This window comes from Monomorium pharaonis, chromosome 1 (assembly GCF_013373865.1).
Source record: "Monomorium pharaonis isolate MP-MQ-018 chromosome 1, ASM1337386v2, whole genome shotgun sequence".
NCBI classification, from domain to species: domain Eukaryota; kingdom Metazoa; phylum Arthropoda; class Insecta; order Hymenoptera; family Formicidae; genus Monomorium; species Monomorium pharaonis.
This window is the reverse complement of record NC_050467.1, coordinates 34,389,084-34,461,172: the sequence shown is the minus strand read 5'-3', so window position 1 is coordinate 34,461,172 and position 72,089 is coordinate 34,389,084. Positions and strand designations below refer to the sequence as shown.

Below are 72,089 nucleotides of genomic sequence, written 5' to 3'. Positions count from 1 at the left end.
AAATCCTGCTGTTGTATTGGTATCCTTATTTCATCGCTGTATCCAAAAGTGGTGTTGGCGTACGGATTGTACGTATGAGTCTCAATTTTGACGATGCTATCGTCAAAGATCGGTTCACTTCCAATGTTCAACATGTTAGACATCTTAGATATTCCGTACGACGAATCCCAGTGATTTTAAAAATTCAACGTTTAACGCGGTGAGTTTCTTTTTATCAGACGATTAAATATTTTTAACTGTCGTACAATTTATGGTGTAACAAGCCGTTCCCCCGCTACCGCTAGAACGGTGGTAAGGCCGTTACCCCTACCTCGCTCGCTCCCTCCGCTTTTCTCTGTTTCCCTCACCACCGAGTGGAGGGAATATAAACCCTCCACTCGCGACGAGAGCCAGAGCTTCCCCGGTTCGCGCACTGAGTAGACCGAGCCTCCTGGTGAAGTGAACTAGGTTTTCTAGCGCGCACATTGAGCGCCATAACCTAACACTTAATCCTTCCCGGCACGCAGTGAGTGCCTTTCTGACCGCGTACCGAGCGGCAACTCACTAGCACGTCCCGCACCTAAGCTCTCGACCCCGCATTGAGTGGTCGCACGCGTCGTCTCACCTGGATGCCCTCCACTGAGGGGGAAACCGGCACCGCGATCTGTCACCCACGCGGGGTGACTGAGCGATAGCGTCGACCGATCAACTGATGCGTCGAGCAGCTGATACCGTGCCGACGTCCGCGCCGATTCACAGCGCCGCTAGCGTCAGGCCTTAGGGCCACAGTGTACCACCGCACCACTGCCGCCGATACCGCACCCGCCGCCAATCGCCGCGCCGACCGACCGGCGCGCACGCCGTTGTAGCCAACCGAGGCATTACGCCGACACCGATCGCACGCACCGCCGCTATAGCCAATCAGGGCACCGCACCGATCACGCGCAGACACACGAGCGCATGCCACGACATAGGCTTAGTTTACATCGTGCATTTGATACGCGTATCAGGTACCATATTCGTATCACATTCGTACTAAATATATAGTACGCACGATGTAAACGCTGCCGGATCAATTTGGTACGAGCGTATCAAGTAGGAGTATCGTACTAAACTGCTACGCGTACCAAGTGATACAAATGTCGATGTAAATGCATAAAACGCATTTTAGAGGGAATTTAGCAATTGAGCATAACCTCAGTGCTAAAAGCTAAAAACCGGTGTGAAAATGTCTTAGTAGGAGACATCAACATTAATTAAATTTGTATTATATTTTTCACAGTACATGCTTAGTACATTCGATGTAAACGCGCCCGTACTAAGGCTTTGGTGCGCACCAAACTTAATACGCGTACTAAGGTTTTGACGATGTAAACTAAGCCATTGGCATAGGCTTATTATTAATTAATAAATCATAGGCTTAGTTTACATCGTCAAAACCTTAGTACGCGTATTAAGTTTGGTGCGCACCAAAGCCTTAGTACGGGCGCGTTTACATCGAATGTACTAAGCATGTACTGTGAAAAATATAATACAAATTTAATTCATGTTGATGTCTCCTACTGAGACATTTTCACACCGGTTTTTAGATTTTAGCACTGAGGTTATGCTCAATTGCTAAATTCTCTCTAAAATGCGTTTTATGCGTTTACATCGACATTTGTATCACTTGATACGCATATCAGTTTAGTACGATACTCCTACTTGATACGCTCGTACCAAATTGATCCGGCAGCGTTTACATCGTGCGTACTAAATATTTAGTACGAATTTGATACGAATATGGTACCTGATACGCGTATCAAATGCACGATGTAAACTAAGCCATAGTATTAGACCGAACACACCGTCTACTCACTTATTCAAGTCCGCCGCCCGGATCCTGAATCCCGCGGCTATCCGCAGCCAATAAGGACACAGGATTCACGGTTACAATGTCACATGGTCGAATATTCTTGATTGGCGTAAAAATTGTGTCCTTCACCTGCTCATTCAACACGAGCATCTCACGTTATCGTCTTCGTACCTGTAATCTAATTGATCAGATAATCTCTTCTCCGCAAAAAACGATTGAGAAAATAAAATAATTTTACAATAAGGCATTAAAATAAAATTGGTTGCCAGGAAGATTCAGAAGCTGGTATCGAACTCCAGAATCACATAAATTTAGAAGCAAATTATCGCAGGATGATTCATTAGCAACTGTGATAGAGTGTTTTTTTTTGTGACAAAAAACTGATTGAAGTTAAACTTGCGCAAGATTGTAAAGTATGTGTAGAGGTATTTTTGAATAATGAGGAGGATACTGATGATGCGGTAGCCCTGGATGTATTTAGCATAGAGAAATTTGCTCATTAACGTTTATATTATGTTGCGTCTCTGGCTTCGCGACGCGGTACGGGATCGCTGCCGATGACTACTCGGGATCAGGTTGCGAAGAGATAACACCGAGAGTTGATAACGAGAGAGATATATTTGTTCCACGTTACAATTCTCAGTTAATAAACCAGAATAGTTTATGGTCGTAAATGAATAAGTATAATTTGACGGTTTGACGAGCGACATAGATTCGTCGCTGTTGTGATTAATACTGAGCCCACTCATTCTTTTTTCGCGGCGTTTATATACTCCGCTTTTCGGTTTGTTACTAAGGGATGTCACTCGCGGTCACGGGTCTGTGGCCCGTGCATTGGCTTAGCCCAGCAATTGCTAGTTACGCTCATTCCGCCACGGAAATCAGGAGATTTCGGGTGGCGAAATGGATGGTAACCGTATACTGCCCGGTGCGATGTCCGGTGTGAAGGCCGGTGCGACGTCCGGTATGAAGGTCGGACGGTGTCGTCTCACGAAATGTCACTTGACACCCTGGTCATTACTGCGGTTATTACTTGTGTGAGTGCCGCACACTCAACAATTATATGTATCGGTTTATGTAGTACTAATACATTGTATCGGTTTTATATTTTTTGTTGTTTATATTGTATCGGTTTATGTAATACATTAATGCTTTTTTTACAATTTTATAATCGTTTCTTATCATTTATTATCATTTATTATTGCTTTCACAATTTTATAATCTTTTACTTTATATACCCCAATTCTCCCTCTTCCGCTCAGAGGGAACATCGCGGACCCGAAACGTGACTGTGAAACGCGATACAATTCGATTTCATCTCAGCGCGCCGCGAGACTCCTGATCCGCGTAACGTCATACCCCTGCATTTCACGATCGGCCAAATTCGACAAGATTAATTTTATTTTACAATTAAATATTTCAAAAATAAATATAATCTGAAAAATGAGAATTATTTGTCACAAGATATTTAATTAATATTAAACTAAATTATTTAACTAAATTATTTAGATAAATATTTAAGTAATAATAAACAGGAATATAACAAAGAAGGGTTGGGAAAACTATTAACTTTTTCTATTCGATATCGTGAGTTGCTTGGTAGTTCGTTGAGATGCGAGCAGATATAAGTGGTGATTAAGATGTGCTATCGTTACATAATTGAGATATGTGATGCAGTTTTCTCTGAGACATATCAATTTAATATGTAAGCTTTTTTAAGCTCTCTCACGACAGTTGTGCTGTCTCTTTTCAGCTCTCTATGTTAGTTGTCCACTGTTTTTTTCACGGTGCGTGTCGTGCAAATAAAATTATGCGTGATCACATTCCACTGTCCACACTCCTCGCATCGCCTATTCCGGGCATTTTAGTAATAGTGGACGCGAATGAAGATGCGGGGGAAGTGGTAGGCGAATTTGTGGACCTCCGCGAAGTCTTTGATAGAGAGAATAACAGCGATGAGGATAACAACGATGATTCCGGCGTGGAGGATGAACGAGAATTTAATCCCCGCGAGGTCCTCCAACCTTCAGCGGTCCCCGATCTGTTGGGGTGCATGGGAGTATCCTTAGATTCCGAGAAGGATAATCAGAGAGATGACTCCCCCGAAGAGGCAAAGGAGTGACTTCCTCCTCTAAGATTATTTTTATAATTATGATAGTAGTTTTAGGTAGTTTTTTAGTAGTTTCAGTGTAGTAATAGTTAGCAGTTTTAGTGTAGTGATAGTTTAGTGTAGTTTTTGTTCTGTTATGAACTAGTTCCTGGGCTGAGGCATGGAGCTGCTTTCCCGGTGAATGATTACTTCATTCCTCGATAAATAGTTTAGACTATTTTCTACTATGTATGCGTATTGTTCTTCATCCCGTTATTGCGTTCTTTAAATGATTATTATGAAATCATCGTTCTCTATCATACTTTGCGCGCTCTTGCTCTAACTCTCACACATCATACTATCCTCTCCCTCTTTCTCTTGTATTCCCGTGCGCTCCCGCTCTCTCGCTCTTTCATACACTTGTTTTCTCTCTTTTATATTTTCTCTTATACTCACGTTCTCTTGCTCGCCTTTTCCACAATGTTATCATCGTTCTCTCTCATAATTTGTATGCTATCGCTCTCACTCGCACTTATCGTACACTCTTGCTCCCACCCGTTACATACATATTCCAGCACGCTCTCTCACTTACACTCATTACATGCTCTCGCTCGCACCCGTTACATACATATATCCGCAAGATCTCACTCGCACTCATCGCGCGCTCTCGCTCGCACCCGTTACATACATATTCCCGCACGCTCTCTCACTCACACTCATCGCACGCTCTCGTTCCTACACATACTATCCATCACATACTACCCATCGCATTCTCCCGCTCCCACCCATCGCGTACGTATTCTCGTGCGCTCGGCGGCGGTGGCGGCGGCCGCGGATCCCAATTTCCCCTCTATCGATCGCGGACCCGAAAATCCCCCGTCAGCAATTTCTGCACCGCGAGACCCCCCTGATCCGCATAACGTCATACACCCCCGCACCTACAAGTTTACCCCGCACACCCACTCCCCTTTCGGAGCTCCCGAGTTAGAACCGCTATAGTACAAACTACTGCTGTTCATCTTTAGTGCACGTGCCGTAATTTGCAAGAGTCCCGCATTCCACTGTAACACGATCGTGTGGCGTGATTTATTAATTCGAGACGCATGCACTTGCTGGCTAATGCCACGCGCCCCTCCCCTGCAGGGAGAGAATAATTACATATTTTATTTTACCGTTACTATTATTATCGAATATATATTATGTATATTTTTGTATTAGAAGCGTGTATTACTGCTTCGTTTCAAAATAGATCTAGGCATCGTATATTCTGCATTTAGATCTAGCGTGATTCGCTTCTTAGGATTATTACGCTTTTTCTTCCGTATTACAATAATCCCTATTACTGTCGCTAATATTACTATTACAATAGTAGTTCCGCTTGTTGTCATTGGATAAATAAAGTGTGGCGATTGAGCTTGGATTTTTGTCTAGTACCTTATCCATTTCGTCTAGTTTGATTTTGGAGTTTTCTAGTTCTGTTGGATTTTGCATAATCTCTTTAGTTTTATTTCTTTCGTTTCGTTTGTGACGTTTGCTGATTCAGACTTGTGTAGTAACGAAATATTATATTGCGGTAGATATGCCTCTACTCTAGTTTCATATGACGTCTTGGATGATTTTATTATAGCGTTTTCTGTTGCTAATTTGCAACTATTTCTTAATGTGATTCTATCTGTTCTTTCAATCGTTTCCTTTATTTTATTTGACTTTTTTCCTTATTTGACCATAGTCTTTACAATGTAAAGTAATTGTTTGGCTTCTCGGTGTCGAGTATAGTCACGAGTGCAAGTTACTTAATGCTATCCAGATACTGGTGTTCGACGCAGTATTTTTTACTTTAAACTCTTTGTAGTTTTTTTTAATTTCCGCGTACATTTTGATTTTGCAGATGGAATCTGAATTTATCCTGTTGTGATTGCATCACACTCACATACGGCATGTTGCAAGCGATAGAAGATGTCAAATGACGCCTCGCGCGCGGACATCGCCTACATACCGGATGTCGCACCGGGAAATGCACCCGGTTGTTTAAGCAATAACACCCAAAATCATCTGATTTTGGGGTGGAATCCGCGTAGCCAGCACTCGCTGGCTAAGCACGTACACTGTCCAAAGGCCAGTGACCGCGGAAGTACCTTCCCCGGTCATACGCCCAAAAAACGGTGTATATAAACACCGAGGTACAGACAACGAGCGGGCTTTGCTACACGTTATACAGCGACGAACGTATGTCGCTCCTTCTTTTATATTTGTCACGGGTATTATCGAATTAAGTCAGTGTAACTCAGTGTAACCAATAGAGAAAATATATACACATTGGTATACGACAATTGGCTACAATCTCTCCAGACACCTGATCCGAGGAGTAACGACAGCGATCCCGAAATACCGTGTCTCTTATTAATAAGGGGCACAACAATCCAATGTGCGGGATAATTTTGTGTATATAAATATTCAGAATTTATTTTTATTTATTTTTGTAGATCGCCTTTCGCTAATATTATGTATGTGCGCTGTACCGTATCTATTGCTATCAGAGGATGGTTAACTTCTAGGAATGAAAAGATGTTATTATGATCTGGGATAGGTAGAGGAATTACATTCAAGATTTTGTATTTTAGCATTGATATTAGTGGGAATTTCAGAATGGTATATATACATATATGTGTGCATGGTCGCAGTACGCGCCTATTTTCGCAAATTTTTCTATTGTCGACAATTCTTTTCCTATTCTAAATGGGAAATAGAGCCCTTCAGGTAATTGCGAGCTAGCGTCTCTAAGGAATTCTATAATTTTATTAATGAGTATTATACTGTGGATGCAACGTTCCATTTTTTACGTTCGCTAGGTATTTCAACACGTCTTCCGCGTCGCGCGTTAGGTCTGCTAGTACCACGTTAATTATTATAAAATTTTCATGCAAGTTATTTTGTTTTTCGTCCTCTATTAGTTTTGTTCTGAATTTGTCACATCTGCGAGAGTGTTTTCATTTTGTCTAATTGTTCTTTCACTATTGTCGATGTGAGCTATCGTTGCTTGCATTATTTTAATTTGGTTTTTTATTGCGTGTTTGTTTTGTTCTTGTGCGTCATGTAGTATCGTCAGTTGTTCGTTGATAAGTTTCTCGTCGTTTGCATCCATGGTGCCGAACAATGACTTTGCGACTGTGCTTATTCCATCGATCCTCTTTTTTGTAATGTTTTGGTTTTGTAAGTCGAATTTATTCGTTATTTCTATTAAATTATTGGTTCTTTCAAAACCTTTTTTGATAACGGCATACAAATTTCCGCACGTCTCTTTGTCAATCACGGTGTTGTAAGCCGATTACAACCGTACATATATCACAATTGCGAAACGCATCTTTCGAAAGACGTTGCAAAAAGCACCTCTTTCAAAAGACGCACAAGAATCCACCGCGCTCACGGAAGTCCCAAGTAACTTCCGTGAGATTACAACATCACGCTCGGAAGCAGTTCCGTATCGCCATAGAAATAGGCCCTACGCTGCACAATTAAGATTACCGTGTTCCGATGTCGAAACGCTTAGTCTCGCGGAAGCTACCGACGCCCGGTCACTGGCCCCCAAAATTGCGCCAGAAACCATCGCATATATAGCGCGACCACGCCGTGACCGAGCGGAGAGTAACATAACAACGTCCGAGCTACAAACCTACAGTAGTTAAGACTAGGCCGGTTCTAACTCGGGAGCTCCGAGAGGGGAGCGGGTGTGCGGGGGGAACTCGTAGGCGCGCGGGGGCATGACGTCACGCGGATCGGGGATCTCGCGGCGCGGAATTGCTGACGCGGTATTTTCGGGTCCGCGGCCGCGGTGCGGGAATTGCTAACGCGGGATTTTCGGGTCCGCGACCGGTAGAGGGGGAATCGGGGTCCGCGACCGCCGCCCGCCGCCGCCGCCGCCCGCCGCCGCCGCCGCCCGCCGCGGTACTCGCGCTCTCTCTCTCACCCGCGATCTCTTTCAGCAGCCACCGCCGCGGTGCTTGCGTTCTCCTTCTATTGAATTTCTCTCTCTCGCTCGTACGCGATATCTTCAACCATACAGTCTTATCTCTTTCTTTTTCGTTGCGTTCTTTCATACGCAGTCACATATATACGCTCCCGCCTATCTTATCTATGTACCTCCTACCAAGTTCCGCACGCCATTATACCGCAAAGAAATAGGGCAGAGAGAAAATAAGTTAGAATAATTATTTATGAAATTTTTCATTTATTTATTTCATAACGTATCATATACAATATTTGCCTGATGTATAAGTTCACAATCTACAAGATTTTTTCATTTATTCGTTTTGTAAAGCATCATATACAATATTGTCGGATGCATAAGCCAATAACTCGCAATCTACGAGACACGTCTTATCATATTTTTCATGTAATATCTTTACAGCATCACTTTTATTAGTGACATGATTTTGACGTAAAATAGTAACAAATTGTTTATATTTTTTGCTAACAATATAAATATTTTGATGCAATTGATAGCATACTTGTTCAACACAATCTTCCAGTTCTAATAAGAATTGTATGGTTGATGGTTTCATATACATACTAGTATTATATAATGTTAACTTTACAATATTTTCTTTACGTATATTTACGAGATCTATAACTAAATCGTGAATCGAAATTCTTGAAGAAGGTACAGCTGCCTGCATGAGTTGCACAATATCCGCACGTCTCTCGATGAACGTTTTCCATATCGCATAAGTCAGGTGTGATATGCAATTAAGATATGCAACTAGATATGCAATTCTGTATGACATGTATCGACGTTTTGGTAAATCTTATTATAGATATGAGTGTGAAACGCTGCTCAACGTAATCACATTCCTGGAAAAAGGACCTTTTGCGGTCATTGACTGTTCGCGACAAAACGAATCCGTCAAGAGTGCTACCGTAGATGTGCGCATAGAATTTGATTGCAAAGAAAATGTTCCCGCGAATACTACCGCTTATTGTCTCATTTTACATGATCGTGTAATTGAATATTGTCCGTTGTCCAACGTAGTGCGCAAAATCATGTAACATCAAACTGATAAAAACTGAGATATTTGGTATTAAAGTACAGTCTTGAAGAGTTACTCATAATGATCGTACCGACATTTGTGGATCTGCAAGGATTCATTGTCGATAAAAAATTTATCGTAAAGGAAGTGGCGGTACTGAGAAAAGGATTCGTTCTCACGCATTACATTTTTGCTAGCCCCATGCCATGGCGTGTTCTTACAAAATCCGACAAGTCTTGCGCTTCTTGGTTGATTGCATATCATCATGGATTGCAATGAAAAGACGGGATGATACCGTACAGCATGGCGAAACGTCTGATTACATCTGCAGTGTGTAATACGGAAGATGATGATGACAGAAAAACTATCGTATACGTTAAGGGACTTCAGAAACGAGAATGGTTGATAAACATACTCGATACCGATGATGGGATATATATCAAGACATTGGATGCGGATTACGACGACATTGAATCTTTAAATAATCTAGATGTTAGTAATACTATACGATGTGAAAAACATGTTAAGAATTGTGCTTTACAAAATGTATTTAAAATATATAACTGGTGGTCGCAACACCAAAATAATTGCGAAATTTTTTCAAAATAAAGAAAAATGAAACGCAATAAAATGTTTATTTCTACTTTTTCCTGTACATATAAGATATATAGATGTATGATGCAGTTTGATAACGGTTCGATAGCTGTACGATGCGGTTCAATAGCTGTATGATGCAGTTTGATAGCTGTACGATGCGGTTCAATAGCTGTATGATGCAGTTTGATAGCGGTACGATGCGGTTCAATAGCTGTACAATGCAGTTCAATAGCGGTTTAATAGTGGATCGATAGCTGTATAATACAGTTTGATAGCAGTTCTTTATCTGTATGCTGCAGTTTGATAACAGTTTGATGCAGTTTGATAACGGTTAAATAGCTGTACAATGCAGTTTGATAGCTGTACAATGCAGTTTGATAGCTGTATGATGCAGTTGATAGTGGTTACATAGCGGATCGATAGCTGTATGATATGGTTTGATAACGGTTCAATAGTGGTTCGATAGCTGTATGATGTGGTTCGATAGCGGTTCAACTATGATTCGGCAGCTGTATGAAGCAGTTTGATAACGGTTCTTTATCTGTACGATGTGGTTTGATAGCAGTTCTTTATTTCGATCGAGACGTTGACCGAGGCGTTGGCCGAGGCGTTGACCGAGGCGTTGACCGAGACATCATATAAAACGGTCTCGTTGATAAATCACGTACGTTTTGTTAGACAATGGCGAGCGCAGATAAAAAATTTTATGAAAGCTGACGTGGCTGAGAATATGCTTTTCAAATTTTATTTCTCAAGCGATGGTTTAATTGTGATTTGATAGATGTGTTTGGTTGCTGTACGATGTGATTTGATAACGGTTCAATTCTAGTGATGCAGTTTGATTGCTGTATAATGCTGTTCTATAGACGTATAATACGGTTTGATAGCGGTTCAATTCTGGTTCAACAGATGTACAATGTGGTTCGATGGTGCAGTTTGATGTATATGATTCAATATAATACATTTAATATGCTCTTTATGGAGTTGTTTTAAACACTGCTTTACTTCGACAGAGACGTTGACCGAGACGTTGACCGAGACAGCATCATATAAGATAATCTTGCTGATAAATCGCATACGTTTTAGTTCTTGTTAGACAATGGTAAGCGCAGATAAAAAATTCTACGAAGCTGACATGGTTGAGAATCTTTTACAAATTTGTTTCTCAAGTAAAAGTCACGTACATCTTCACTATATAATGATGGGGGTCTGCTCCTCAACGCTAGTTTGGATCGCTCGTGTCGTAGTTGTAAAAGCTTGTGTCGAAGTGAACATGTCAAACTTTGTTGGCCATAGATTGCGCATTGAGTATCCGGTTGTGGGGGTAAGTACACAAAATCACTCTCAAATTGAAATATATTCAAATTATAGCAATATATTCTTTTTAAATTAAAAATATTATAGTTTTATTTCAATACTGCTAGTGTATTATTTTCTATTATTTTTTCTATTCGACACTTTTTCCTTTTTTGTTTAAGAAAATTAAATAATAAAGTATAATTTTCTTGATTAAACTTTTTTATATAAAATTTTAAAATAAATTTAATAAATTTAATTTCAGTACGTGTACGTTGGTGACGTCCCACATGGACCGACCACGGCCGTTCACGGCCGTACCTACGTTCGGGTGCCGCAGAGCCACATGTCAATTATTTGGCTAAATAATGTAGTGTCCATACGTGGGCCCGTTGGTCAACAGGTATATAATATTTGTTTTTGGATGCAACTATACAAAATTTGTTTTTGGATACATGCAGCATAATTAAATAAAAATGTTTTTTTTTACAGTCCTATTTTGGATTCGATGAAATCCGTATATCTGGGTTCATTAATATCGCCGCAGCTCGGTGGAGGCGGTATTTCCGCCAAGGGGACCAATGGCGGAACGACCAAAATAGGGAACACGCATACGGGCATTATAATTTTAATGCCGATGTGTGGGACCTTAGGCGATTATTTGACATGGAGCCACCGTCCGAAGATGGGGAAATCTGGGAGTGACATTATAATTACTTTTATTACTTTTTTAAAAATAATTATTACACTTTTATTACACTTTTATTATACTTTTATACTTTTTATATACTTTTTATACTTTTTAAATACTTTTTTATACTTTTTTATCCTTTTTTTTACTTTTAATACTTTTATACTTTTAATAATTTTTATATAATAAATTAATATACATATATATAATGGTTTAAAATTGTTTATTTTCCCTCTTGTTCCCTTAAAATATTACAGTCTCTCTCCATCACTCTCTGTTCTACAATCTTATTGTACATTAAATTTCATTTAATTTTTATCACATCGTTTAATAACCTAATTTTTTTAAATAATTAAAGTTTTAAATATTAAAGTTTGCCAAACTAAAATTTTTTAAATTAATTTATACTATTTTATTAAATAAATCATTTTATTAAAATAAATATTATAATAATCATGTGTACGAACGGATAATTACAGTTAAATTTGCAAATGTTATCATATTGTTCATTTTCTTTAAGTAGTTGATAAACGAACCGAAAAGGTGCGATGGGTAGGAGCGTATGTAGTCGCGTATAAATGAACGGATGAAAGAGAAAGAGATAAGGTTGCATGGTTGGAGATATCATGTACGGGCGAGAGAGACAAATTTACAATAGAGAAGGAAGAGAGCGAGCATCGCGGCGATGGTGGAAGAAAATAATACGATGCGGTTTGATATCAGTTCAATACGATGACATGCAATGTAATTTCATAAACATATTCGTAAACATAGTCCTTCGTTAAGGTGTATGCAGGTATAAGAGGTGATTAGAGCGAGCTATCGTGTCATGATTGAGATATGTGGTCTCTGCTTTCTCTGAAGCAAACTCTATCATTTTAATATGTCAGCTCTTTTAAGCTCTCTCGCGACTGTCATGCTGTCTTCTCAGTTCTTTATATTAGTCGCCCACGGTTTTTTATGGTGTGCATCACGTTGTGCATCACGTTGTGCATCACATTATGCATTCGTATATTCCATCACCCCCCGCATCACCCATTCCGGGAATTTTGGCGATTGTTGATGCCGCTGAAGATGCGGGGGAAGTGGTCGACGAACTAGTAGACTTACGCGAAATCCCTGATCGGGAACAGAATAATGATAATGATAGTGATAATGATAGTGACGGTGACGGTGACGATAACAGTAATAGTGGCAGTGACAATGATGATTCCAGCGGGGATGAGCTAGACTTTAATCTCCGCGAGGTCTTCCAACCCCTTGTGGTCCCCAATATGGACCACATGGGGGTATCCGATTTTGAGGGGGATAGTGACTCCTCCGAGGAGAGGGAGGAGTAACAAGTAATTTTTAGTTGTGTAGTTATAGTTTTAGTTTTAGTATTCTTATAGTGTAGTTTTATAAACTGAGACATGGGGCTGCTTCCGCGGTGAGTGATTATTTTATTATTTTATTATACTCATTGTTCTCTTTCACACTTTGCATGCTCTTGCTCTAACTCCCACACATACTGTTCTCACTCTCTTTCTCTCATATTCGTATGTGCTCTTTCGCTCAACCGTTCCATGGTGACGGTCACAGCTGTGGAACGTGCCTGTGAAACATGATCCCGGTGGTAAGAGCACCGCGGTGATGGCTGCTGAAAGAGATCGCGGGTGAGAGAGAGAGCGCGAGTACCGCGGCGGGCGGCGGCGGCGGCGGGCGGCGGCGGCGGGCGGCGGGCGGCGGGCGGCGGGCGGCGGGCGGCGGGCGGCGGGCGGCGGGCGGCGGGCGGCGGGCGGCGGGCGGCGGCGGCGGTCGCGGACCCCGATTCCCCCTCTACCGGTCGCGGACCCGAAAATCCCGCGTTAGCAATTCCCGCACCGCGGCCGCGAACCCGAAAATACCGCGTCAGCAATTCCGCGCCGCAAGATCCCCGATCCGCGTGACGTCATGCCCCCGCGCGCCTACGAGTTCCCCCCGCACACCCGCTCCCCTCTCGGAGCTCCCGAGTTAGAACCGGCCTAGTCTTAACTACTACCTACTACATCGCGTACTACAAACCTTATCGCGAGTGATACTTGACACCGTCACAGCTGACTGTAAGCACCAAGCAAAGAAATAAAGACAACGAAAAAGCAAGTAAGAAGTGTCTTTTTTCTCTCAAATATCGAGCCGAATCTTCACCTTTCGAGTCCTAACCCCTAGGGCAGGACGAATCCCAACTACTTACAGGAAAGAATTCCCGAAACGAGCAAACGCTTACAACAACGGCTATTATTTGACATAAGTTGTCCGTTTTATTCATGTACTTTTCTAGTTCCGTGAGTCGTTTTGATAGTGGCGTGACGTCAATTTTAATTACCACTTTCCAAAAAGTTTCTACTTGATGTAGTCTTCCTATGTTTTCAAAGTATATCCCCGAATGATGAGTGAATTTTTCTATCTCGTGCTTTCGTGTCCGTTTCCTCTGCGGCACTTAGCGTTGTCCAGATTATAAATTTGTAATAATTTTAATTAAATATGTACTTTTGAGTTTTTTATTGTTGTAAAAAAATTTTTTTTGTTTGCGCGTAAGGGGAATTTTTTATAAGATCGTTTTTTGTTATGCGTTATCTTATTTAATTGTATCAGCATTTTGCTGCACGTGCGTTTAATGCTGCTAATTTATTGCTGCTTTGTGTTGCATTTTCTATTCGTTTTCGTTTTTCTTCTGCCTTTCTTTTTTCTGTTGGATGGAGTTTTTAGTTTCTTGTCGCCCTTCCGTCGATTCGTTTGTGTTTTGTGAACTTACTTTTTGACGCCGATATGTTTTGTCGCGAATTTAATTCTTGTTGTAGTGAGGAAAGTGGAGTGATGGTGGTGTGAGTGATGGTTACGATGACGGTTTTTGTGATCTAGAGATCTAGACAGTTATTCTTTTTGATGATTTGGAGGAAATGAATTCTATTTCCTTGGGCGAATGGAAATACTCTGATCCTACCGAGGTTCTACCAATTAATGGCTATGAACATCTCTGAACGTGCGACGACGGTCCCGTTCCTTGGGATGAGACCCCGGCTCCCTGGGATGGTTCAGATTTTTTGGCGAGTGTCGAGTGGGTGGTCGGAAGATCTGAGAATGCTCCGAATATTTTTATTCCTACCGGAGCGGAATCAGAGATGACTGATTGTCTGGAACGACACCTTTTTGATTTTTCGGGCGATTTCAAAGGTCTCGCCGAGGACATGATGGCTGCCCTGGCGCATCGCTTCTTATTTTTAGAGTGAGATTCCGGTTCGGAGGAGGCGGAATAATGTACTGATGTGTCTTTTTCTCTTTTTTTTTGTAGTTTAAGTGTTTAGTGCGTAATGTTGAGATTATTTTTTTAATTTGGTGTGGGTTGGTGCACTTTATTTATAACTGTCGCAAGGATTATCTTGGTTACCTGGATTGTGTTTCGGCTGACAGTTTTTCATCATGGTGAGTCCCCATTTTTTTTGCTCTTCTTTTCTCTTCTTTACTTTCTCTCCTCTTTTTATTACGCGTGTTTTGTTACGCTTCAATGAACGTGTTGCGCGTTACACCTTGCGGTGCAACAAATGATTTTTGCCGTACCTTGCGGTGCGACAAAAGATCTTTATGTATGAATTCGTTGCTGCCCAAGGAGTAGGAACTCGCGGAAAAGGCGGCTTTTGTTGGCAGAGTCCTCAAATCACTCACTCACTGATTTTAAGTTAATTTAATAAAAAGGGTTTATTTCTCTGCTGTTGTACAATAGTTGCGGTCGGCGAAGGTGCCGCGTCGTGTTACACTGAGTAGATTAGATACGGCGCGTGACTCGAAGATAGCGCGTCGTGTCTTGCTCGCTCGAGGCCTTGCCGCGGCTATGTCCCGAATTCTTTTGTCTTATACTCGTGCGGGCCGTATCTTGATTTATCTTATCTGTCACTGATCCCGCGGGCTGCTGTTCGGCAGCAGCTTAAATAGTGTCGCGGATTTGATTAATAGTGGGGGCATCGGGCCCTCCGCATGACCATATATGGTCATTCCCGCGCGCATTCGGCGCGCGGGAAATATTTGCGAGCTTAGCAACAATTGCCAAAATGCAGGTATGCATTTCCGGTGGCATGATTGTTGCTAAGCTGGCTTCGCTAAATTCCTTAAGGTGGCTGGTGCGATGACCGGCCGGCAGCGCACGAGGCATATGTCACCTGACACCTTATGATAGTGAGCCTTCCTCGGCGAGCTGTATGATATCTTTTTTTACTTTAGTTTTAATATTCTATATTCTATATTTTATAATATACTTTTATTGGTTGCGAGTGTTTCGCTCACAACAAACGGTTTTAGGCGGTTTACATATATGCTCCGGTCCATTGCGCGTAAAGTTTCTTTGATCTTCTGCGTTGGAGCGTCTCGTCGTACAATAATACTTCCTCGCGTATTTTAAATTTTGCTTTTTTCATGCGTCTATCGTATTGTTTTTTGGCCTTGGCTTTTTCTTTTTTTATATTTTCGCGTGCGGCACGATTTGCGGCCTTTAACCTCTCCCTTAATTCTTGCGCATAATCGTCGTAATTATAGGTGGATTTAGGCTGTTTCGTTAGGGCTGTCGGCAGTTCTGCCTGTCGACCGTATATTAATTCAAACGGTGTGTATTCTGTCGTCGTGTGAGGCGTTGTATTGCGTGTGCATCGCGTACGGGTCTCATTCGTTCCAGTTGGTTTGATCTTTGTTTATATAATGTCGCAAATATTCAGCTAGAGTTCGATGCGATCTTTCGAGAATTCCATTGCTCTCGGGGTGGTAAGCGGCAGTCTGAATTTTATTTATTTTCAGTAATTTGCACGTATTTTTAAATATCTCCCTCATAAAGTTTGTGCCTTGATCAGTTAGTATGTATTTCGGCATGCCGATGCCGTCGTTGACGACGAAATTGCCGACATCCCCGACATCGTCAGTGGCGTTCCGTTATTTGCCGATGACCCCGAAAGGAAGCGAGTTACTATCAGGACCAAGGAGTTCTACCAGGAGGGTTACCGACGAACGCACCAGAGGCAGAGTTGTCACCCGGACGAGGAATGCAGCTAGATAGAGGACCTTTTACACCGAGACGTTATACGTCGAGCGCAAAGACTGATACCGCGACCGCGAGCGTGAGAGATAGAGGAAATAGGCCGATAAAATGCCTGATTGCGGAGTGTCAGTGTTGCGATGCGTAGTATTTACGATTGCGTTCTTAATAACGTATTTATCTTTATTTTTAATATTTTATTTTCTTACTGATTACTTGCGAGACGTGCTAAAATAAATAATATGGCACCGATAGTCGATAGCGAATCGTTACGCGACACGCATGAGAGTTTTTTTTTATTTAATTTATTATCGTTTACTTTTATGCGTTGCATATATTCGAGTACAGTTAGACGACAGGAATTGCGTTAAACTTAGACATAGGTTAGATTTAAGCGAGCGTTATTAAAATGATATATTCTCTTTATTATTCATGTTAATTTGATAGTGTGCGATATAGAAAAGCGTATGTTAGAAACAGAGATTAACGACAGGAGCATTTATTATATTCATTCATTTGTAGAGGATACCACTGGACACATGTATTAATAAATAGCCCATATTATATTATATCAATAACCTTTAAATCCACCGATAAAGTTAGAGTTCTTATTAAATTGCGTTTATTACATTTATTCATTTATTCAATTATTCGTATTAAGGGGGGAAACTCATGTAAATCGAAATTTTTTCTATTGCTTAAATTTGTAGAAAATTTTCTGTAGAATATGAAAAAAAAAGTAGAAACCGATTTGAGACTTCCTTCTATGTTATTTTCGTTGAAAAGTGAACGGTTGAATTGGGCGGAGCACTCAGGTAGACGAGTCGGGAACTCAGTCTTTCGATCCCTCTGTAATAAATGTTAACCTGGCTGTGTTAGAGTAATGTTCAAGGAACAGGAAGATCTGCTCTATGGCCCTGACATCGCAGATTAGCAAAATACTGCGGTAAATTAAAATAAATTACGATTTTGTTACTCAAACTTTAAACGCGTTTTTCTCGAAACGCAAAATTTCACACGCCGTGCAACGTAACTCAAAAACTAATTTTTTGATCTTTGTGAAATTTGGTATAAATATTTTATAGACAGTTGGGCCACAGCATGTCATGCTCCGATTTTTTATTTTTTTATTTAAAACGTGTTATTAACAATTGTTTAAAAAAAGAAAACTTTTCAAAACTTCGCGATTTCTGCAAACTTGCAAATTTTAATAAAATAAAAATGTTTTGCGTTTTTGCATAAATTAAAAAACCTATTTTGGTTTTTTTATTTCAGACCATTTTTGTGACCTGTATTTTCCAGACGCCATTTTCAAACCGCCCTTGCACTGTTATTATAAAAAATTAAAATTTGAAAAAAATATATTTTTATATTGTAATGTCTATAAATTGTACCTTAAATTTCAAATCGATCTACACGTTACATTTTTCAAAAAAAATTCTTGAAAAACAGGCTGTTTACATAAGTTTTTCCCCTCTTAAGTATCACTTGCATCAAGTGCATTTATTTATCCAATTCTATTATTATAGAGTTTGCTTACATTTTATTAAGATTATTAACTTCATTGCAGTTAAATATATTGTGTTAAAGACAGTAGAGATAGATCTGTCATTTCGTTAATTCGTTTAAAAAGTTAATACTACACCGGTTCTAACTCAGGAGCTCCGAGGGAGGAGCGGGTGTGCGGGGGGAACTTGTAAGCGCGCGGGGCATGACGTCACGCGGATCGAAGGGTCTCGCGGTGCGAGAATTGCCAACGTAAGATTTTCGGATCCGTGACCGTCCCCGGGAAGGGAAATCGGGGTCCGCCGCCGCCGCCACCATCGCCCGCCGCTGTCGGATCGCGCCCAGTGTGATCATCGCAGTCATCGTCGCGATGCTTGCGCTCTCTCTCTATTGCGAATCTCTCTCTCGTCTATACGCGATATCTTTAATCATGCAGTCTTATCATTCCGGCTATTTCTCTCGTTCATTGCGCTCTTTCATACACGGTCACATACATGCGTTCTCACCCATCGCACCTTATCTGCATAAATTTATATTATCTATATAATTGTTTTATTTGATTGTTTTACTTGATAATTTTATAATTGTTTTAATCTAACTTAGTAGTTAATAATAAGACAGTTCTAACCCAGGTGCTCCGAGGGGGGTGCGGGTGTGCGGGGGGGGGGTACCGGTAGGCGCGGGGGTATGACGTCACGCGGGGAGGGGGATCTCGCGGTTCGGAAATTGCTGACGCAGTATTTTCGGGTCCGCGACCCGGGAGCGGGAGAGGGGTGTGCGGGGGAGGTACCGGTAGGCGCAGGGGTATGACGTCACGCGGGGAGGGGGATCTCGCGGTTCGGAAATTGCTGACGCGGTATTTTCGGGTCCGCGACCCGGGAGCGGGAGAGGGGGAATCGGGATCCGCGACCGCCGCCGCCGCTGCCGCCGCTGTTATAGCAGCCATCGCTGCGGTGTTCACTCTCTCCCTCTATTCCGAATCTATCTCTCTCTCTCTCTCATCCGTACGCGATATTTCCAGCCATACAGTTTTATCATTCTCTCGCTCTTTCTCTTTCATTCGTTGCGTTCTTTCATATCGCCGCCGCCGCCCGCTGCCAAGCGAACGAGAATGTACTACGTGATGGGTGGGAGCGAGAGAACGTGATGGATAGTATATGATGGATAGTATGCGATGTGTATGAGTGAGAACATGTGATGAGTGTGAGTGAGAGAGCATGCGGAAATATGGATATAACGGGTGGGAAGGAGAGAACGTGATGAATAGTATGCGATGTGTAGCATGCGGTATGTGTGAGCGAGAGCGTGCGATGGGTGTAAGAGAGTGAGAATATTGTATTTAATGGGTGAGATGAGTGCAACTGAAAGCGAGGGAAGGGAGTGAGAAAGAGAACGCATATTATATATTATATAACTTTATATATTTATATATTTATATTTATTATTATCATTTATTTATATATTTATGTATTTATATTCATTCTTATCATTTATTTATATATATTTATATATTTATATATTTACACCCAAATTTCGATATTATTATCTATTAGAGGAGGCATGCCAAAAAGACGACGCAAGTCCCATACGTCGGCTTCACCAAATTGACCGTATGATCGTTCCAAAACGTCGTCGTTCTGCGCTCTTAGCATATTTCTCCCCCATCGTGTCCAGAATATTTCATTTATATTAATAAATCCCCTAATTTGGATATCTTCTTGGTACAACCATGGCTAGAAAAAAATTAACATTTTTTTAATTTTATAATTTAACAACTTTTTAAAATATAAATATCTAAAAACTTACTTGATTACTTGTTGACTAGCGCACCGACAATAGCCCTCCTAAAGGGATGTTTATTGGAGGGCCAGGAAGTGGTACCCTCACGCGCAGCTCATTGTTAATTATAACACGCTGGATCGGCGTCCCATCAACACACACGTACTAAAAAACAGAATATAATTATTATTTAATTTTTTACACTTCACATGTACATAAACTTGCACTATCACTTACACCGGTGACGGGATACATGATTTGAATGTTCTGCATGGTCATGTAGTATTTGCGATAAAAAGTTTCTTCACAAGCTCACTCTTAATATACCACGAACTGACTGCACCGTCGAGAAGCAGTAGACTAAAGATGTGCGTTACTCTCACTTGAGAGATGAATTTGAAAAAAGTCGTGTCAGCTTTGTGGAATTTTTTTATCTGCACGCATTCTCATTTCAAAGCTTTATAATGCTGTCTCGGTTAACGTCTCAGTTAACATCTCGTTCGAAATAAAAACCACATTAAACATTCCAAACTTACATTTATATCATACATCTATATAATACATTATCAAACTGCATTGTACAGCTATCGAACCGCTATCAAACAGCATCACACATCTATTGAACTGCTATTGAACCACCATTGAACTACTATCAAACTGTATCATACAGCTATCAAACCGATATTGAACTGCATCGTACAGCTATCAAACTGCATCATACAGCTATTGAACCACCACTGAACTACTATCAAACTGTATCATACAGCTATCGAACCGATATTGAACTGCATCGTACAGTTATCAAACTGTATTATACAGCTATCGAACCGATATTGAACTGCATCGTACAGCTATCAAACTGCATCATACAGCTATTGAACCACCATTGAACTACTATCAAACTATATCATATAGCCATCGAACCGATATTGAACTATCACTTGTGAAATAAATTGAAAAAAGTTGTGTTAAAGTATAATTTTTTCTATCGTACGTGACTTCATATAATTTTTTCTATTGTACGTGACTTCATATAATTTTTTCTATCGTACGTGGTTTATCAACGAGATCGTCTTATATTATCTCGGTCAACGTCTTAGTCAAAGAGCATATTAAACATATCATATTCCATTTCATACATCTATATATCTTATATCCATTTCATACATCTATATATCTTATATCTTATATGGGAAAAGGATAGAAAACATTTTATTGCATTTTATTTTTCTTTATTTTGAAAAAATTCCACAATTATTTTGATATTGTGACCACCAGTTATATATTTTAAATACATTTTGTAATGCACAATTCTTAATATGTTTTTCACATCGTATAGTATTACTAACATCTAGATTATTTAAAGATTTAATGTCTTCATAATCTGCATCCAAAGTCTTGATATATATCCCATCATCGGTATCGAGCATGTCCGTCAACCATTCTCGTTTCTGAAGTCCTTTAACGTATATGATAGTATTGCTGTCATCCGTATTACACACAGCAGATGTAATCAGACGTTTCGCCATGCTGTACGGTATCATCCCGTCTTTCCATTGCAATCCATGATGATATGCAATCAACCAAGAAGCACAAGACTTGTCGGATTTTGTAAGAACACGCCATGGCATGGGGCTAGCAAAAATATAATGTGCGAGAACAGTTCCTTTTTTCAGTACCGCTACTTCCTTTACGATAAATTTTTTATCGACAATGAATCCTTGCAGATCCACAAATGTCGGTACGATCATTATGAGTAACTCTTCAAGACTGTAATTTTTAATACCAAATATATCAGTTTTTATCAGTTTGATGTTACATGATTTTGCGCACTACGTTGGACAACGGACAATATTCAATTACACGATCATGTAAAATGAGACAATAAGCGGTAGTATTCGCAGGAACATTTTCCTTGCAATCAAATTCTATGCGCACATCTACGGTAGCACTCTTGACGGATTCGTTTTGTCGCGAACAGTCAATGACCGCAAAAGGTCCTTTTTCCAGGAATGTGATTACATTGAGCAGTGTTTCACACTCATATCCATAATAAGATTTACCAAAACGTCGATATATGTCATATAGAATGGCATATCTAGATTTACGAAAGTCTAAATTCATATCGTCATACGGATAAAATTCAGAGTTTAGATAAAGTTTTACATTGGTTAAATTACAGTCGTCAAAGATCGTAACATCTTGAGACATGATATTTTTTCGACCTGTCTGCAGTGCGAAGATAACGAAGCGCGGTTTTTCGAGTTGAATTGCAGTTTTAACAGCCCATGAATGTTTCGTCGTACTCTGCAGCAAAGGATACTCGTACAGATCCCAGGAGCGAAAACTCATATTTAGACATTGTCCACTCTCCAAAGCTCGCAGCAAAGATAATTTGTTGACTTCGTTTAACGTAACATGCGGCATTCGCCACTGCACTTTAAATAATTCAATTTCCGGTTGAGCCGTAGAATTTCCAACGATAGAATTGTTATCGTTGCGCGCTCGTATCAAAATCAATTCATGACGAGCGTTAACAATCACGCGTTTGTAATCTTCGCAAAAGCCTAATAATACACTAAGCGGTACGCAAAAGTTGATGTATCCTTCCGGTAGGTTATACGAAAATTCCCATCCTGCATTCTGCATAATTACTGCTTTGTCATATGACAACGATACATAGTTCTTGAGAGTGCTGGTTATTCCAACGTTTCTGTTGCGATCAATTTCCACACCGTTGAGTTCATATCGAATTTCATCAAACATGAACGCCACGCAATTATTTCCGAGATTTATCTCATCTTTATCCGTATCGTCTTTCTTCTTCACCACCAATCTTCCTTCGACATAGAGAAAACTTTCACATGGTAACGTGTATAAATCCTGCTGTTGTATGGGTATCCTTATTTCATCGCTGTATCCAAAAGTGATGTTGGCGTACGGATTGTACGTATGAGTCTCGATCTTGACGATGCTGTCGTCAAAGATCGGCTCGCCTCCAATGTTCAAGATCTTAGACATCTTAGATATTTCGTACGATAAATCCCAGTGATTTTAAAAATTCAACGTTTGACGCGGTGAGATTCTTTTTATCAGATGAGCGAATATTTTTAACTGTCTTACAATTTATTTCACACGGTCGAATATTCTTGATTGGTGTAAAAATTGTATCCTTCACTTGCTCATTCAACACGAGCATCTCACGTTATCGTCTTCGTACGTGTAATCTAACAGTAATCTCCTCTCCACGAAAATCGAGTAATTGACCGTCCTGATCCACAATGCGAATCGTCAAATCAGTAATGCTCCGTGCAACGATTGGAAGGTAAATGATCTGTGCAGGCGTTTCCGATATCTTATATCCTGGTGGTACCCTCGGCGAAAATTCGTGTATTGTGTGTACGCACTTGTCGTTGCTGTACGCACCCGCAGTCACGTTACATTCTATGCGAATAATGTTTACGTTTATGATATTTATAGGTGCATCCGATTCATGCCACATTCGCGATTCAAGAATACGCGATGAAAATCCCAACAGCGATCCAACGTTGTTAGGTTTAAAGAAATTTATCTGATAAGCACACATAATCTCACTCTTCATTGTATTGTTGTTAGCACGAATCACCACCGGATATTCGCTTTCTTCTTCATCTTCTTTGTGAAACGTTCTCTTTTCCGCAACATTGGGATGAGATTGTAAAATTGTGCGTTTCAAATATCTATCTATATCACGCAATTCATACGATCCTTCGGGAATTGTAATTTCCTTGTTGTCTTTGTCATAATAAAATTTGTTATTCGACGAATTTACATTAGGTATGGTATAGTATGTTTCAAAATCTGTGAGACCGAGCTCGTAATTGCCATCGCTCAAATCTACGGCTGGAAAATAGCTTACCGCGAGGATGCTACTCTTGCCGGTTAGCGTAAACGTCAGTGACATGTTGAAACGAATACTGAGTTAAATTGCATAATGTTAGCCTTTAAATTGATTACTAACTGTTTGAAGAAAACGCAGACATAGTTGGCCACAGTTGCTTTGATCATAACGTTGATAAGGCGTGTGATTGTACTCGATCCGCGTTACATCTAAATATTGCACCAGTTCTTTCGGTGGTCTAAGATTGCCGAAACTATCAAAGTATATAGCGCGATTTCCTCTCTTTGCATATGCCACCCAGTGTGTACCTGATCCTTCAGCGTTATCTAAATTTACAATACCGCTCTCGTTTCGATATGCTCCAGCCGTTGGTAATGCTGTACGCATAAAAATTCCTCTAAAGTGTGGAATGCTCATACGTTTCGCTAACTGTAATAATTGTATGTTGGTAGTTGCACCTTTTGGCATTTTTAACGTCTTTTTGACGTTTTTTTTTTTCGTCGACACTCCTTGTCCACGCTTATATGGAGCGAGATAAACTCCATGACCTTCCATGACACGATTATGACGTTTCAATTCGTTCAGCTGACGCTGTGCTGCCTTGTTATCATTCACAGCCTTCGCAACTCCCGCCGCTCCACCGACCAACGACCCGAGAACACCCAACAGCGGTATAATGGGTAAAACACCGCCGCGTTTCGCTACCGGAAGTATTCGTTTACTCGTTCTCGGAAGTATTCGTTTACTCGCTCTCTTCTTTTTATCACTTTCTTTCTTTTTCAAACCCATACCGATTTTTGTCTTAGTTTTCATAGCTGCCCAAACGGCTGCTGCAGCAGCTCTTTCTCCGAAAGTCGAATCGTTCGCTGTAATGCGTTTTCGCGCTTCCGCAGCGAGTATATTATCAGCTGCGTGTCTATCGGTGAGTTCGTTGCTCCGGGAGTATGCAATGTCGTGTTCGCGACATGCCGCGTCCAACGGATTAATACCCCGACCACCTCTGGCCAATCGCTTTTTCAGCCTAGTACCTGGACCGCAAAATTGATATCCTGGTATGTGCAGTTCGAAAGGAAACGCAATTTATCACACGATTTAACAAGCCGCGACCTACCGCTGGCATTCGCGACAATTCTTTATCAACGGTGCGGGGCCGTCGATGTGCGTCTGGTGCAACGATTGATTGTAATGTTCGTAGCAACGACGATGGCTTCGAATCTCCGTATCAGCCTTTATATGTTCCGGAAGCCTGTCCCACACGTGTTCGATATAATTGCTACACACGCGTAGCAGAATAGGTTTCGACACGAATTCTAACTGCTCGACACTCAAATCGAGTATATCGGAGGGATGTGACAATATGAGAAACATTTTACATACTAAACAATTTTGCTCGGTGCGTCTCTAATCGATCGGTCGAAAATAGATCGGTCTTATTAATTTTTGTCAGTTTTTATGAGAGCATAGAGGGAGAAAATATGCGGTTCGTACAACATTCACCAGTGATTAAAGTAACAAATTTCGATGACAGAATAATGTCCGAAAGAAAAATAAGGAGGCATGGAAACATGTTGCCGAGTTCTATACGTGGTATAATTTGCGGTCCGTCAAATTGTGGCAAGACAAACGTATTAATAAGCTTGTTGGAAAGTCTGCATGGAGTACGTTTTGAGAATGTGTATGTGTACTCGAAATCATTACAACAACCGAAATATCTATATTTGGAAAATTTATTGACACCGATTGAAGAAGTTAGTTATTTTGCATTCTCCAATAACTGTGATGTCATTCAGCCGAGTGAAGCGCTTCCGAATTCCATTTTTATCTTTGATGACGTGGCGTGTGATAAGCAAGATACGATAAGAGACTACTTTGCAATGGGGCGACACGTGGATGTCGACTGCTTCTATCTCTGTCAGACGTATGCAAAGATACCGAAACATCTTATACGCGACAATGCGAAATTGCTAATTTTATTCAAGCAGGATGGTACCAATCTAAAACATGCGTACAACGATCATGTAAATACCGACATATCTTATGAGGATTTTAGCAATTTATGTCATACTTGTTGGCAACAAAAGTATGGATTTTTAGTGATAGATAAGGATAGCGCACTCGCCGATGGACGATATCGAAAACGATTTAATGACTTCGCAATACCATAAAGCAGTTAGTTGTTTTTGATACGTTGACCAAGTAGCGTTTCTCAACATGGATAACACAGATAACAATATGGATCGTGAGAAGATTGTGAAAGAGATTGCGAAAACAAGTGATTCAATTCGTAAAAAATATCGCGCTTTGAAAGCGGGTAAAGTGCAAGAAGAAATGGCGTTGGAGAGACACTTTAAGCCCATTGTCGAACCATTAAAACAGATTGTTGAAAACACCGTTGGTGATGTATCAGATCCGATTAAGAATGAATCGTTCTTCTCGGGGGAAGACGAATACGCAGAACCAAAACCCAAACGAAAGCGATCAAACGCTTCGTTTAACAATTCTATAATGACCTCTACTCCTGTTAAAAAAATGAGACGATCAAAAATTGTACCAACTAATTTGAATGAAACATCGCAAATACTACATGATAGTGATTTATCGTACAGTCATGTACCTTCCGTCGAAGACGTTTTTGAAATAGCAGCCAATGAACCGCTTGTGACGTCTATTCGACAACAGTTGGAAACGCGAGAGGGACGTGAAAAGTTGCACATGCACTATGGTCCATTAGGTCAAAAATATATGGGGGCTGTTTTGAGTGGTAAAAAACCAGTCATCATAGATACTGTTTACGGAGTTTATTTCACCGACTTTGGAACGATGCTCGGCGATAAACGCATCGACATACATAAGAATGATAACATAGTTATAGATGGTAAAATATACACGGGAACGCCTGGTCTGTACGAATTAATTTTCATGAAAATGCCCAACATGTACACGAATAATGACCTGCAAAATTATAAAAACATTCTATTGGTGACAAATGCATATAGACGCGGACATATTGCACATAATCAAGTAATGGGCAACAAAGGGTCTAAATATAAAAATATAATTGCACCCTTAGTAACAGACGCAAAAGTTGGACAAGGTTTATCAAGCGCTATTACATTAAATGATAACAAGATCGATTATGTTCATTGGGATGATCCCAACGAGCTTGTGGATCGCCTTCGATTGCTCGAGGCCTCACACCAGGCAGGGCACAATGCTCACGGCAACGAGATTCTATCAATTATCGAGGAACTTCGCGAGGTTGGTTTTATTATAAATTAAAACTGTGTGAAACAAATCATTTAGTCAACATCGAAATGTCAATCAACAAGTTTGGAACATCACTCGGAAGAGGTGGTGCGGAACCATATTATCAATGGAGCGGATTAGTCAGAAATTACGTGCGCGATAACGCTTTTTGCATGGTTGTCACCGATTTTGATGCAAAGTCGCGCAAGATTCGACGTTTAGCGTTACCTGTAGATGATAGTGATGCAGCCAATAAACGATACGTGCAACAAACTGTGAAAATTTTAAAGGATCGACAGGATGAAATCGAGAGGAAGATTGAGACACTTCAAAGTAAGGTTGAAATTACAGCTCATATGCTAAACGAGATTCAAAGACAGCTCGACGCAGTAACTCATCGTGCAGAGTAAAAAAGTTAGTACGTTGAATATATGCACCATTTACATGTCATACTCTGAACATGTCTGAGAAACAATTGCTGGTTGAGGAGTTGCATGCTCCGGCGAGAAGAAATTTTCCTCGAAGACGCGTCATAGTTCATGGATACGATGACCTGTGGCAGGCGGATGTGGTTGAGATGCGTCCTTACACACGATTTAACCGAGGTTATCACTACATACTCACCGTTATCGGTGTGCTGAGCAAGCATGCATGGGCTGTGCCGCTGAAGGCCAAGAGTGGTAGCGAAGTTGCTATTGCGATTGCAAAGATAATTCAGAAAAATGGAAGATGTCCGAAAAATTTGCAAACAGACAAAGGAAAGGAATTTTATAACACCAACGTGCAGAAACTATTAAAAAAACATAATATCAATCATTATTCTACATACTCTATAATGAAAGCATCAGTTGTCGAACGCTTTAACCGAACATTAAAAAACGTCATGTGGAAACAATTTACACTCAATGGAAATTATAGATGGATTGATTTGCTGCCGCATCTCATGTCAGAGTACAATGCACGAAAGCATCGAACTACCGGCATGCGATCCATCGATGTTACGCCTGCAATCGCTAAAAAACTCTTAACCACGGTGTATAGTCACATAAAAATTGCGGCACCCGCGCGATTTAAAGTCGGTGACTCGGTGCGTGTCAGCAAATTCAAAACTGTTTTTGAGAAGGGTTATATACCAAATTGGACTACGGAGATATTTAAAATTATTAAAGTACAGCGTACCAATCCTGTGACATATGTACTGGAAGATTCCTCTGGAAAACCTATCGCTGGAGGATTTTACGAATATGAGCTGCAGCGTGTTGCAAATCCTGACGTGTATCTCGTTGAAAAAATATTGCGCAGAAAAGGCTTGCCTGGCGGTTTATCGCGTGTTGGGCAAAGAGGTAGGTCAGCGTGCTCGTCGTGAAGGTCTCGGGGATACTCGAGATCAACTTCGAGAATGTATCCCGTTGGTGAATCAGCAGCGATCGCATTTATGTCAAAATTCGAGACTTCGATCCATTGAAATTCCCCATATGGCAGCGGTTGACACATCGCCCAACCATACAAATTATTAACGTCAAAATACATAAGATATGAGGATGGTTTCAATGTGTCGTACGTCTGCATGTATTTGTTGTTAGCCTGTGCATATCTGCCTGAACATTGACTGAGACCGCCGCGTATACCGCGTTCGATGAACATTACCATGTCAATGTCAGTAAGCAGTTCGAAAGTAATTTTTGTATATTTTAACATAGCGTCCCACGTGTATCCGGGGAGAGTGTAATAATGTGCTGGATCGAGACCGTAACTTTCTAAGCATTTATCGCGAAAATTTTCAAAAATGTCAGCTAACAATAACACATCCGTTTTCAAATATAGATCGCTGTATTCACCCAACGTTTGAACGGAGAATCGCTTCCAGACGTTCTCAGCGTGCATGTAATCGCTCTCGGATACAGTATCAGAGGTCAGGGAACTGAAAAATGATTCGCGCGGCGGTAAACACGTGTCCTGCAGCTTGTTCACGCAGTCAACGTACTCATACGGAAATACACCTTTTCGTGTCAATAAATCAAAATCCTCATTAGATAAGTGTAAAAATTCGGAACGTACAATTTTTAATTTTTCTTTGCCTAGAAATGATGCCAATTTTTCGAGACTAGTATTTAAAAATTTATATGAATCTATGAACCGTAGTTTTATGTAATTGTGTGGATCTAATTTATCGGCTGTGTCTACGACATGTTTTGTAAAAGAAATATACTTTTCTTTCGTGATGGGAAGTACGTCGGTCTTCCCTTTGAAGGCTGTGGCTATTTCCTTAATAATGAAATGCGAATCGTATCCAGATAAGTTATGAAAAATAATTGGCATGTATGATGCATTTTGATAATTTAAATTACAGAGAGAATGTGCAGGACCGCGGTAACGACCAGTCAAATGACAATGATCGCGCACCCGCGTATCATCCGGCGCGAATGGCTTATCGCAGATATGACACTGCGTCGCGCTATGGTATGCCTCCAATTGTTCCACCGATAACGTTTCCATGGGGACATTAGTTGATAAACGAGTCTTAACATTATACGCTAATTCTTCTAGTTGTTTAGTGAACCACGCGACGCAATCTTTATCGCGACGAAACCGGTACGTGGATAACGTGTCGTCGTATGAGCATCGCACGTAATACCCGATGCTGAATACCTCATGTTGTTGATATGTGTACGACGCTTGCTCTGTATCATGTTGCGTCTTCCGCAGCACATACTCGAGGTCCGCGTAGACGATAAAGGGCACTCGTTCCTTGTGGTTTATATTCCGGAAATTCAACCACTTGTCGTCTTCGGCAGGCAATGTGATAGCGCAGTCGTTCATCCTCTGACAGTCTACAGTGTGTGATTGCAACCTCTCGCATGATGAAAAATAGTGCAAGCACCTGTAAAAATTTTAAAAAATTTTATTTACTTTTTTTTTGCTAGATTATAAAATTTATTTTAATATATTATACGTACCGATCGCAAATGTATCTTTTTCCATCATGTTTGCTCAGTTGGGAGCTGATGAGGCGGGACAGATTTTTCATCCAGACAAAGTGGCCCACGCTGTCTTCGTGCGGATTTTGTACGTATAATAAATTGACATGCTTCTCTTTCTTGTCATTGGAGAGCCGCAGCGGAAGAATCTTTAGCATTGCCATTTCCTTTTTCATCTCGTAGACGTTGATCGATATATTGTTAAGATTCTCAAATTTTCCAATGTCCTTTACTGTAACGGGAAACGCAATGTCATCAAACTTTAGGACTGTTGCATAATGCGGATACGATGACTCTCTATCACTATGTCTTTCGACAGGGTGTAGCGCGGCGACCACTGACCACGCGAAGCATGCATTGTCCTTTGAATTAACGTTCACTACTGCACGCTTCATCATTATTTCTCGCGGTAATGTCACGTAACACCCCGCGTGTAGAGGATTGTACTTATTTATATTTAGAATCAAATTGAGAATTCGCGATAGCGCCCACCCGCTATCTCGTTCTTGAAACTCTTCGAGTGATGCTAATGTGGGCTCGATAACGCGTCGCTCGTACCACTCGTCCAAGTCCGATGTTTGGAATAGTTCACAATTTTTAGTGTTTATACTTTTGTTGGCATGTTTATCACCCGTTACAAACACGCCGTTGAATGCTGTATTCACTTTTACACTGTTGTGTTCCTCTAGAGCGTCCCGCACTCGCTCGAGCACTATACCGCCTGCGTCTTCTAAAAACGTTCGCGGTTCAATATAGTTTGTATTTATCACTGCACCTGTCTGAATGCGATTCTCGAACGCTGTATCTATCTCTCGCCACATGAGTTTGTTCGCGTTATTACTAGTGCTCGCGTAATTACCCCCTACATGCACGAAACGTCTTTGTAATTGTGTCTTTTCACCTTCGAGTCGCGCGATCCTCGCCACCAACGATTGTCTTTGTCCGACGGCAAGCCGAGGACGCTTTATGCGGCTATGTTCCTCAAGCTGTTGTATAATCTCGTCGCATCGCTGCAACCACATAAAACACTCGCTCAAAGTAGTGACTCCATTTGCTTGCTCCAACAGCTCGCGTTCCACTCGCTCGAAATTATTCTCCATTTTTATCACTGTTGTCTTTTTATCACTGTTTTAAAACAACACCATACAATCTTCAACAGGACACTCGCATATAGTTTCGTAGCATCTAATGCAGAATCGAAATTTGTCTTGAATTTCAAACTGCATTAGCTTGCTTTGTCTTTCACATCGAATATAAAAACATATCTCCTTCTCTTGCTCAGACAGAACGTATTCATCCTCATCATTGTTCAAAAGATTTGAAAATTCGTGGTAAGTACGCAGCATTTTCTCTACATAGGGATTCTCAGTATTATAAGCAAAGTGGGACGTTATTGCTATCACTTCGATATATCTTCCAACACCTGCTGGTATCTCAATGAGATGGTAACAGCATTCCTGAGTCTTTTCTACGATTTGTTTTGCTATATCATATTCATTTTCATCGGTGTCAACCGAATTGAGTATCTCTTTATATAATTTGTGCTTCATATGATGAGGCCAGTTATCAACAAATTGGTCGTGTATGTAAACTTCCTGTATTACGGTGCGTTCATGCGTTCCGCGTATACCGAGTTCTCGATCACGTAGAAATTGCACTGGTGATATTCTCTGCACATGCTTTCGTTTTTCGGAATCATCATTATTGTTAAGAACATAAATGGCATCTTCTACGATATCGTCATTCATGTTGTAATAATGTAGTTTTTATACTAAGAAGTCTCTACTGTGCGCACACTGAACACATATTGCACTGAATTATTACTCCGGATTGATGACGGTTTCAACTTGCACTCGGATCTTAAACTTCGCATCAAATGCGATATTATGTGCTTCCCGACCGCTTATATATTTTTTATAACTCTTCATTTTCTTTGTCTTAACATCGGTGCTTGACCTCTGCAAGATTTGCATTATTTGAATGTGTGATTCTGAATGATCTCATCAAGAAAGTATCAAATGATTTATGTACGTGCCTAAAACATTTTTTTGTTACAGCAGCCGTACATCGGCGCTTGACCTCTGCAAGATTTGCATTATTTGAATGTGCGATTTTCGTATGATCTCATCAGTAAATATCAAATGTACATGCCTAAAACATATTTTATTACAGCAGCCGTACATCGGCGCTTGATCTCTCAAAGATTCACATTATTTGAATGTATGATTTTCGTATGATCTCATCAGTAAGTATCAAATGTACATGCCTAAAACATATTTTGTCACAGCAGCTGTATATCGGCGCTTGACCTCTCAAAGATTCACATTATTTGAATGTGTGATTTTCGTATGATCTCATCAGTAAGTATCAAATGTATGTGCCTAAAACATATTTTGCCGCAGCAGCCGTACATCGGCGCTTGACATCTGAAACGTTGGTCATCCTTGAATGTGTAAAGTTTGAAATAGTGATTGTCCCCTCTACTGAGATGTGTGAAGAAATATGTGATTGTCCCCTCTACTGAGATGTGTGAAGGGCGTGCAATATAAGAAGAGTTCTGACAACGGTATCACATCAGTTAATCAGCGGAATACGGACGGTAAAGTTCCAATCTTGCATTAGTTAATCAAAAGAAGTCGGAGTTTCCCCTGAAAATGAACTATTACGTTCCGATTCAGCAAAATGAAACGTGTGATAAACCGTAAGTATTTCTTAAATTAATTAAATCAAATTTTGTTACATATTTAATTGGATTTTATTTTTTATATCTTGCAACATTTTTTTTCTTTACAGAACAATGTCGCAGCCGCGTCATACTCCACGCATTCTGGGGAGGAGATTTGCTTTGACGGCTACATTCTACAAATATTTGGATATAGGAATCAGTGTGGGACTTGAGCCTTTTGTAGAGATGATTCTTGGTGACAACAAGGGTAATGAGATACCGCTGTCACGTGATACCTGGGTAATAATGATTGAGAAACGGACAGATATCGAGCAACTCCTGCAGTCGACAACCGCTACATCGTTGTGGATTAATGATCTTTTCATCGAAGTCGTTAAAATACGTAACGAGAGTATCATAAAATTCACTTTAAATAACAAAATTATGTACATGAAACCATCGACTGTGCAATTTTTACTAAATCTTGAAGATGTTATCAATAATGCATATTTTAAGTTATGGGATGATATGCATATAGTAAAAGAACGATATAATCAATTTGTAAACTGTTTGCGGCGAAATAATATTCATAACAAGTGCGATGCAGTCAAATTGTTAAATGAAATATGTGTAAAAACTTCGCTCGTAGATTGCGAACTGATGGTTTATGCATCAGACAATATTGTATACGACGCGTTACAAAAGGAATAAATGAAAAAAATTATAAATAATTATTATAACTTATTTTCTCTCTTCCCTATTCCTTTGCGGTATAATGGCGTGCGCAGAACCGAGTAGGAGGTACATAGATAAGATGGGTGTGAACGCATGTATGTAACTGTATATGAAAGAACGCAACGAAGTTGCACAGGAGTTGCTCGATATCTGTCCGTTTCTCAATCATTATTACCCAGGTATCACGTGACAGCGGTATCTCATTACCCTTGTTGTCACCAAGAATCATCTCTACAAAAGGCTCAAGTCCCACACTGATTCCTATATCCAAATATTTGTAGAATGTAGCCGTCAAAGCAAATCTCCTCCCCAGAATGCGTGGAGTATGACGCGGCTGCGACATTGTTCTGTAAAGAAAAAAAATGTTGCAAGATATAAAAAATAAAATCCAATTAAATATGTAACAAAATTTGATTTAATTAATTTAAGAAATACTTACGGTTTATCACACGTTTCATTTTGCTGAATCGGAACGTAATAGTTCATTTTCAGGGGAAACTCCGACTTCTTTTGATTAACTAATGCAAGATTGGAACTTTACCGTCCGTATTCCGCTGATTAACTGATGTGATACCGTTGTCAGAACTCTTCTTATATTGCACGCCCTTCACACATCTCAGTAGAGGGGACAATCACATATTTCTTCACACATCTCAGTAGAGGGGACAATCACTATTTCAAACTTTACACATTCAAGGATGACCAACGTTTCAGATGTCAAGCGCCGATGTACGGCTGCTGCGGCAAAATATGTTTTAGGCACATACATTTGATACTTACTGATGAGATCATACGAAAATCACACATTCAAATAATGTGAATCTTTGAGAGGTCAAGCGCCGATATACAGCTGCTGTGACAAAATATGTTTTAGGCATGTACATTTGATACTTACTGATGAGATCATACGAAAATCATACATTCAAATAATGTGAATCTTTGAGAGATCAAGCGCCGATGTACGGCTGCTGTAATAAAATATGTTTTAGGCATGTACATTTGATATTTACTGATGAGATCATACGAAAATCGCACATTCAAATAATGCAAATCTTGCAGAGGTCAAGCGCCGATGTACGGCTGCTGTAACAAAAAAATGTTTTAGGCACGTACATAAATCATTTGATACTTTCTTGATGAGATCATTCAGAATCACACATTCAAATAATGCAAATCTTGCAGAGGTCAAGCACCGATGTTAAGACAAAGAAAATGAAGAGTTATAAAAAATATATAAGCGGTCGGGAAGCACATAATATCGCATTTGATGCGAAGTTTAAGATCCGAGTGCAAGTTGAAACCGTCATCAATCCGGAGTAATAATTCAGTGCAATATGTGTTCAGTGTGCGCACAGTAGAGACTTCTTAGTATAAAAACTACATTATTACAACATGAATGACGATATCGTAGAAGATGCCATTTATGTTCTTAACAATAATGATGATTCCGAAAAACGAAAGCATGTGCAGAGAATATCACCAGTGCAATTTCTACGTGATCGAGAACTCGGTATACGCGGAACGCATGAACGCACCGTAATACAGGAAGTTTACATACACGACCAATTTGTTGATAACTGGCCTCATCATATGAAGCACAAATTATATAAAGAGATACTCAATTCGGTTGACACCGATGAAAATGAATATGATATAGCAAAACAAATCGTAGAAAAGACTCAGGAATGCTGTTACCATCTCATTGAGATACCAGCAGGTGTTGGAAGATATATCGAAGTGATAGCAATAACGTCCCACTTTGCTTATAATACTGAGAATCCCTATGTAGAGAAAATGCTGCGTACTTACCACGAATTTTCAAATCTTTTGAACAATGATGAGGATGAATACGTTCTGTCTGAGCAAGAGAAGGAGATATGTTTTTATATTCGATGTGAAAGACAAAGCAAGCTAATGCAGTTTGAAATTCAAGACAAATTTCGATTCTGCATTAGATGCTACGAAACTATATGCGAGTGTCCTGTTGAAGATTGTATGGTGTTGTTTTAAAACAGTGATAAAAAGACAACAGTGATAAAAATGGAGAATAATTTCGAGCGAGTGGAACGCGAGCTGTTGGAGCAAGCAAATGGAGTCACTACTTTGAGCGAGTGTTTTATGTGGTTGCAGCGATGCGACGAGATTATACAACAGCTTGAGGAACATAGCCGCATAAAGCGTCCTCGGCTTGCCGTCGGACAAAGACAATCGTTGGTGGCGAGGATCGCGCGACTCGAAGGTGAAAAGACACAATTACAAAGACGTTTCGTGCATGTAGGGGGTAATTACGCGAGCACTAGTAATAACGCGAACAAACTCATGTGGCGAGAGATAGATACAGCGTTCGAGAATCGCATTCAGACAGGTGCAGTGATAAATACAAACTATATTGAACCGCGAACGTTTTTAGAAGACGCAGGCGGTATAGTGCTCGAGCGAGTGCGGGACGCTCTAGAGGAACACAACAGTGTAAAAGTGAATACAGCATTCAACGGCGTGTTTGTAACGGGTGATAAACATGCCAACAAAAGTATAAACACTAAAAATTGTGAACTATTCCAAACATCGGACTTGGACGAGTGGTACGAGCGACGCGTTATCGAGCCCACATTAGCATCACTCGAAGAGTTTCAAGAACGAGATAGCGGGTGGGCGCTATCGCGAATTCTCAATTTGATTCTAAATATAAATAAGTACAATCCTCTACACGCGGGGTGTTACGTGACATTACCGCGAGAAATAATGATGAAGCGTGCAGTAGTGAACGTTAATTCAAAGGACAATGCATGCTTCGCGTGGTCAGTGGTCGCCGCGCTACACCCTGTCGAAAGACATAGTGATAGAGAGTCATCGTATCCGCATTATGCAACAGTCCTAAAGTTTGATGACATTGCGTTTCCCGTTACAGTAAAGGACATTGGAAAATTTGAGAATCTTAACAATATATCGATCAACGTCTACGAGATGAAAAAGGAAATGGCAATGCTAAAGATTCTTCCGCTGCGGCTCTCCAATGACAAGAAAGAGAAGCATGTCAATTTATTATACGTACAAAATCCGCACGAAGACAGCGTGGGCCACTTTGTCTGGATGAAAAATCTGTCCCGCCTCATCAGCTCCCAACTGAGCAAACATGATGGAAAAAGATACATTTGCGATCGGTACGTATAATATATTAAAATAAATTTTATAATCTAGCAAAAAAAAAGTAAATAAAATTTTTTAAAATTTTTACAGGTGCTTGCACTATTTTTCATCATGCGAGAGGTTGCAATCACACACTGTAGACTGTCAGAGGATGAACGACTGCGCTATCACATTGCCTGCCGAAGACGACAAGTGGTTGAATTTCCGGAATATAAACCACAAGGAACGAGTGCCCTTTATCGTCTACGCGGACCTCGAGTATGTGCTGCGGAAGACGCAACATGATACAGAGCAAGCGTCGTACACATATCAACAACATGAGGTATTCAGCATCGGGTATTACGTGCGATGCTCATACGACGACACGTTATCCACGTACCGGTTTCGTCGCGATAAAGATTGCGTCGCGTGGTTCACTAAACAACTAGAAGAATTAGCGTATAATGTTAAGACTCGTTTATCAACTAATGTCCCCATGGAAACGTTATCGGTGGAACAATTGGAGGCATACCATAGCGCGACGCAGTGTCATATCTGCGATAAGCCATTCGCGCCGGATGATACGCGGGTGCGCGATCATTGTCATTTGACTGGTCGTTACCGCGGTCCTGCACATTCTCTCTGTAATTTAAATTATCAAAATGCATCATACATGCCAATTATTTTTCATAACTTATCTGGATACGATTCGCATTTCATTATTAAGGAAATAGCCACAGCCTTCAAAGGGAAGACCGACGTACTTCCCATCACGAAAGAAAAGTATATTTCTTTTACAAAACATGTCGTAGACACAGCCGATAAATTAGATCCACACAATTACATAAAACTACGGTTCATAGATTCATATAAATTTTTAAATACTAGTCTCGAAAAATTGGCATCATTTCTAGGCAAAGAAAAATTAAAAATTGTACGTTCCGAATTTTTACACTTATCTAATGAGGATTTTGATTTATTGACACGAAAAGGTGTATTTCCGTATGAGTACGTTGACTGCGTGAACAAGCTGCAGGACACGTGTTTACCGCCGCGCGAATCATTTTTCAGTTCCCTGACCTCTGATACTGTATCCGAGAGCGATTACATGCACGCTGAGAACGTCTGGAAGCGATTCTCCGTTCAAACGTTGGGTGAATACAGCGATCTATATTTGAAAACGGATGTGTTATTGTTAGCTGACATTTTTGAAAATTTTCGCGATAAATGCTTAGAAAGTTACGGTCTCGATCCAGCACATTATTACACTCTCCCCGGATACACGTGGGACGCTATGTTAAAATATACAAAAATTACTTTCGAACTGCTTACTGACATTGACATGGTAATGTTCATCGAACGCGGTATACGCGGCGGTCTCAGTCAATGTTCAGGCAGATATGCACAGGCTAACAACAAATACATGCAGACGTACGACACATTGAAACCATCCTCATATCTTATGTATTTTGACGTTAATAATTTGTATGGTTGGGCGATGTGTCAACCGCTGCCATATGGGGAATTTCAATGGATCGAAGTCTCGAATTTTGACATAAATGCGATCGCTGCTGATTCACCAACGGGATACATTCTCGAAGTTGATCTCGAGTATCCCCGAGACCTTCACGACGAGCACGCTGACCTACCTCTTTGCCCAACACGCGATAAACCGCCAGGCAAGCCTTTTCTGCGCAATATTTTTTCAACGAGATACACGTCAGGATTTGCAACACGCTGCAGCTCATATTCGTAAAATCCTCCAGCGATAGGTTTTCCAGAGGAATCTTCCAGTACATATGTCACAGGATTGGTACGCTGTACTTTAATAATTTTAAATATCTCCGTAGTCCAATTTGGTATATAACCCTTCTCAAAAACAGTTTTGAATTTGCTGACACGCACCGAGTCACCGACTTTAAATCGCGCGGGTGCCGCAATTTTTATGTGACTATACACCGTGGTTAAGAGTTTTTTAGCGATTGCAGGCGTAACATCGATGGATCGCATGCCGGTAGTTCGATGCTTTCGTGCATTGTACTCTGACATGAGATGCGGCAGCAAATCAATCCATCTATAATTTCCATTGAGTGTAAATTGTTTCCACATGACGTTTTTTAATGTTCGGTTAAAGCGTTCGACAACTGATGCTTTCATTATAGAGTATGTAGAATAATGATTGATATTATGTTTTTTTAATAGTTTCTGCACGTTGGTGTTATAAAATTCCTTTCCTTTGTCTGTTTGCAAATTTTTCGGACATCTTCCATTTTTCTGAATTATCTTTGCAATCGCAATAGCAACTTCGCTACCACTCTTGGCCTTCAGCGGCACAGCCCATGCATGCTTGCTCAGCACACCGATAACGGTGAGTATGTAGTGATAACCTCGGTTAAATCGTGTGTAAGGACGCATCTCAACCACATCCGCCTGCCACAGGTCATCGTATCCATGAACTATGACGCGTCTTCGAGGAAAATTTCTTCTCGCCGGAGCATGCAACTCCTCAACCAGCAATTGTTTCTCAGACATGTTCAGAGTATGACATGTAAATGGTGCATATATTCAACGTACTAACTTTTTTACTCTGCACGATGAGTTACTGCGTCGAGCTGTCTTTGAATCTCGTTTAGCATATGAGCTGTAATTTCAACCTTACTTTGAAGTGTCTCAATCTTCCTCTCGATTTCATCCTGTCGATCCTTTAAAATTTTCACAGTTTGTTGCACGTATCGTTTATTGGCTGCATCACTATCATCTACAGGTAACGCTAAACGTCGAATCTTGCGCGACTTTGCATCAAAATCGGTGACAACCATGCAAAAAGCGTTATCGCGCACGTAATTTCTGACTAATCCGCTCCATTGATAATATGGTTCCGCACCACCTCTTCCGAGTGATGTTCCAAACTTGTTGATTGACATTTCGATGTTGACTAAATGATTTGTTTCACACAGTTTTAATTTATAATAAAACCAACCTCGCGAAGTTCCTCGATAATTGATAGAATCTCGTTGCCGTGAGCATTGTGCCCTGCCTGGTGTGAGGCCTCGAGCAATCGAAGGCGATCCACAAGCTCGTTGGGATCATCCCAATGAACATAATCGATCTTGTTATCATTTAATGTAATAGCGCTTGATAAACCTTGTCCAACTTTTGCGTCTGTTACTAAGGGTGCAATTATATTTTTATATTTAGACCCTTTGTTGCCCATTACTTGATTATGTGCAATATGTCCGCGTCTATATGCATTTGTCACCAATAGAATGTTTTTATAATTTTGCAGGTCATTATTCGTGTACATGTTGGGCATTTTCATGAAAATTAATTCGTACAGACCAGGCGTTCCCGTGTATATTTTACCATCTATAACTATGTTATCATTCTTATGTATGTCGATGCGTTTATCGCCGAGCATCGTTCCAAAGTCGGTGAAATAAACTCCGTAAACAGTATCTATGATGACTGGTTTTTTACCACTCAAAACAGCCCCCATATATTTTTGACCTAATGGACCATAGTGCATGTGCAACTTTTCACGTCCCTCTCGCGTTTCCAACTGTTGTCGAATAGACGTCACAAGCGGTTCATTGGCTGCTATTTCAAAAACGTCTTCGACGGAAGGTACATGACTGTACGATAAATCACTATCATGTAGTATTTGCGATGTTTCATTCAAATTAGTTGGTACAATTTTTGATCGTCTCATTTTTTTAACAGGAGTAGAGGTCATTATAGAATTGTTAAACGAAGCGTTTGATCGCTTTCGTTTGGGTTTTGGTTCTGCGTATTCGTCTTCCCCCGAGAAGAACGATTCATTCTTAATCGGATCTGATACATCACCAACGGTGTTTTCAACAATCTGTTTTAATGGTTCGACAATGGGCTTAAAGTGTCTCTCCAACGCCATTTCTTCTTGCACTTTACCCGCTTTCAAAGCGCGATATTTTTTACGAATTGAATCACTTGTTTTCGCAATCTCTTTCACAATCTTCTCACGATCCATATTGTTATCTGTGTTATCCATGTTGAGAAACGCTACTTGGTCAACGTATCAAAAACAACTAACTGCTTTATGGTATTGCGAAGTCATTAAATCGTTTTCGATATCGTCCATCGGCGAGTGCGCTATCCTTATCTATCACTAAAAATCCATACTTTTGTTGCCAACAAGTATGACATAAATTGCTAAAATCCTCATAAGATATGTCGGTATTTACATGATCGTTGTACGCATGTTTTAGATTGGTACCATCCTGCTTGAATAAAATTAGCAATTTCGCATTGTCGCGTATAAGATGTTTCGGTATCTTTGCATACGTCTGACAGAGATAGAAGCAGTCGACATCCACGTGTCGCCCCATTGCAAAGTAGTCTCTTATCGTATCTTGCTTATCACACGCCACGTCATCAAAGATAAAAATGGAATTCGGAAGCGCTTCACTCGGCTGAATGACATCACAGTTATTGGAGAATGCAAAATAACTAACTTCTTCAATCGGTGTCAATAAATTTTCCAAATATAGATATTTCGGTTGTTGTAATGATTTCGAGTACACATACACATTCTCAAAACGTACTCCATGCAGACTTTCCAACAAGCTTATTAATACGTTTGTCTTGCCACAATTTGACGGACCGCAAATTATACCACGTATAGAACTCGGCAACATGTTTCCATGCCTCCTTATTTTTCTTTCGGACATTATTCTGTCATCGAAATTTGTTACTTTAATCACTGGTGAATGTTGTACGAACCGCATATTTTCTCCCTCTATGCTCTCATAAAAACTGACAAAAATTAATAAGACCGATCTATTTTCGACCGATCGATTAGAGACGCACCGAGCAAAATTGTTTAGTATGTAAAATGTTTCTCATATTGTCACATCCCTCCGATATACTCGATTTGAGTGTCGAGCAGTTAGAATTCGTGTCGAAACCTATTCTGCTACGCGTGTGTAGCAATTATATCGAACACGTGTGGGACAGGCTTCCGGAACATATAAAGGCTGATACGGAGATTCGAAGCCATCGTCGTTGCTACGAACATTACAATCAATCGTTGCACCAGACGCACATCGACGGCCCCGCACCGTTGATAAAGAATTGTCGCGAATGCCAGCGGTAGGTCGCGGCTTGTTAAATCGTGTGATAAATTGCGTTTCCTTTCGAACTGCACATACCAGGATATCAATTTTGCGGTCCAGGTACTAGGCTGAAAAAGCGATTGGCCAGAGGTGGTCGGGGTATTAATCCGTTGGACGCGGCATGTCGCGAACACGACATTGCATACTCCCGGAGCAACGAACTCACCGATAGACACGCAGCTGATAATATACTCGCTGCGGAAGCGCGAAAACGCATTACAGCGAACGATTCGACTTTCGGAGAAAGAGCTGCTGCAGCAGCCGTTTGGGCAGCTATGAAAACTAAGACAAAAATCGGTATGGGTTTGAAAAAGAAAGAAAGTGATAAAAAGAAGAGAGCGAGTAAACGAATACTTCCGAGAACGAGTAAACGAATACTTCCGGTAGCGAAACGCGGCGGTGTTTTACCCATTATACCGCTGTTGGGTGTTCTCGGGTCGTTGGTCGGTGGAGCGGCGGGAGTTGCGAAGGCTGTGAATGATAACAAGGCAGCACAGCGTCAGCTGAACGAATTGAAACGTCATAATCGTGTCATGGAAGGTCATGGAGTTTATCTCGCTCCATATAAGCGTGGACAAGGAGTGTCGACGAAAAAAAAAAACGTCAAAAAGACGTTAAAAATGCCAAAAGGTGCAACTACCAACATACAATTATTACAGTTAGCGAAACGTATGAGCATTCCACACTTTAGAGGAATTTTTATGCGTACAGCATTACCAACGGCTGGAGCATATCGAAACGAGAGCGGTATTGTAAATTTAGATAACGCTGAAGGATCAGGTACACACTGGGTGGCATATGCAAAGAGAGGAAATCGCGCTATATACTTTGATAGTTTCGGCAATCTTAGACCACCGAAAGAACTGGTGCAATATTTAGATGTAACGCGGATCGAGTACAATCACACGCCTTATCAACGTTATGATCAAAGCAACTGTGGCCAACTATGTCTGCGTTTTCTTCAAACAGTTAGTAATCAATTTAAAGGCTAACATTATGCAATTTAACTCAGTATTCGTTTCAACATGTCACTGACGTTTACGCTAACCGGCAAGAGTAGCATCCTCGCGGTAAGCTATTTTCCAGCCGTAGATTTGAGCGATGGCAATTACGAGCTCGGTCTCACAGATTTTGAAACATACTATACCATACCTAATGTAAATTCGTCGAATAACAAATTTTATTATGACAAAGACAACAAGGAAATTACAATTCCCGAAGGATCGTATGAATTGCGTGATATAGATAGATATTTGAAACGCACAATTTTACAATCTCATCCCAATGTTGCGGAAAAGAGAACGTTTCACAAAGAAGATGAAGAAGAAAGCGAATATCCGGTGGTGATTCGTGCTAACAACAATACAATGAAGAGTGAGATTATGTGTGCTTATCAGATAAATTTCTTTAAACCTAACAACGTTGGATCGCTGTTGGGATTTTCATCGCGTATTCTTGAATCGCGAATGTGGCATGAATCGGATGCACCTATAAATATCATAAACGTAAACATTATTCGCATAGAATGTAACGTGACTGCGGGTGCGTACAGCAACGACAAGTGCGTACACACAATACACGAATTTTCGCCGAGGGTACCACCAGGATATAAGATATCGGAAACGCCTGCACAGATCATTTACCTTCCAATCGTTGCACGGAGCATTACTGATTTGACGATTCGCATTGTGGATCAGGACGGTCAATTACTCGATTTTCGTGGAGAGGAGATTACTGTTAGATTACACGTACGAAGACGATAACGTGAGATGCTCGTGTTGAATGAGCAAGTGAAGGATACAATTTTTACACCAATCAAGAATATTCGACCGTGTGAAATAAATTGTAAGACAGTTAAAAATATTCGCTCATCTGATAAAAAGAATCTCACCGCGTCAAACGTTGAATTTTTAAAATCACTGGGATTTATCGTACGAAATATCTAAGATGTCTAAGATCTTGAACATTGGAGGCGAGCCGATCTTTGACGACAGCATCGTCAAGATCGAGACTCATACGTACAATCCGTACGCCAACATCACTTTTGGATACAGCGATGAAATAAGGATACCCATACAACAGCAGGATTTATACACGTTACCATGTGAAAGTTTTCTCTATGTCGAAGGAAGATTGGTGGTGAAGAAGAAAGACGATACGGATAAAGATGAGATAAATCTCGGAAATAATTGCGTGGCGTTCATGTTTGATGAAATTCGATATGAACTCAACGGTGTGGAAATTGATCGCAACAGAAACGTTGGAATAACCAGCACTCTCAAGAACTATGTATCGTTGTCATATGACAAAGCAGTAATTATGCAGAATGCAGGATGGGAATTTTCGTATAACCTACCGGAAGGATACATCAACTTTTGCGTACCGCTTAGTGTATTATTAGGCTTTTGCGAAGATTACAAACGCGTGATTGTTAACGCTCGTCATGAATTGATTTTGATACGAGCGCGCAACGATAACAATTCTATCGTTGGAAATTCTACGGCTCAACCGGAAATTGAATTATTTAAAGTGCAGTGGCGAATGCCGCATGTTACGTTAAACGAAGTCAACAAATTATCTTTGCTGCGAGCTTTGGAGAGTGGACAATGTCTAAATATGAGTTTTCGCTCCTGGGATCTGTACGAGTATCCTTTGCTGCAGAGTACGACGAAACATTCATGGGCTGTTAAAACTGCAATTCAACTCGAAAAACCGCGCTTCGTTATCTTCGCACTGCAGACAGGTCGAAAAAATATCATGTCTCAAGATGTTACGATCTTTGACGACTGTAATTTAACCAATGTAAAACTTTATCTAAACTCTGAATTTTATCCGTATGACGATATGAATTTAGACTTTCGTAAATCTAGATATGCCATTCTATATGACATATATCGACGTTTTGGTAAATCTTATTATGGATATGAGTGTGAAACACTGCTCAATGTAATCACATTCCTGGAAAAAGGACCTTTTGCGGTCATTGACTGTTCGCGACAAAACGAATCCGTCAAGAGTGCTACCGTAGATGTGCGCATAGAATTTGATTGCAAGGAAAATGTTCCTGCGAATACTACCGCTTATTGTCTCATTTTACATGATCGTGTAATTGAATATTGTCCGTTGTCCAACGTAGTGCGCAAAATCATGTAACATCAAACTGATAAAAACTGATATATTTGGTATTAAAAATTACAGTCTTGAAGAGTTACTCATAATGATCGTACCGACATTTGTGGATCTGCAAGGATTCATTGTCGATAAAAAATTTATCGTAAAGGAAGTAGCGGTACTGAAAAAAGGAACTGTTCTCGCACATTATATTTTTGCTAGCCCCATGCCATGGCGTGTTCTTACAAAATCCGACAAGTCTTGTGCTTCTTGGTTGATTGCATATCATCATGGATTGCAATGGAAAGACGGGATGATACCGTACAGCATGGCGAAACGTCTGATTACATCTGCTGTGTGTAATACGGATGACAGCAATACTATCATATACGTTAAAGGACTTCAGAAACGAGAATGGTTGACGGACATGCTCGATACCGATGATGGGATATATATCAAGACTTTGGATGCAGATTATGAAGACATTAAATCTTTAAATAATCTAGATGTTAGTAATACTATACGATGTGAAAAACATATTAAGAATTGTGCATTACAAAATGTATTTAAAATATATAACTGGTGGTCACAATATCAAAATAATTGTGGAATTTTTTCAAAATAAAGAAAAATAAAATGCAATAAAATGTTTTCTATCCTTTTCCCATATAAGATATAAGATATATAGATGTATGAAATGGATATAAGATATATAGATGTATGAAATGGAATATGATATGTTTAATATGCTCTTTGACTAAGACGTTGACCGAGATAATATAAGACGATCTCGTTGATAAACCACGTACGATAGAAAAAATTATATGAAGTCACGTACAATAGAAAAAATTATATGAAGTCACGTACGATAGAAAAAATTATACTTTAACACAACTTTTTTCAATTTATTTCACAAGTGATAGTTCAATATCGGTTCGATGGCTATATGATATAGTTTGATAGTAGTTCAATGGTGGTTCAATAGCTGTATGATGCAGTTTGATAGCTGTACGATGCAGTTCAATATCGGTTCGATAGCTGTATAATACAGTTTGATAACTGTACGATGCAGTTCAATATCGGTTCGATAGCTGTATGATACAGTTTGATAGTAGTTCAGTGGTGGTTCAATAGCTGTATGATGCAGTTTGATAGCTGTACGATGCAGTTCAATATCGGTTTGATAGCTGTATGATACAGTTTGATAGTAGTTCAATGGTGGTTCAATAGCAGTTCAATAGATGTGTGATGCTGTTTGATAGCGGTTCGATAGCTGTACAATGCAGTTTGATAATGTATTATATAGATGTATGATATAAATGTAAGTTTGGAATGTTTAATGTGGTTTTTATTTCGAACGAGATGTTAACTGAGACGTTAACCGAGACAGCATTATAAAGCTTTGAAATGAGAATGCGTGCAGATAAAAAAATTCCACAAAGCTGACACGACTTTTTTCAAATTCATCTCTCAAGTGAGAGTAACGCACATCTTTAGTCTACTGCTTCTCGACGGTGCAGTCAGTTCGTGGTATATTAAGAGTGAGCTTGTGAAGAAACTTTTTATCGCAAATACTACATGACCATGCAGAACATTCAAATCATGTATCCCGTCACCGGTGTAAGTGATAGTGCAAGTTTATGTACATGTGAAGTGTAAAAAATTAAATAATAATTATATTCTGTTTTTTAGTACGTGTGTGTTGATGGGACGCCGATCCAGCGTGTTATAATTAACAATGAGCTGCGCGTGAGGGTACCACTTCCTGGCCCTCCAATAAACATCCCTTTAGGAGGGCTATTGTCGGTGCGCTAGTCAACAAGTAATCAAGTAAGTTTTTAGATATTTATATTTTAAAAAGTTGTTAAATTATAAAATTAAAAAAATGTTAATTTTTTTCTAGCCATGGTTGTACCAAGAAGATATCCAAATTAGGGGATTTATTAATATAAATGAAATATTCTGGACACGATGGGGGAGAAATATGCTAAGAGCGCAGAACGACGACGTTTTGGAACGATCATACGGTCAATTTGGTGAAGCCGACGTATGGGACTTGCGTCGTCTTTTTGGCATGCCTCCTCTAATAGATAATAATATCGAAATTTGGGTGTAAATATATAAATATATAAATATATATAAATAAATGATAAGAATGAATATAAATACATAAATATATAAATAAATGATAATAATAAATATAAATATATAAATATATAAAGTTATATAATATATAATATGCGTTCTCTTTCTCACTCCCTTCCCTCGCTTTCAGTTGCACTCATCTCACCCATTAAATACAATATTCTCACTCTCTTACACATCGCATACTATCCATCATATGATATTCTTTTTATTTAAGAATAATTTTCTTGAACGGAAAGGAAAAAGTGTTGGATAGAAAATACTACGTGTTCAAATCGAAGATAATTTTTTTAGAATAAAATTATCAAAACATTATATTGAATCACTTCATATACATCCTATGTAACAAAACTTTAATGTACATTCGACCTGCGAGGGATTGCTGGAGGTGCTTAGCCGTGTTCCTCGATGAAGAAGAAGCCGTGGACCTCAAAGTCAGTTTCGAGACGTTCGAAAATTAATGTGCGAGCGACTCCGAAAGGACTTATCGAGACGTATGTACAAGACATTATACATAACATTTAATAATTAGCGCGAATAGAATTAATAGTGACGACTAATATTGCGTAACATGTTTATAAAAACTCAGCCCCCTCGTTGTCTTTTTAAGAAGGGGGAGAGATGTTGTGAGTGTGATGCACTCATACCTAAGAATGTCGCAAGCGATAAAAGTGTCAAGTGACACCCGCGCGTGCAAGTTGCCCGGCCTACATACCGGGCGTCGCACCGGGCAATGCACCCGGTTGCCTAACAAGCAAAATCTTCTGATTTTGTGTGGTATCTACTTAGCCAGCAATTGCAGGCTAAGCAAGAGCACTGACCGAAGGCCAGTGACCGCGGAAGTATCCTCCCCGGTTATACGCCAAAAACTGATGTATATAAACATCGATGTAAAGATAACGAGCGGGATTACTTGCGTATCATACAGCGACGAACGTATGTCGCTTGACACTACACCTTTGTCACGGGTTTATTAAGTAACAAATCAGTGTAAGTTAACAGTATAAGAAACAGAGTTTCAACTCAGTTGAAAAAATATATATCGTGTTAAAATCACGATCGGCTTTATCTCTCACGGAACCTAATTCCGAGGCGTTACGGCAGCGATCCATAATACTGTGTCTCGAAATCCACGGGGCACAACAAAATTCATTTCTTAAGTGAGAGTAGCGCATATCTTTAGTATACTGCTTCTCAACGGCACAGTTAGAACGGAGCCAATCAAATCTCGTGTTAAAAATGCAAACTATACGGATCGAATATCCCGTCACTGGTATAAATATAAGTGATAGTGCAAGTTTCATGTGCAGTGAGGTGTAAAAATTAAATAATTATAATAATTCTATTTTTTAGTACGTGTACCAGACGCCGGTCCAGCGCATCACTTTCATAAACGTGGAGAAAATGTGGAAATACCCAGTATTTCAACAACCATCCTTCTAGAAAGATTAGTTTGCGCGGGCCTGTTGGCGAACAAGTAAGTTTATATATTTAAAAATATATAATAATGTTAAATTAAATATAAAAGATTAAAAAATGTTAATTTGTTTTAGCCATGGATCTATCGAGAAGATATCCGCATACGCGGATACATTAATATAAGAAAAAAATTTTGGACATGATGGACGAGAAATATGCTTAGGGCACAGAATGAGGATATGATTGTGTTCATGCGGCCAATTTAGAATGGCCGATATCTGGGATTTAGGTCCCTATTTGGAATGCTACCGTTAATGGATCCGGACCAGGAATTTTGGATTTAATTGTATAAGAATTTATTATTTTTATATTATAATTTTTATATTATATATTATACATTATAAAAAATTTATTATATTTTATATTATTTTATATTACTTTATGTTATTTTATTATATATTATCTCGTATTATATTATTATCTACTTTGATTTTTGAAATTGTCTCTTATTAATTACTCTTATTAATTATCTTAATAAAAAATATTGTAAAATAAATTATCGGAATAAAAAAAAAATAAAAATAAAAATAATTTAAAAACGCAACAGAATTGCTCATTTATTGTATATTTCCCTTGTTATATTCCCACACATTCTCTTTCTCATACTTGCGTTCTTTCTCGCACGCTTTCACTCGCACACATCGCATACTACCCATCGCGTTCTCTCTCTCCCATCCCAGAAATATTCTCATGCGCTCTTGCTCCCACGCGTTACATACTACCCATTGCGTTCTCTCGCTCTCATCCCTCTCACTCACCACACACATCGTATACATATTCTCGCTCCCATCACACTCACGCTCACTGGCGCTCACGTTTTCCGTCGCGATGCTATTCATGCATTCTCTTATACTCTCGCTCATTCTTTCTCATGCTCTGTCACAGGCGGCGGAGGTGGCGAGGGGGGGGGGTGGACCCCGGAGCGTGAGCACCGCGGCTGCGACGACGGCTGCGGCGGCTGCGGATCCCGATTTCTCCTCTCCCGCTCCCAGGGAAGGTCGTGGACCCGAAAATCCTGCGTCAACAATTCTCGCACCGCGGATCTCCCGATCCGCGTAACGTCATACCCCCCGCGCCTACAAATATCCTCCGTACACCCGCTCCCTCTTCGGAGCTCACGGGTTAGAACCGTTCTATATAACTAACTACTAGTATATGAGTGATGAATTGATTAAAGTAATTGATATGATTGGTCCTGAAAAAAGTATCGCTGTGATAACTGATAATGCCAAAAATATGAAAAAGGCATGAAGACTGATTAAGAGAAAGTATGATCATATATTTACTATTGGCTGTGTAGCTCATGGCCTGAATTTGCTGATAAAGAATATAATGAAACTTGAATCACTGAAAGATCTGAACGTGAATGCAAAGTCTATTGTGAAAGTATTTAAGCATAAGCATGTGATTCATAATGTTTGCAACTCCAAGCAAGAACACAATGCATCATCTTTCAAACTACTCAACAACACTAGATTTTCTGGTGACGTTTTGTTCTTCAACTCACTTCAATGTAACTAATCGGCTCTCAAGAAAACTGCAATTGAAGAAGGCCTCGATATCCCACAGAATACAATGGCTTTTATTCTGAATGATAATTTCTGAATATTTAATATGGAAATTCAATATGTTCTGAACAACCTCAAATCAATTGCTGATGCTCTTACACATCTTGAATCAGACTTTGCTACTCTTTCTAATGTGCCACATTACTTTAAGAAAATAGAAGAACAGATTTCACAAGCTCTTGATAAAACTGATAAAAGTAATCTCAGTGAGGAAGATAATCTTAAGATACTACGTACATTCAAGCATCGAGAAAACTTTTCCTGTCAGTCTATTCATAAAGCAGCTTATTTGCTTGATCCCAGATATAAAGATAAAAATTTAAGTAGTTTAGATATGCCATCAATATATAAAGTAATCAACAAACTTTGTGAGCATTTGAAACTTGACAAAGGTCAGGTATTGGCTAATGTGACTGACTATCGAGTTGGAACTGGTATCTGGTTGTTCGCGACTTGGCGAAAAGTTCGCTAGTTAGCCCTGAAGATGGTAAGCAGGGCGAGAGGAACAGGTGTTAAATAACAAAATGCACTGCAATTACTTGTCACGTGGACTCATCGTGATGTCCGAGTCGTACCGTATATTTATCACAGATATTAGTTGATACACATTACACGCGTTTACTATTTAATGAACACAAGAATGAGTCTCTGTATGTAATACTGTTCTTGATCACTTACGCGAGAGAGCTTATATTAATCTGTAACCGGTGGTGATGATGATGCCCGTGAGCTTGGTATCACGCAGCGCCGGCGTGCGCGTAGCGTGATGGCGTAAGTCTCTCGTTGGTGATGTACTTGAGCGATGATTATGAGTCTCTTTTTATCACTAGATGAGTCCTTCCGTTGAGCAGTCCTTGAGATAGTATTCGAAGATCCCACGAGTAGAATTGAACACAAATTACGTCGAAACGATCGCACAATAGACAACGTGAATCACTGCCATAGAGCACACGTACCGAAGTGAAACGGGAGACGAGCCAACGCATGCGCGAGGTACGCTCGGGCGGCGCTCCACCATCTGGATTAGCCTAGCCCGATAGATGCTGCCATCTGACGCGACGGCGCGAGCTCAATACATATTGCATCCCGAACAGGTCTCTTTACATTAAAGTTTTTGGAGCTGTCGAACATACGACTCCAGTTGCGTGGTGACAGGGACTATGTGCTAGAGAGCCTATTGCTGTAATAGCAATCCGCCTGTTAAATATTCCACCTAGCTTAACTGCATGTGAACGAGTGTGGTCAACATTCTGAGGAATCCACACTAAGAAGCGAAACCGTTTTAGAAATGAGAAGCTTGTTTCAGCAATGGAAAACCATCGGCGTATCAGTATTAAGCAGCATCCAACGCAGCAGCGACCTCGAAAGAAGCACGCAGAGTCACGAAGGATCAAGCACGGAAAAGGGGATCTGAGGCAAGCTGTCAAGCGAACGTGTATGACAGAGTTAGATTATAATCTCTAGCGGCGCGCGTAACGAAATCAAAGACGCACCGTACGTGGGACTGGGAGCAGCGCGTACGTGAACGCATAGTGATCGAGACTCCGAGCACGATATCATTTTATTTTCAAATAAAATTGGAGCACGTAATTTATATGGTCATAATAACAATCACGTTGAGTGAAGCTATGCCTGAAGTCGCGATCATTTTATGCGAAGTCTTCGATGCTTTTATCGAGGAAACGAGAGACCAAGACTAATGACTTTATTCATTTAACATATTTTATTCATAAAAGAACCAACGGTCAAAACCTATGATAATCCTGGTAGTTAAGACATTTAATTATTTACAACCGGGTAATATATCATTTTGTTTGATTATTTAGCTATTTGACAAAGATATTTGATTTCATTCCTAATTTAGGTAAAGCAATCACGAATATACCAGGATCGTCAATTTTACATCGAACAGGGTATGTTCGCTCGCAACCCCAAGCGCTGTTGGCGGCTCTGCGAACAGCGCATACGAATCACGGTGTGCGACCGAAAGAATGATAAGTGTGGTGAGAGCAACTTACTCGACGCTTACTGATTGGCAAAGAGAATTGCCTGACAACGAGCGCGCCAATCAGGGGGCGTCGGATGGGGGGCACTAAACGCCTGTGCAAATGCAACGGAAAAGTCACAAGAAGTCTGCGTTAGATCTCTAAACAGACGTAGTTTTCCGCGTTCCGAGATTAATGGGATCATCCAATAATTCCACGATACGCAAGCGGCAGTAACAGGCATATTCGAATAATTAAGTGTTGTGAAACAACCCGCGAGCCTTCGTTCGCAGATCTTCCGCGTTAAAATTCGCGAGGGAAACCACGTTGTGCGAAAGGCGTGGCCCTTCCTAAAAGATAAACGTAGCACGCAATAATCACACTTGTTGCGTCGAATGCGTGTGTGCATGCGTGAATGTGAAACGATAAATAAAGCAGAGATTGTGAAATAATCAGAGTGTTGAGATTATTTGTCAAAAACCACTTGGGCGAGTTCATTATACAGGTGGCAGATTGCATCATCCACCGGGCAGGCCGACTTAGATAGAAGTTTCCGTGGACCAGCAAGCCACGAAGAATTTCTGTAAAGGGCAACTTAAAGCCACGATTAGCAGCATCTCCAGAATTCCGGAATAACCACTATCGGCTAAGCGGACAAACTGAGACGAGGCCACACCCTGGCGGCGGGGATAGTATACCGACCTTGCGACCTATATAACGTAGAAATATCTTTAGAAGAATCTATGTTAACAGGATAGCTAATTTTTTAAATGTTTTTATGTCTGGATACGTGGTATATTATTGGAATGCCTTTGGAGTCCTGTATGTAGCCATTTGCGTTTAGGTACAAGAATGCTTCGGGTGGAGTGAAACCGGTAAGTAATGTTCTCGCATAGTACTGTGGATTAAGGTACAGTGCTGCGGAAATTAAACTGTTTTGTTTTATCTTTGCCGCGTTTGATCTTTAATTAGTTTTATTATAAAGTTGTCGATTCTTGGTATGTTAGCTGTGTCGTATATTTTTTTGTGCTATATTGTTTTTGGTATCGTACGCCGGGTTTGCAAACATTCTTAGACATATTTTTAGACATTTTCGCTCGAACAACCTTATTTTCTCCATTTGAGAGGCACTAATGTTATACCACACCGGGCAACCGTATGTTATAAGTAGCCTTACTAATAGTAGATAGCAAATTGTTTTGATGTTTGCGTTTAGTATTCTGGAGTAGAATAATCTTTTAAATTTAAAGAAAGCTTTTTTGCTTTATTTAATTTTTTGCTTTATTTAGTTTTTACGTATGTGTTAAATTTTAGTTTTTTTGTCGAAATTAACGCCTAGGTACTTTACACATGTTCTGTGCAGTATGACTTCATTGCCCACTTAAATTTTCTTGTAACCTAAATGTTTTGTAGTTTTTTCATACATTTTTATTAGCGTAATCGAAGTTTTTGTTGAAACAGGATTGGTTCACATTTATTAATATTTATTTTCATTTTCCAGGCCAATACGAGAGAATTCTTTCAAATCTGTCTTGTAGTGCGAATTGGATTCTGGACGGCTATGAATCTTTATGGTATATAATCAGATCATCTGCGAATGCAATTGATTTGATCGGGTAAGTTGCTTCCATGCTATAAAGCTGAAGTACGTCCGATGTGTATATATTGAAAAGGGAGTGTGTTAACCGTTTCATGCTGAAGTCCATTTAATATTTTAAATTCTATGGATGAAACATTCGGTTCTAATTGTATCTTGAAGGATCTATATTTTATTATGTTAGCTATCATTTTTATTGTGGGCACTTGTAAACCTTTTTTATCAGTTTTACTATTAGACCGCTTAACCAAACAGAGTCGAAAGTCTTTTCTAAATCTATTAAACATGCACCTACACACTTTTTTCCGTTCAGTGCCCAATACACATCTGATATAATTTTGTTTATTGCACTGTTGAGTGTTTGGCCCTGAAGCCAAATTAGTTTTCCGGGAGATTATTATTTTTATCGCATTCAACTAGTAGTGCGTCATTTATCACTATCTCAAATATCTTACTGATGTTTAGTAGTAGGCTGATAGGTTTACAGTTTGTTGGAATCGCGTCATTTTTATCTTTTTTTATTGGGACTACTACTGTTTTTTCCAGTGTGTTGGGTAATGCCTGTAGTTCAATAAGTTGTTAAAGAGTATCGCATAAACTTGGATCGTGTGTAGAGGTATCTGTTTCAGGGTTATGTTCGGAATACTGTATGTGCCTGCTGACTTTTTGTTATTTAGGTTTTTGAATTTTCATTTCAAGCTTGTAACAGCAGTAAAATATTCTTGCGGTCCTTCGGTAATTGAGGGATAATCTGCCGGATTATTTTCGCTAAATGTACATAATGTAATGTCATGTTTGTTATTCAAGTTATCGTTAAATTTACGTGCTTTGTCTTCTATATATTCTGTAAAACGATTATTTTCGGTCTTATTTTTATTATTAACATTTGCTAAAAAGGCTCCGATCACGTTTAGTTTATCCTCGTCATTATTTGCCAGTAATTTGTCGTTTTCGCTTATTATTAGATTATCTGTCTTAACGTTATATTCGTTTAGAATGTGTTCTTTATTGCGTGTAATTTTTGGATTTCCTATTTCGGCTTTACTCTTTTTTCGAAATATTGAATTGATTTGGGGAACATAGATGCTGTTGGAAATCATCTGTAAGTATGGTCCGATCCGCTATAATTCTGAGAGCATGCGCGGCGGCGCTATTCCTCTCTCTCTCAGCGCGTTTGCGCGAGTTCACTTAGCAACAATAATGATACGCGACATGTGACTTCGTTGTAATGCCCAGGAAAAATAAATCCATTTTTTTCTCTAAAGACGAGAGTTCTACTTTTTATTTTAGAATTGTATCATCGACTACGTTTCAGATGCTGAGTTGTTGATTGGGATATTTTTAATTTTTCCTTTCCAGTACTTGTTAACCGAGTTCTAGAATTCTATTTTTAAGCAACTATTGTTTTTTTAGTTATTTTATTGCGCTGTTATTGTCATTTGTTCAACTTCTCTGTTTTCGGTGGAGTTGTGTTAGAATGTGATTCTTAAATTTTTGTAGATTTTTAATGTTTTATTAGTATATGCGTCTGTATTATCCCTAGTTTTAGTTTTGGGAATTGCTATTTTCATTGCTCTTTTAATTATAGTGTCTCTCTTTTAGGAATTTAATAGTTTCTTTTGTCAATAGGTTTCGATTATTAGGGATGTTACAATTATCGATTTGTTTGCATGCTTCGCGAAATTTATTCCAATCAGCCTTTTTATAATTATACTTGTGTTGATGGGTTTCATTTGTGAAGGGTATCTGTGTGTCTGGCTTTAGTGATATATTTACGGTTAGGACATTTTGATTGCTATTGTAAGAAATATTGTGTATTTTGAAAGAATCCACTACATTTAAAAAATCTAATCTTATATCTGCTATGATGGTATCCAGGAATGACTCTGAATGGATAGAAGGGTATAAGCGTACTATATAATTTGCTTCTAAATTTAGGTTGATTAATTCCTATCCACCTGTGCAGAAATATTCCTCGAAAATTATTTTCTGAATTTGACCAACTAGTGACCAACAGCTTAGCGTTGAGATCACCTGCTATTATATAATAGTTTTGTTCTCTTTTTAGATGGAACCTTTTGAATAGCAGATCCAGTTCCGGGATAAACTCTTTTTGATTTTCGCAAGATGCAGACTGCAATTAATATTAGGTAAGTATTGGCTTTGATTTTTATTTTAATTATTGTATGTTTAATGAATGAATCACTTTGCTGTAGTTGTATGTTTACTCTTTTGAATTCAATGTTTCTTCTTATCAATATTGCTGTTCTTCCATCCATCTTATTCTTCCTGTCACTCTTGATCATGTTACAATTTTGGAAATTAACTACATGATTTGTTTTTAGCTTTGTTTAATAAGAGAAAAACTACGTCGGGTTTTTTTGCCTTTAATAGATTTGTTAGGGATAACCTGCGCTAATGTGTTATAATGGAATTAACGTTAATTGAAATTATTTTTTTAATTCAGATATTTTCTTGCTGCAAACTGTATTAGCTATTTCTTGCAGGTCCATTGTCACTAATGTTTAGCACATAGTTTATATTTTATCTGTATTTTTTCTATTAAGGTTGCTATATTATTTATTTGTTCTTGTTGTTTATGTATTATTGTTAGTATTTAAAATTTAATTTCATTTAGCATGTCGTTAATTTCTTCTGTAAGGGGACTATTAGTTGGTGGACCTCTCTTAGCTTGTGTTTCTTCTTGATTTGGGCTGCCTCTGAGTATTTCTGCAAAATTAATATTTTTTACGTAAATTTCATGCTTATTAATTTTTTATCTTTTTTTTAAATTTAATTTTTTTCTATCATTTTTCTTTTTAGGGAATCTCTCTAAAAGTATCGGACATCCTCGATAAGATATTGGGTGGCCATGGCTATTACAGTTTGCGCAGTAGTTTGGATCTGTCAGTCATGCTATCAGGAGTAATCGGGAATTTTTCCGGTGTATGTGGTTTGTTGCATTTCACACAGCAATATCTTAAGTTACAGTTGGATGCAGATTGACCTAGTCTTTGGCATCTTTTTCATTGTATTATTTCGTTTTTTTCAAGTTTTTCCCATTTTATAACAGGGTGACAAAGCCTATTTATCTTATGCATTTTTTGTATTTTACTTTCTGCTTCTAGCCATAAACATTGATAGTTCTTGTTGAATGATTCTTTTGTTTTAAAAGGTATTACTTTTAGGAACTTTATTTCGTCTATATTTAATGCATTTAACTCATTGAGAATTATTTGCGGATCATATGAGTGATTTATACCTTTTAAAATAACTGAAAATTTTTTTCTCTTTTTGAGGTGAACGTATAAAAACACGTATGCACCGTCTCTAGTAATTTTTTTGCTCGGTGATAATTGGTCAACGAGTACATCTGTAGTATATGCTTATTATCGATTACGCGTTTTTACAAAATCTGTATTTTTAATTTGGTTTACAATAAGTCGTTCTGTATCCATGGGGTCTTGATATAATATATTGAGGGGCGGAAGCTTCCCTTTTTTGCTTTGATTCTTCTTGCTAGGCTGCTTTTTTAACAACAATAAATAACTGAGGAAACTTTTATAGTCGCTAGTGATGATAAACTATTAATAAGTATTAAACAATTGACTTTCTAACAAAATTTCGTTTATTACAGAAACGACGTTTCGACCCTTGATTTAGGTCCTCTTCAGGTTATAATAATATTAATTGGAAAATGTTCGACATAACAGCTTGATTGATTCGGACCAAACGAATTACAAACTCACGTTCTAAAATAGAAGTATCGTCGATATAAACAATAGGAGGGTTTAGTCAATATAAGTAACATTAAATACGTTGATGATATAAGTTATAAAGAGAATAGATTTTAGAGTAAACCGCGACGAAACAAAAAAGCGCGATTATAATAATAGCAACAGATTGGTAAAAACTTATATGTCAGCGTCAATAGTAAATTATAAATGCACTGTAGTCGTGTGATCACATATTATCTGTTTAGTAATTCTTTGTCGAAAAAATATGAAACATGTCAAGCTTACGGTACAGTGGCAATTAGTATGAAGATCAAAACGAATGTACTGTGATAACAAAGTAAGTGATAACAAGTAGAAAGTAAACATTAAGCATCCTTGATAATTCTATTATACAGTGTTCAAACATTCAGTGTCTTTTTGTAAGTTAATTTTTATTCTTTTTTATGAAGAACATTTCGGCAATCTCCTTTTTTTTCTATTTTTTTACTATATAATATTTTTGGAGATTGTCAATCAAGTCATAATTATTTTTAGTCCGATGTGCTAACTACTGAATGTTTATGTTACGTCCTGGGGGGGGGGGGGGGAGCATGCGGGACCGAGCGTGAACCGTGGTTCCCCCAGGAGCGTAATTTATTGAGTGTGAGTTCTGTGGATAGGAAAAGAAGGTAACTGTTTATGGAATTATATATTTATTATTTATTGTATATATTTTTTTATCTTTGACAATGCTCTCCTTCAATTTTCCGCCCCCTTTCTTCGTTTTGGAGGTGGTGTTCCTCCGAGAGGCTTGAGGAGCCTCTAATAGGTCTCAGTTGACTGAGAGGTCGCCTTGGCGGAGAGTATTAATTTAGGGAGTGACCCGACGAAGACCTCGTTGCTAGTTATACGGGGCTTCTGCCGCGGGGGTGGACGGACTTGGCGGTCCACCTTTACGGGCCGTGTGGGAGCCCGGATAGGGGCAGTATCAGTCTCCGGGGGCAGCCGGGGCGGCGGGCGCTTGAAGGGAGCGGGGATCGGTGGTGGCGTGACACGGCAGGGCGGTGCTGGGGGTATTAGTTGGGGATAGGAGGGCGGCTGTGGAGGGCGTAATTCGAACGGCCCCGGAGATCCGTGCCGTCTCGGGGAGGCTTCGGGGGGCGGAGGTCGATCGAAGACTCGTGGATCGAAGGTTCCGGCCTCAATAAGGCGCCACTTCAATCGCTTGATCTGCCGCTTCCTTCCCCCTCGGCGAGACCGCGGCATGATGTCCTACAGTCAGGTTGTAAACCAAATTTATTAAGAGAACCCATGGTTATACAAAAGACACGTGTCAGGCAGGTAATTTAATAAACGGGTGTGGCTAGAATCGTTTGATTTGTGGTCGCGGCGATGTGTATGTAGAGGTTGTAACGTTCCTCCTATTTAAATCCCTCTCTTTCTCTCTTAATTAGTTAATTTTTTTAGAGAAAAAAAAGGAAAAAAAGGGGGGGTAGTGTAGGTTTTACGAAGTGTTTTAATCGGCGTAACCTTGCTGGGTTAGATGAGAAATCGAGTCAATCTGCTTAGATTATAATTGCAGGAGTCCGCGGGGATAAAGCGCCCAAGTAGGCGAGCCCATTGCCCATGGAATAAGGAGGGGAGTGTGGGGGGTAAGCGCCCTAGTGGGCAGCCCGTACCATCCCACGGAGTATAAGTGAGAGATCGACTCGGGTTCTCCTTTTACCCGTCTTATTCCTTTTTACACGGACGCGGACCGAGAGCACGTGAACAGAGTAAGAGAGAGAGAGAGAGAGAGAGAGAGAGAGAGAGAGAGAGAGAGAGAGAGAGAGAGAGAGAGAGAGAGAGAGAAGATTGGTATTGTCACTATTCGCGTACTTACTGCCTGTTACGTGAATGACGCGCTTCTTAGTGGTGCTTTAGGGAAAGAGTTAGACCAAAAAGAGAGAAGAAGAGAAAAGAAAAAAAATGGAGGGGGAAAACACCTCTTTTCTTTTGTGGGTACTTTTCGGATGCGCGAATGAGCGCTAGTAAGAGGAAGAGCGTACAGTTAGTGACAAGGTGTAAAGAGCGTGAGGGGGGAGCGCCCAGGGAAGGCGCAACAAATCCCACGCGAAGGAAAGATGGGGCGTCTGTGACTGAGAGCGCCCTATGGGCTACCCTGTGGTACACCGTTAGGTAGAGGGACGACGTAGGGGGTGAAAAGCGCCTTAATAGGCGCCCGTTGTCCCCTGGACACCTTCTAACTTAAGCGCCCCGGTAGGCGCCCCTGATCTGAAGTTCAGGGAAGAAGCAGGCGCCTGAGTCGTAGCGCCCAGCCTCCAGGATGAGGATTCAGGAAAGTCGCTTTTTCGCTTTGGATTTTTAGGAGCACCGAGAATGGTTTGCCCCATGTTTTGCCCCTCTTAATTAATATTTCTCGCACACAATAGGGTAATACAAAATAAGTAAGAACTTTTTAGTCACTAGGTGTAAATTTTATTATAGTTTTACTAGGTAGTTGTATTAAACAGAACTTATAAGAAGAGTAAAGTTTTATTTAAATAAACCAGAGTGAGTTTTAGAACAATTTTTATAAGGGTGAAGTTACGGCGTTTGCAGATAGAAGAGGTGTTACTTACAACAGTAGCGTTGATTCTCGTATCGAGAATTTAATAAGCACAGCGTAGTATGGTCGGATGTACCGTAACTAGTTATTGACTTCTTCCGAAGAGCGTGATGGCTAATAATAATTTCACTGGTAATACCTTTTGGGCAGAGTAACGTCTTGCCAGAGCGAGAAAGCTTACAGGCAGCGCGACTTGCTGTACGAGCGAAAATGCTGATTTCTGAGGCTCTCCTTATATACCCCAAAACTAGGGGGTCCTAGGGGTACGCGGGTGTAGGGAAGCTCAAATCCATGGAAAATTCCGCGACAAATAACTATTATTTTTGAAATTTCATAGTTTCTAATTTTTATTCGGATCATTATAAACTTCGGTCAAAAGGTAGCCAGAGTGGTTAGCGTTCGAATGCTTCCTTCGCCTTCCTCCTATCACTTCTGTGAGCGGAGTAATTAAACCGCATACTTTCGCAATTGCTTTATTCATGTTATCTCACTCATACTTCCCGGTTGGAATAATGCTCGAGCCATTGCTATCCCACTTGGTACACGCGCTCTGCGGCTGGACCGACTCTTCGGCAGCGCGAGGGTGTCACGCGTGAACCGCGTGGTTGAAAAATATTCACATTATTCCAGGTTGTTAATAATGTGAAAGAGCTATAGCATGACTGCGACGGATTGCAGTAATATTAATTAACGAAGGGGTTGAGGGGTGGCGGTTGCACCCTGTCGTTAATAGCAAAGAGAAAGGTGACGAAAGAATATTACTCTTTTAACGAAAGAATATTACTCTTTTAACTATACGCGGCATGATTCGATGGATTTGAGCTTTGACAATTGGAGTAATAATTACGCACGTAATAATAATAAAATTAATAAAGAGTGTAAGCGTAGGGTGTACGCGCTGGTACCCCGTGCGTCTGATTTCGTGGGGAGGGGAGCGCTCGGTGAGACGGGTGCTCCGGCGGAGCATGCGAGAGCGCGATGCGAGAACGTGAGATGAAATAAGTGAAAAATTTTCATCGAACGTAACAGTTTACTTTCTTTCTTTTTTATATCATTACGATGTTCTTTTATCCGTGTCTCTAATTATCGTTTTGTTTGCCTAATGTAGGATACACCACAACCATTGCACATCAAGCGATACACAACATCAGTTCTCTTTGATCTATACAACTTGTCTTTGCTCTTCTTAATAATCAGGTCTAATTTTTTTGGAACCGTAAAAAGTGTATTAATTCCCACTTTTCTTAGGCAGTGACGAATACCATTACTAACGCCCTTTATGTATGGTAATGTTATGCATCTTCTAGTATCAAACCCCCCACTTTCCATTGTTCAACTTTTATTATTTGCGGTATCTTTTCTGTATTTTAGTTCATTAATTCTTCTGTTAACGTGTTTTTCAATGACGTTATCCGGAAAACAGTTATTTTTTAAAATATTTTTAACTAACATGATGTGCCTAGTAAAATTTTTTATTCGATAATAGTAATGCTCTGTCAACTAAATTTATTATCGTATTGATTTTATACCGCATTGGATGGTTCGAAAAAATGTTTATATATCTACCAGAAAATGAGGGTTTCTGATACTAGTTTGTTATTAATTTGTTTTTGTCAAGCATAATGATAGTATCCAAAAAGACAATAGATCCGTCCGATTCCATCTCATGTGTAAATTTCAGTCGGGGGTGGTAGTTATTAAAGATCGTGAGAACATTATCAATTTCATTTTCCGGTACAATGGTAATGATGTCATCAACATATCTATAAAAGAATGGAATTGGTGAACTGTAACTTTTGTAAACAATTGGTTTCTAGATTATCAAGAACAATGTTAGCTAAAATTGGGAATAACGGAGATCCCATGGGACTGCCATATACCTGTTCATAGAATTGTCCCTCGAACCTAAAACTTCTAGAGCTTGAAACCAAATTTACAGCATGTATAAATTGCGGTAATTGTAGTTTCGTAACAATTGAAATTTTGTTCCATCGCTTTTTTATGGACTCAAAAATAAGCTCGTTTGGAACGTTTGTAAATAAGGAAGTTACATCAAGTGAAACTAATCTTTGTTCATTATTAATATTAACATTTTATGTTGTCTATAAAGAACAAGCTATTATCAATATGAGACTTCGGTTTGTTTATCGATTGTTCCAAGATGTCATGTAAGAAACTTGCAATATTGTATAATGGACTTTCAATAGTTGAAACCATAATATATAACGGGAACTCATTCTTGTGTATTTTTGGAAGTCCATAACAACGTGGCAAATTGCCATTAGTACATCTAAGAAACTTATAAGAGGTTTCGTCTATAATATCGTTGTTACGCCAAACTTTAACCAGCTGATTAATTTTTGACGTGAGTTTTTTTATAGGATCTTTATCTAGTTTTTTGTATGTTGAAGTGTCATCAAGTAAATTGTTCATTTTTTAAATGTAATCATTTTTATCCATAATAATAGTAATCTGTCCCTTATCTGCCTTTGTAACAAAGATGTCACCATTTGTTTGCAAACATTTTTTACGGTTACACGACATTTTCCCGAAAACTAGATGAGAAAATGTTGGTACTAACCAAATTCTCTAGGCAATACCGTTTCAATTTCTGCAGGTTAATAATACTGTTTAAGTAGTAAATCCGCGAGTGTGCGGAGACGTTTTGACATATGCGCGCGCCAAAATAATAAATATTAAGTTAAATTGTAACATGTAATTGAAATTAATGTTAAAAAATTACAACTGAATATTAAGTACATAGAGATGAACAAGAAAAAAAATGTTTTATATATTTATATGTAAGAGAAGAAATTTTAATATAATATATTAATGTATTAAATTATACTAAATTATATTTTTATTATATTAAATTAATTAGTAATATAATAATTTTTAATTTCTTTGATATGCCTTGACAGACAAGATTTATGATTGAAATTTGGTTTTCCATATTAAAATCATTGTCAGCCGAGAAACAAAATCTGTGCAAGATAAAATAGAAACATAAAGAAGGAAGAGGGAAAGAAATAAATGGAGAATAAACAAATATATATCAGATAAGTAGTTAATATCTTTATAAGAAATTATGTATTCTATATGTGCTTTTTGTAGATGAACCGATTCTTTTCTTGAATTAATTTTTTGTTTCAGCTTCTTTGCTAATTGTAGAATGTTGACAGCTGGACCATCAGAGAACAATTCCTTGCCGAGTATGCTGTCAAATTCTAAGCCTGCTACTTCCTTGAGTATGCCAAAATTGTAAGCAAAAAGTTGATATCACATTGTAACATCAAGTATTATTTCGTAAGTAAACATATACTATTTGGAGTAAAACAAATTATCGTTAAAGAAATATTTTGATATCATTATTTTTGTAGTTAATATGTGTGTGTGTGTGTGTTTGTGAGTATAATTCATTTAAAATAATTATTAGTTTATTAATTAAAGTTACATTTTAGTTATAGTATAAGAAGGCTCGTGATATTACTTGGGTTGAATTAGATGAAGACTATCTTAGATTTAAGAGGTGTTTTCTACAGCATACACTTGGCGTTTTTTTTACCGTTTTTAAAAAGATAATTTTGGTTTATTTTACATCAAATAGTGTATTCACTTATGAAATGATCCTCGATTGTTGGACAAGCATCCATCGCTACTTCTAAATCCATTCTTGTAAAAGCCAATGTAGGTAGCACATTTTCTGTTTGCTGAAAGATAAAAGGTGTATACCGATTAGCAGACTATATAACAAAATAACAGTAAACAATGAGCAGGTCTATCGAAAGCGTTCATGACAGGTTGACGATAAACACAATAGTATCCCAGATAGCACAGAGATTCAAAAAGAATTCATAATTGGTAACATAATTGGTAACATAATTGGTGACGTACAATTGAGTTCTTTTTAAACTCTCCGTGCTATCTGGGATCTCTTAGTTTAAATAATGTCGGTACATTGCTGAGACAAATAGCACATATGCTTTGTAGAACAAACAATTTCGACAAACCTGCTCTCAGTTTGTTGTATCAATCTGTTACTGCTGTTGTGAGTGCATCACACTCACATGTCGCAAGCGATAGACGGTGTCGCATGACACCTCGCGCGCGGCCATCGCCCGGCCTACATACCGGGCGTCGCACCGGGAAACGTACCCGGTTGCCTAAGACTCAACACCCAAAATCATCTGATTTTGGGGTGGAATCCGCATGGCCAGCAATTGCTGGCTCAGCGAGTATCCTGTCCAAAGGCCTATGACCGCGGAAGTACCTTCCCTGGTCATACGCCTAAAAACGGTGTATATATACACCGTGCGACAGACAACGAGCGGGCTTTGTCACACCGTATACAGCGACTCACGTATGTCGCCGACTCGTTAATATTTGTTACGGTTCATCATAAGTGTTATCAAGTGTACTAACAATAAGAATATACATATATATCCTGATATCACAACTGGCTATATTCTCTCGAAGACCTGACCCGAGGAGCATCGGCAGACGATCCCTAATCCCTGTGACCCTTTATTAAAGAAGGGCCACAACAAATCTGGTGGCAGCGGTGGGATACACTGCCGAAGAACCTACAAGGAAAGTACTCCCTAATGGACGCAGAGTCTAGAAGAGAACAGCTAAAAAGGGAAAAGAGCGGAAGCCGATCAGAGCGAACTAAACTCGCCAAAGATCCTGCACCACGCAGCCGAGCCGATCAGCTGATCTGCGGACCCGAGATCCAGCAAGGAAGACAGCCATCGAGCCAGAGCTCCGCCATCGGACAGCGCAACAGCGATAGCGGCGTAATCGGAGAAGACACCGACCTACCGCATCGTGATTCACCAGCCAAGCGGCGAAACGACGGACGACAGCATGCAACGATATACTGCGTTAATGTAAGTCCGATAAATCTTGTAATGCGAAATAGATTATAAGTTAGCGCGTCCGAAAAATCCCGAAAATACGCAAGCCCCCGGTAACCTAGTTATCGAAAAACAACCTTAGCAAGTGATTAGAATAGGCGAATGTCCGACAATAGTAACTCGCCTATACGCAACGAATCGTGGCTCTTCAGTGCAGCTGCAGCGCGATCAATACATTATTTAGAATTAGATCTTGCCTGGCGATCGGCCCAAGCTCTTCGCGAGGATCGGGATAACGTGCGCAGAGCTTTAGAATATCCCCCCGAAGGCAACAGCGAGTTACCCGAGTACGTGGTACGCGAGCGAGAATTTCCCTTCACGAGTCTCGATTCAAGTTTATTCGAATACGCAACACGATCAGAATTGCCGGAACCAGACCGTGAGATCCGACGAACGAGACCATACGTTAGCCGGACCCCGAGTCGCGTATCCTCACGAGGTGAATTTTCATTGACCTCGTACGATTCGGATATATTTAACCCGGAAGAAATTCTCGACCGATACATAATGAGTGCCAACGACCAAGCACAGTCATCGGGCGCTGAACAAACGGAAGCGCAACAATTTATGGCTGACGCGGAAAGAGAGCTACAGGAAATACATCAAACAATTCGCGAAAATCCAGCCGCCAGGGTAGCACAGCTCAACGTAGCGAGAGAAAGGGACGACGAAGTCCGGGATACACTACGCGCCGTAATTCAAGAAATCCGTCGGTTGCAAACAGATATCGATGCCGTGCGAGAAACACAACTGCACACGCAGCGCATTTACGATCATCGCCCGTCGCGACCGAACCCGAGAGATACGACCATTAGAGATCAAGACGATGACGTTCGACATCGAAGAGGCCGCGGGACACTACCGTTAAAGGAAGCGCGTTGCATGATCCCAGAATTCGATGGGAATGCAAGTAAACTGCAGGAATTCTTAAGCGCAATGACATACGCGGTAGAAAATATTGACCCGGCCGACGAAGTGACGCTATTAGGCGCGATATTATGCACCAAATTAAAAGGTCGTGCCATGCTGGATTTCCAAACGCGAAAAGTCCGAGATTTCGAGCAATTAAAACAGGAGCTAGAAGCGTGTTACGCTAGTAAAAAGAGCACCACGCATTTACAAATCGAGTTTAATACGCTCAAACAAAGAACTGGGGAAAACGCGCGAACATACGGACTCCGCGCCGATAAATTAACCATGGACCTGTACGAGTCCATGATAGAGGGTCGACAACACTACACGACCGAAAACAAACGCGCGATACTCGATATTTTACAGCAACAGGCACTCGAAAACTATCAAATTGGACTTAACGACGACACAAAAGCCGTAGTCCGATCGCGCGGTTACGCGACACTGCAAGAAGCAATAGCCGCTGCTAGCGCGGAAGAGCGGATAAAAGGAACAGCCGCTAACCGACCCAAGCCGAAATACAATACGCTTGGCGGAGACAACTACAAAAATAAATTACAATGCCGCAAATGTGGAAAAATGGGGCACCATGGTAAAGATTGCCGAAGCAGCCGGTATGCAAACCGTTTTTCGTTACCGCAACCGGAGAAACCACGCGTCAATGCAGTCGACAAATTTTGCAAACACTGCAAGAAACGCGGCCACACTCGGAATGAATGCTGGCACCTAAACGGAAAAGCTAGAAATAAAACGTCAAAAGGCCCCCAAGGACCGCGACACAATAATATAAAAGATAATAATACGCGAAAAACAATTGAATCGCGAAAGAAAAAGAACTCCGATTCCGAATCCAGTAGCGAAGAAGAAAGAGGATCAGCTGGAAAGCAAGATAAGTACGCGCGCTCGTATCAAATTGCGCAAGTAACCCGAGCCGCCCAGCCGAGAAGCGGCCTTGACCAAATCACGCTCCCAATACAGGAGACGCGAGCAGGGGAGATTGACATGCTTTTTGACTCAGGCGCAACTCTCTCACTAATAAAAGTAAAAACTTTGAAAGGGAAAACCAAAATTTCCCCCGAAAAAATTACCCTAGCAGGGATAACTGGCCACAAAATGCACACCATCGGAAGCATGCAGGCCCATATTAAACTAGGCGAGCAAGTATTAGAACATACTATGTACGTAGTCAAGGACGATTTCCCCATGGAGTACGACGGAATACTTGGACTCGACTTCATGAAGAAGCACCGCGTAGTCTGTGATTACGACAAACAGCAATTAAAAATAGCAGGCGTCACATTTAAGCTAAGACCCTGTGGCAAAATTATTCTACAACCGCGCAGTGAAACTATAGTACGAGCCATCACTAACCGAAATCAATCCGGAGTGGTGCAAGCCAAGGAAACCAAACCCGGGGTATATATCGGCCGATGTCTGGTTGAACCAAAAAATTTTGCATGCGCAATTAGCGTAATAAATACAACCGACAAGCCAATAGAAATACGTACTCCGCACGTGACCATAGAAGATCACGACGAAAACGACTATCAGATATACGCTGTTATTAACGAAGCGGAATGTACAAATAAACCACGGAGCGAACGAATCTGACAAACACTACGCACCCGGCACCTCAACTGGGAAGAAAGACAGGCTCTCACACGGATATGCGAAGAGTATCAAGACATATTCCACCTAAGTGGAGAATCACTGACATGCACCGCAGCAGTGAAACATGAGATACGTACACAAGCCGACGCATCGCCGGTCAACGTACGACCGTATCGTCTCCCTGCGAAGCATAAGGAAGAGGTGAATACGCAGATAAAACAAATGCTACACGATGGCATTATCAGAGCTAGCACGAGTCAGTGGAACGCGCCACTATTAGTGGTACCCAAAAAAGCTGACTCGGCCGGAAAACCGAAGCTTCGAATTGTAATCGACTTCAGAAAGCTCAACGATCTAACTATTGGCGACTCATTTCCCCTACCCAACATAGAGGAAATCCTAGATCAATTGGGAAACGCCAAATATTTTTCAACGCTAGACTTAGCGTCAGGGTATCATCAGATACCAATGGCTGAGCACGATAAACCAAAGACAGCGTTCTCAACACCGTACGGACATTACGAATACAATCGAATGCCGTTCGGATTAAAAAACGCGCCAGCCACGTTCCAGAGACTGATGAATTCAGTACTCATAGGAATACAAGGACTCAGATGCTTAGTATATCTCGATGACATAGTGATATACGGCTCGAGTCTAGAAGATCATAACAAACGATTAACGGAAGTACTGCAACGCTTGCGAGAAGCGAATTTAAAGCTGCAGCCAGACAAATGCGAATTTTTACGAAAGGAAGTCAATTATTTAGGACATGTGATTTCCGAAGATGGAATATCACCGGATCCAACAAAGCTGCAAGCAATAAGAGATTTTCCGGAACCAAAAAAGGTTAAGGATGTTCAGTCCTTTATAGGCCTCGCCGGATACTATAGAAAATTTATTAAAGAATTTTCCAAAATCGCAAAACCGTTAACCAAACTAACTAAGAAAACAGAAAAATTCGCGTGGGCCGCCGAACAACAAATAGCCTTTAATACGTTAAAAGAAAAATTAACGACGGCACCAGTGCTCCAATATCCAGATTTCACAAAAGAATTTAATGTGACCACAGACGCATCCGATTATGCAATCGGAGCGGTATTGTCACAGGGACCGATAGGCAACGATCGTCCCATTGCTTACGCGAGCAGAATATTAAATCGCGCAGAGCAGAATTACAGTACCACCGAGAAAGAATTACTCGCAATAGTGTGGGCTGTAAAGCATTTCCGACCATATGTGTATGGGACCAAGTTTAAGATCGTAACCGATCATAAACCCCTTATATGGTTGTTTAATGTAAACGACCCCGGATCAAGACTGATTCGATGGAGATTGAAACTGGAAGAGTACGATTATGAAATCATTCATAAGGCCGGTCGCGCGAACGCGAACGCCGACGCGCTGAGTCGTAACGTGAAACGGGAAGCTCACGTTACAGAAGCAACTGATAAAGTCCTCGCGCTAAACGAAGACGGCGAACACAAAAATACATCCAATGAAGATGAGAAAGAAGAGGATAACAAATGCGAACCAGCATATACAGAAGAACAGAAAAAACAAATTCTGTACGAATATCATGATGCACCTACAGGAGGACATCAAGGCATCGAAAGAACAATAAAAAGAATACGACTCAAACATAATTGGCCTGGATTAACGGCCGATGTAGAGCGGTACGTAAAAAAATGCGAATTGTGCCAAAAGAATAAACTCTCTCGAAGAATAAAGGCGCCTCTTATCGTCACAGATACGCCAAGCCGACCTTTCGAGAAATGTGCGCTCGATATCGTAGGACCACTTACAATAACAAAAAACGACAATCGGTACCTACTCACTTTTCAGGATCATCTTACGAAATTTAGTAAGGCGATACCTATCCCGAACCAGGAAGCAAATACCGTGAGCAAAGAATTTGTCACGAAAATTGTACTGGAATACGGAACGCCAGATTACGTACTAACGGATCAAGGCACGAATTTCACGAGCGAGATATTCAAAAATACGTGCAAACTATTGAAAATAAATAAAATTCAAACTACCGCCTACCACCCCGAGAGCAATGGAACTCTTGAAAGATCACATCGGACTCTAGCCGAATACTTGCGACATTATATAAATCAGGACCAAACCGACTGGGACGAATGGATCCCGTACGCGATGCACACGTACAATACAACGCCTCACACGGCAACGGGGTATACACCATTCGAACTAATATACGGTCGACAGGCAGAACTGCCGACAGCCCTAACGAAACAACCTAAACCCACCTATAACTACGACGACTATGCGCAAGAATTAAGGGAGAGGTTAAGGGCCGCAAACCGTGTTGCACGCGAAAACATAAAAGAAGGAAAGGCCAAAGCAAAAACGCAATATGATAAACGCGCGAAGGAAACAAAATTTAAAGTCGGTGAGAAAGTATTATTGTACGACGAGACGCTCCGGCGCGGAAGATCCAAGAAACTCGACGCGCAATGGACCGGACCGTACACGGTGACCGAAAAACACTCGGAAGTCAACTACACGATTAAACGAGGCAGGACAACTACGCGCGTGCACGTAAACCGCCTAAAACCGTTTATTGAAGCGTAACTAATAAGGCGAAAAAGAAAAAGAGAAAAGAAAAAGAGAGCAAAACAAAAATAGAGACTTACCATGATGATGCTGCCAGCCGGAACATAGCTCGAGTAACCAGGATAATAGTCATATGCTAGTACATTACCCACACCAAAAATAAACTATCACTACACTTAAAAACTAGCACTACAAACTACGGAACAGTGTCTAAGTAAACAGCCAATCAGCTGTCCATAGCTGGATCTTCAGGCGAAAGACCCAGATACGACGAGACTCCGTCATGTAGAGATAACTCTACCGCGAATCCTACAGTATCCTCGTACTCGCCACTATGGAAACACGTTCCCTCGGAGGCTTTTTCGTCCTCTGCACTCACAGAAGCACTCATGTCAACATCCTCCGAAACGTCCACACATAAAACGAGTTCCTCCCAAGGAACGGGACCATCATTAAATTCGGCTAAATGCTCATATCCATTGATAGGCAAAGGCTCGGCAGGATCAGAACTTCTATCCTCATCCAGAGGAATATAGTTCAACTCATCCAAGTCGTCAGATAGGATGATCGTCTCCCGATCATGAAAATCGGAGAAGACATCATCATACCCATCACTCCCGCCACAATCACTCACCTCACTCTCCACACTATCGCACGAACTTAGATCACGACGATACATGACAACGTGAAAAATGTAAAATTCTCGACACGCAAACGAACTTATGGAAGGCCGACAAAAGACTAAAAATTCGTACCGCCCAAAGAAAAAATGAAAGGCAAAAAGAAAGACGAGAACGAAAAAATATGCACTACTAAGCAGCCACAAATTAGCAGCATCAAACGCACGTGCAGCAAAACGCTGACACAATTTAATAAGATACGCGTAGCAAAAATCGATCTAATAAGAAATTCCTCGTACACAAAAAAAAAAAAAAAAAAAAAAATTTTTTTAATAATTACAGATGTATAATCTGGGCAACACTAAATGCCGCGGAAGAACCAGATATAAGATCACAGTACGAGATAGAAAGATTCACACATCATCCAGGAATATACTTCGAGAAGATAGGAATACTACACCAAATAGAATCCTCCTGGAAGGTGATAATCAAAGTAGACGCTACGTCACTAACCAAACGACTTACACAATTAGGAAAATACATACATAAAACAGACAATTTATGTCAGATGATAGCCGTAATCGGCAAGGAAACATGCACAAACCTGCATGAAATTATTAAGAAAGGTTTCGAAAGAACAAATAATCTGATAGAGCGAATAAACTCAACGTACAAGAAACAAACCGCACAAAAGAGAGGATTGGTCGATGGAATAGGATCTGTGGCGAAATCATTGTTTGGTACCATGGACGCAAATGATGAAAAATTCATCAACGAGCAATTAACAATATTGCATAATGCTGAAGAACTAAATAAACATGCAATAAAAAACCAACTAAAAATAATGAAAGCAACAATAGCCCACATTGACAACAACGAACGAACAATACGACAGAACGAAAACACTCTCGCAGACGCAACTGACAAATTACGGACAAAACTTATCGAAGACGAAAAACAGAATAACCTACATGAACACTTCATAATTATTAACGCTATACTAGCTGACTTGACGCGAGACGCAGAAGACGTATTAGAATACGTAGCAAACGTCAAAAAGGGAATGTTGCATCCTCGTCTAACACCCATCAACGAAATAATAGAGTCTCTTAAAGACGCAAGCTCGAAATTGCCTGAAGGATTATATTTCCCCTTTAGAATAGGCAAAGAAGAATGGTCAACGATAGAAAGATTCGCGGAAATAGGCGCGTATTGCGACCATTCTCATATATACACCATTCTGAAATTTCCACTCATATCAATACCAAAATATGAAATTCAGAATGTAATTCCTCTACCTATCCCAAATCCAAATAACATTTTCTCATTCATAGAAGTAAACCATCCTCTCGTAGCGATAGATACAGTACAGCGTACGTATATAATACTAGCGAATAGCGACCTACAGAAATGCGTAAAAATAAATCGCGAATACTTATGTACGCAGAACCATCCGGTATATAGGATAAATGCAGACTCTATATGCGAAGTAAAAATATACGCGGAAATCAAAGAAAACAATAGAGACTGTAAAATAAAAAATACTATATCGACTAATAGTATTTGGATAGCATTACAGAACTCACACTCGTGGCTATACTCGACACCGA

General features: G+C 39.9%; 4 protein-coding genes and 2 long non-coding RNA genes across 6 annotated transcripts; 3 read left to right on the top strand and 3 right to left on the bottom strand.

Annotated features, from left to right (window-relative positions):
* Window positions 1-19,534: 19,534 nt before the first annotated feature.
* LOC118647335 lies at window positions 19,535-20,977 on the bottom strand. The gene is made up of 2 exons (XR_004964641.1): window positions 19,879-20,977; window positions 19,535-19,805 (listed from the first exon to the last, which is right to left on the bottom strand). It is a non-coding gene; the product is annotated as an uncharacterized LOC118647335 (long non-coding RNA).
* Window positions 20,978-28,176: 7,199 nt separating this feature from the next.
* LOC118645892 lies at window positions 28,177-31,077 on the bottom strand. Its single transcript, XM_036287778.1, has 2 exons — window positions 29,935-31,077; window positions 28,177-29,858 (listed from the first exon to the last, which is right to left on the bottom strand). Exons 1-2 carry the CDS (start codon window positions 31,053-31,055, stop codon window positions 28,214-28,216), a joined length of 2,766 nt encoding a protein of 921 aa, XP_036143671.1. The 5' UTR covers window positions 31,056-31,077; the 3' UTR covers window positions 28,177-28,213.
* A 4,296-nt stretch (window positions 31,078-35,373) lies between these two features.
* Window positions 35,374-38,274, top strand: LOC118645889. The gene is made up of 2 exons (XM_036287777.1): window positions 35,374-36,516; window positions 36,593-38,274. The coding sequence occupies exons 1-2, from the start codon at window positions 35,396-35,398 to the stop codon at window positions 38,235-38,237; spliced, it is 2,766 nt and encodes a 921-aa protein (XP_036143670.1). The 5' UTR covers window positions 35,374-35,395; the 3' UTR covers window positions 38,238-38,274.
* Window positions 38,275-45,473: 7,199 nt separating this feature from the next.
* On the top strand, window positions 45,474-46,916 carry LOC118648887. Its single transcript, XR_004965474.1, has 2 exons — window positions 45,474-46,572; window positions 46,646-46,916. It is a non-coding gene; the product is annotated as an uncharacterized LOC118648887 (long non-coding RNA).
* An 11,138-nt stretch (window positions 46,917-58,054) lies between these two features.
* LOC118647222 (anther-specific proline-rich protein APG-like) lies at window positions 58,055-58,498 on the bottom strand. The gene has a single exon (XM_036291655.1). It carries the CDS (start codon window positions 58,496-58,498, stop codon window positions 58,055-58,057), a length of 444 nt encoding a protein of 147 aa, XP_036147548.1.
* A 2,980-nt stretch (window positions 58,499-61,478) lies between these two features.
* Window positions 61,479-67,312, top strand: LOC118645626. Its single transcript, XM_036287063.1, has 2 exons — window positions 61,479-62,641; window positions 62,762-67,312. Exon 2 carries the CDS (start codon window positions 64,859-64,861, stop codon window positions 67,277-67,279), a length of 2,421 nt encoding a protein of 806 aa, XP_036142956.1. The 5' UTR covers window positions 61,479-62,641; window positions 62,762-64,858; the 3' UTR covers window positions 67,280-67,312.
* Window positions 67,313-72,089: the final 4,777 nt, after the last annotated feature.

Coding starts and splice junctions, on each gene's coding strand:
- LOC118645889 (XM_036287777.1), top strand. CDS start 35,396: ATGGAGAATAATTTCGAGCGAGTGGAACGCGAGCTGTTGGAGCAAGCA. Junction 36,517..36,592: donor AAAAGATACATTTGCGATCG/GTACGTATAATA, acceptor AAATTTTTACAG/GTGCTTGCACTATTTTTCAT.
- LOC118645626 (XM_036287063.1), top strand. CDS start 64,859: ATGTCCGACAATAGTAACTCGCCTATACGCAACGAATCGTGGCTCTTC.
- LOC118647222 (XM_036291655.1), bottom strand. CDS start 58,498: ATGCCGCGGTCTCGCCGAGGGGGAAGGAAGCGGCAGATCAAGCGATTG.
- LOC118645892 (XM_036287778.1), bottom strand. CDS start 31,055: ATGGAGAATAATTTCGAGCGAGTGGAACGCGAGCTGTTGGAGCAAGCA. Junction 29,859..29,934: donor AAAAGATACATTTGCGATCG/GTACGTATAATA, acceptor AAATTTTTACAG/GTGCTTGCACTATTTTTCAT.